At 40.5% G+C, this 54306-nt stretch overlaps 4 protein-coding genes across 4 annotated transcripts; 2 read left to right on the plus strand and 2 right to left on the minus strand.

Annotated features, from left to right (window-relative positions):
• Positions 1-5638: 5638 nt before the first annotated feature.
• On the plus strand, positions 5639-10676 carry slc22a3 (solute carrier family 22 member 3; the record flags this gene model as incomplete). The annotated part of the gene is made up of 10 exons (XM_080513163.1): positions 5639-6025; positions 6894-6997; positions 7090-7244; positions 7817-7985; positions 8068-8185; positions 9062-9165; positions 9253-9467; positions 9561-9669; positions 10347-10459; positions 10573-10676. The coding sequence occupies 10 exons, from the start codon at positions 5639-5641 to the stop codon at positions 10674-10676; spliced, it is 1578 nt and encodes a 525-aa protein (XP_080369289.1).
• Positions 10677-13208: 2532 nt separating this feature from the next.
• Positions 13209-27234, plus strand: afdnb (afadin, adherens junction formation factor b; the record flags this gene model as incomplete). Its single annotated transcript, XM_080512634.1, has 22 exons — positions 13209-13304; positions 15078-15270; positions 16128-16234; positions 16334-16461; positions 16547-16650; positions 16836-17122; positions 18091-18236; positions 18866-18960; positions 19059-19330; positions 19558-19701; positions 21731-21929; positions 22015-22106; positions 22193-22279; positions 22370-22435; positions 22529-22602; positions 23742-23860; positions 23979-24137; positions 24289-24377; positions 25394-26011; positions 26596-26698; positions 26809-26860; positions 27120-27234. 22 exons carry the CDS (start codon positions 13209-13211, stop codon positions 27232-27234), a joined length of 3345 nt encoding a protein of 1114 aa, XP_080368760.1.
• On the minus strand, positions 26774-28952 carry dusp23b (dual specificity phosphatase 23b). Its single transcript, XM_080512306.1, has 3 exons — positions 28772-28952; positions 28010-28289; positions 26774-27685 (listed from the first exon to the last, which is right to left on the minus strand). Exons 2-3 carry the CDS (start codon positions 28277-28279, stop codon positions 27500-27502), a joined length of 456 nt encoding a protein of 151 aa, XP_080368432.1. The 5' UTR covers positions 28280-28289; positions 28772-28952; the 3' UTR covers positions 26774-27499.
• A 2400-nt stretch (positions 28953-31352) lies between these two features.
• gng2 (guanine nucleotide binding protein (G protein), gamma 2) lies at positions 31353-49385 on the minus strand. Its single transcript, XM_080512386.1, has 4 exons — positions 49188-49385; positions 37928-37998; positions 33191-33309; positions 31353-32378 (listed from the first exon to the last, which is right to left on the minus strand). The coding sequence occupies exons 3-4, from the start codon at positions 33275-33277 to the stop codon at positions 32250-32252; spliced, it is 216 nt and encodes a 71-aa protein (XP_080368512.1). The 5' UTR covers positions 33278-33309; positions 37928-37998; positions 49188-49385; the 3' UTR covers positions 31353-32249.
• Positions 49386-54306: the final 4921 nt, after the last annotated feature.

A 54306-nucleotide genomic window follows, 5' to 3' on the forward strand; every position in this document is an offset into this window, starting at 1 on the left:
TGAAGCGGATGCCAGCTGACTCAGACCCTGTTTTACGATGTTTTAGAGTAAAAATGGGAAACACACAGTTTCAGTTCACACAGCAAAGGTGCTCAGAGCCACTGAGCACGACTCACAAGGTGGAACGCTCCGACTGTTGGAGGAAAACAGAACTAGGGCTGTAGTAAATAGTTCCCCTGCACACGCGTGATGAGATTGACAATAACAACACTGGCGGTGTGTCATGACTCTCAGTCCATAATCTCCTGGGACTTTGTCTGTCGCCATTGTTGATGTTTATAGCATATTGTTTTCTGAAGGCATGCGCGTGTGGAACCAGTGTACCATGAGAAGAACCCATACACACTTCAGGGAGAAAATGCAAACTGCACATAGAGGTCTCAAGTGCAGAATGGAACACATGATCATCTCGTTATTATGCAAGACTGCAAGCCAAGTCACCAGCAACAATAAAATCAATCAAGTTAATCCACAATATTTACAACCACATATCAGAAGAAAATATGGATTTGTTTGACTATGTTTAGCTTTCTTGGTTTTAGTTTTTACATCATGCATATTTCAATATTTAACCCATCAATTACTCTTAGTATTTTAAGAAGGCGGGTAACACAGGAGGAGCTGGACACTAACTAATGTCTGCTACTAGATTAGTTAATTTTCTCTCCACATGAGTAAAATCTGCTTTAAATATTAATGTTTCACCATTTAGAAAAAAAATACTTTCAGGCTTACTTTTCAAACATGTTTTCTTGCAAGTGGAAGAGGTTTGAATTAGCACAATGACAGCTCTATCTACTGACACAGTGATACTCTTTACTGCATCAAATATGTTGATATGTAATACTATTTATTCCGTTGTGCACTACAATCAACCTGCATGTTCATTTCAACCTGACTGAGTTAAAATCAGCAGAAGAACAGATGTTATTTAAGGCCCCATTAAACCTGCTATTTTATGAGGTATTAAAGAAACACCCAAAGCCATAATAAATATTTTAAGTAGCTTGCTTATGTTTTTTATTTTTTCCCACACACGTTTTTATTTGTAAAGCTGAGTAGAATTCTGATAATCCACTGTCTCAAAATCAAGATTTAAAAGTGTTTTCAAAGGCAGAGTTGCCTCTCATAGATCTACAAAGAGATATTTATGTGCAAAATTTATAAACTGATGCTTTAAACTCTTGTATTTATGGGTCAATACAAAATAATTGGACCTGTGACTCATCATATATAAACTGGAATTTTTTATGTAAAAAATTAAAACAACAACAACAAAACTCTGAAGTTCACCTTTAAACTGAACTTCAGTGTGAAAACTTCAGTATGAACTCTTTGGTTTCTAAATTTGCCTGAACTGGACTTTGAGAGAAAGCAGAGTCTGTAGTCGCTGATAAGAAGCAACGGCGTCCACCTTCAAACCGAAAAATGGCTGCAGGGTCGGAGCCGGCGGAGCTCCGCTGCGTAAAAGCTCTCAGGGCTTTTGTTGGGAGTGGAAAAGCTCTGCTGGACCTCGCCGAGAAGGAAAGCAGGAGAGGTAGGCAGCGCTTTGTGAGGCCAGACGAGGATGCTTAAAAATAGCTGCGCAGGCAGTTGGCGGGCGATTTCCGGTGGCACGTCCAGCGTGGGCAGCAGGGAGGCCTGTCAGTCATTACACATAAAGAAACAACCGATTCACACCGGTACACAGTAACTTCATGCACTTTGTTTCGTGCAGGCACTCTGCAGGAGTTCATCAGGCAGAAAATCCGCATCGAGGAAAAACATTCGCTGCTGGGTCTGATTGACGCCGCGGCGGCTTTATACAGCAGGTCCTGAGTCCACCTTCTATACACAAACTGCCTTGTTACTGCGAAAGCTTTTCAATAATTCAACACCATAAAGTACAAACTGAATTTATTTATGAGCTTCACAGCATTGCACACATCACATCAAGCTAATGATGATAACTCAAACTATTAGGTAACCTGGCGATGTTAAAATGTTGGGCAGTAGATGGAGTCAGGATGTAAAAATATTGAGTAATTTAAGTGGACTGCACATACAAGGAGGTGGGAAAATATCTCAAATTGAAGTCAATGATAAGAAAAAATACAGTTTTTGAAATACTGAAATGCAAATTTATTTATTTATATTTCTGGTATTTGATTACATTTGCCAATACAATCTTTAAATTCCAAGAACAGAGAACAAGTAAACAAAAAAATATACACAGTCAAAACAGGAAAGTGTTTCATCATATTTGCAACAAAAATGCAGATAAAATGACTGAAATTTTGTCAAATTTGTTGGCTTACACAGTAACAACTTATGATAACAAATGTTTGAGTAAAACTATATAATGGAAAAATTACTCATGAAAGAAAATATCACTGAACTGCCATTTACTACAATATGTAACTTAACTACAGTAATCTGATTACTTATAGTGCCAAGACTTTAGTCTCGGACTACATCTGAGACTAAAACAAATTGAAATTATACCACTTCACTAAGAAGATTTTGAATAAACTTCCTTGTTGTCAGCCAGGTTATATTTTTCAAGGAACCTTCATCTTTTTTAAGCTTCATTGTGACAAGCTTTACAAGTGAAGCAACTTAGAGAAACAAGCCAAAACTATAAATTCTTGTTTACAGGTAAGATGCTGCTATTCATGTATATATTTGCTCCACTTCACAGCCTGTCTGTTACGAGGAAAAAGGATGCAGAAGACCAATGGAGCAAATACAATCAGTAAGAACAACAAAAAAGTTCTATTTCGTATGTTTTTCTTCTTCTTTTTTGTTTTGTAAACTATACCACTCATTTCAAATGCAACATATAAGGAATATTATTTAGTTTTCCAAGTAGGTATTACCTGTACCATGTCAAGGCAGATAAAACATAAAGAAAATGCTCTATGTCATTTCCAGAAACTTATACCCATAGGCTATATTGCAGAATAAATAAAAATAGCTATGGATAAGTGTTCTTTCTAAAGATAAAAGCGAAAGATATGGAGCAGAAGTGTAACAATAATAAAAATTAAAAAAACACCTCTTTGAAACAGCCTTAAAAACTGTGGCACTATGCTTCCAGCTGCGCTGCTTTACAGGACGCATTTCAAGACTTTCAACAGCTGGAGGTGAGTTTTTGACATTGAACAAGAGAAGAATCTGAATCTTTACAGTGCGATTGAGTGCGGCTAATGCCATGCAGGTGCAGTGGGACGACTTCCTGCAGCGTTTGGACCAAGAATTACAACTGAGTGCTGAAATCCTGGACAGGGACGTCCGGTCGAAACACATTTCGCCAGGACTGCCTCTAATCGATGCGCGAACAGGGGAGTGAGTTTGATGAAACTCTCATTTATGATCAAATACCTCAGAATCAGAATCAGAATCAGAATCATCTTTATTGTCATTGTAACAGGTACAACGCAATTGCATAGAATACTTATCGGGGAATTTAAGTGAACACCTAGAATTTGTTTTGCACCTTTATGGTAATTGTGTTTTTGTAGGATCGTGACACTGGATCAATATCTACAGAGAAGCGAAAAGACTCTGCTGGTGCTGATCCGTCAGTTCTCCTGTCTGCTCTGTCGTCTGCATGTTCGAGAGCTGAGGAAGAACCAGGTAAAATAATGAACCCTGAAGCCATCCATACCCCTCTATAGCATGTTTTTTTTTTTATATTACAATACGTTGCAATAATTGATATTCATGTTGTACTAAACTACCACTAAGAAAAGCAGTTGAATCATTTCAAAATTTTAGAATCTTTTATGAAAAACAACCACCACTACTGTTCTTAGCTGCTTTCCAGACGGGGGTTCGTTGTGCCTGGTTCACTCATACAGTATATTGAACCGAGAAGAACTGTTTCTTCTTTTTCTCTCTAATATATTCATTGATTAATCAAAATAAACACATTAAAGCCCTGTCCCTAAATAAATCTATCCAAATGAGTGAGAAATATTCTCGTATTCACTGTACATTGAACAGCAGATTTACTACTTGGGAGAAGCACTGAGAGAAACAATGTGGTGTCGTGACCTTTAAAATGTCACATTATTGTTCCTTGACGGTACGTTAGTGTAGATTATAATATAGGAGGGTGATTCCCAACCTTTTTTCTCCTTTCTCCTCCTTATTGCTTTGAAGAAACGCTGTGGACCTCCTCTCGACCTCAGGTCACTCTAATGAACGTACAAAACCAGCAGCCTTGAAACTAAAGCAGTTTAAAGTTTAAGTTTAAAGCCCTGGCTTTCCCCGTGGCCCACAGTCTTCCTGGATGCCTATTTTTTGACTGAGTACTTACTAAAATCTCAACAACTGAATCAGTTGCGGATTTGTTTGTGACCGTATTTGTGCAGGATTTGCTGGAAGAACGTTCTGTTCGTGTGGTGGTAGTTTCATTCGGCTGTCAGGACGGAGCTTCACACTGGCTTCAGGACACAAACTGTCAATACGAGATGCTTTTGGACGGCAGCAGAGAAGTGAGGAGTCGACAGCAAAAACAGCAACAACAAAAAACAACCCTGCAGGGTACACGGCCCTATTCACAGTCAGATTGATAACGCAGTGAACTCTGTGCTGCAGACGTACGCTGCGTTTGGCCTGGGAGCGTCTCTGAAGAAAGTGCTGCAATTTGGTAACATGCTGCTCTACGCTGAATATGTGGCAGATAAAATGCAGTTTCCCAGAGGACTCCCATCAATTCAAGATGACATGTTTCAGGTGAAATTACACATTTCATCCCTACGTCCATGTTTCGAAATCCTTACTTCACAAGAACAAAAAATAAACATAGGTATTGTAAATGTGGACAACGATGTAAGAAGTAAAAAAAATATGATTCTTGAGAATCACAGATGGTAACCGAAGAAGAAGCAGCTTTTTTGTTTTTTTTCTTGCATGATGAAATGGGCACAGAGATTTACAAATTATTAATTAATATTATTGTTTTCTCCCCTGCATGTTTGTTCCAGTTGGGAGGCGACTTTGTTGTGGACCAACATGGGAAGGTGCTGTTCTCTCACCGCTGCCAGAGTCCTCTAGACCGACCCTCAGTCCAGCGCATTTTATCAGCGCTGTGAATACTAAACTCCTCCGTCCACAGACGGGATTAATGAGAGGAAAAAGTAGACCAGTGACGTCAGCTCATTTCATTTATTGAAAAACCAAACTCAGAAACCCAGATTAAAGTATGCCTTGTTTCCCTGAAATGTATGGTCCCTGGTTAATGTTCATGTCACATTATGTAAATATTGTATAAGATGAATATTCAGTTCGCGGAAGACAAACAGGCTAAAAAAAAAGAGTACATTTTGACCTTAATGATTGCCCAATTTTGGTCTAATTCTGAACAATAGTTTATCTCTATAGTAGAGTTTTCACACAATAAACATGTTTGAGTGAAAACTGTCAAAAAAAAAAAGAAAAAAGAAGAAGGACATGGATCCAAAAAGTCCCGGGACCTGAAAGTGTGTCACGACCTGAAAACCTGCTGATGTCCCTGAAGAAGATTACAAAACTCACTACTGAGAAAGACGATGGACTTTGATCCATTTGCTGCCTTTAAAAAAAAAAGCCTCCTTTCTTAGACCTTCCCAGACAAATGGCTCCGGTCACCACAGCAGCAGCAGCGGCAGGGATGTCGGACGTCGACCAGCTCATCGAGTGCGTCGGAGACTTCGGGCTTTTCCAGAAGAAGATCGTCACAATCGGTTCTCTCCCGGTAGTTCTTTTTGCTTTCATACTGGTGGGAGTTGTTTTCTTAGGCCACACTCCGGATCACTGGTGCTGGACCCATGAGTCCGAGCGCCTCGGGGAGCGATGCGGCTGGACCGAGGCCGAGGTGCGGGAGGTGACCGTGCCTCGATCCGGACAGTCGGCGTCCTTCAGCCGCTGCGAGAGGTTGGAGCTGGACCGAGCGGAGTGTGACGAACTCCACTGGCAGGTGACTTCCAACGCGACCCGGTCGGTGGCGTGCGACGGCAGATGGGTGTTTGATGAGAGCCACGCGACTACCGTTTCTGAGGTTTGTTCATTTGTGTTCTGCCTGACGGCATTAACTGCGTCACTGGTTCACATGTGAAGCTGCTTCCTGGGATTGAGTTCAATTTCAATACTAGTCATGCAAAACCTTGATGTTTCTTTTCATTCTTTTTTCTAACGTGATACCAATAGCTAATAAATCACAAGATGCAACTTATACTTTAGTTTGCCTTTCTTCCTTCTGTCTTCGCTAAAACATTTCTTACTGAAATTGAAGATTATTCAACACCTATACTGAAAAAGAAAATTAAAAATGATGACTATTTCAATGCAACTTTTATATGTTTGGGGGTTTTTTGGTTTTAATTTGAGCAACTTTTGAGAAAATACATTCTCTATGAACTGCATGACGCTTCCACTATCTCTTTGCTCTAACATATTGAGATTACTTTTTAATTTACTGGAAGGTTAAAATTGTATTTTACTGATGCGAAATTCCTATTGACATACATTTTGCTCTAAATGCATGTCTAGTAAATACACAGCAGTTTTCATCAGTTTTTTTAGAATTAGAATTAGAATTAGAAGCTTTTATTGTCATTGTACAATAAATTGCACAACGAAATTACGGTGTAGCTAAAAACACACAGTAGACATTTGTTTTACGTCATACATTTGTCTTTAAAAATAATTCCTGATTTTGTACTTTCTGTATTGCCGGCTAATCATTAATAATTCAAGTCATAAGAAACATTCATGTGAACCTATTTGGTAGTTGTTTTATGTAGATGTTAATCCTTGTTTGTTTTCTTGTTTGTTAAAATATATATTTTTGTCTCTCTTACTTGCCGTCAAATTGAAATAATTGCTTTTTCAAATTTATGATCTGAATAAAGTTCCTTCCTGTCCAGTTTTCTTTAGTTTGTGAGAGATCCTGGCTTGCTGATCTGAATCAGGTTTGCTTGGCTTTTGGATTTTTTGTCGGCGCCTTCGTCACCGGCTACCTTTCTGACAGGTTCGTCATGTAGCCATTTAGTTTCATTTTCCTCCACCTGCTTGTTTTGAAATGTCATCATTAGTTATACATGCTCCACGCTCCTTTCACAGGTTTGGGAGGAAGTCCTGTTTCATTGTGTCGATGCTTGGTCTGGGTCTCTCAGGTATCGGAGGGATGCTGTCGCCATCGTACCCGCTGCTGCTCATGTTTCGGTTTTCACAAGGGTTTTGTGGAAAGGGAGCGTGGTCGACTTCTTATGTTCTCGGTATGTTGAAATGAAAGAAGTTATTGGGTCTTTATTATCACTTTTCTGGTTTGAGGCTGGAGGTGACAGCTTCTTATTTAAGGTGCTGGTACAGATTATTACATGACTAGAAAGTACACCATCTTCAAAAATGTATCCTATTTGATCCCTTCATTGATTTGAATGTCTCTAGAAAATGTTCTCCCAATTAAATAGCTTTTTACAAGTTTACAGATGTGTATACAACAATCAGCCATAACAATATGACCAAAGAGTATGGCTAAACAGTGTGCAAACCCACTTTTACTGTACGCATGCAACAAACTACCATGTGTCCTGACATCTTCCTTGGCATTGACTTGCTGTTTCAATGAGGAAGTCTGGCAGATCAGATATCCGGACCTTTGCTGGTTCACCACCTGTCCTTTCCTTCAACCACAGACCACTGCAGACCAAGAAAGCACCAAAAGCGCCACTATTCTGGAGATGCTCTCGCCAACACAACCTCATCAAACAAGCTCAAATTCTTGAGCTTGTCCACTTTTTTTCCGGCATCTAACACATCAAACGTATATTCATTCTTATCCACACAGTTATTGAGTTCTTTGGATCCAGAAACAGAAAATTTGTGTCCATGGTGACCCGGACTTTCTACTCCACTGGGATGATCATTCTGCCTGGGCTGGCTTACGCTCTGTCCTCATGGAGGACTCTGCAGCTGGCCATGAGTCTTCCTTGCATCCTATTTGTCTCGTACCACTGGTATGTGTACTATTGACATGTGATTTCATTCTGATGATAATGATGATGCTGTGCCACATGACATGTGTTTGCTTTGACTAAGGCTCATTCCCGAATCACCACGCTGGCTGTTTTCACAAAAAAGAATGACCGAGGCGATGAAGGTCACTGAGGAAATTGCAAAATGCAACGGGAGATCTCTACCACAAAATCTTTCAGAGGTATCACAATAATGTGTGGCTTTTATATAGCGCTTATCAGGACACTCAAAGATGCCTTACATTGTATTAATCATTCACGCCATACTCGATGGTGGTAAACTACACACAGCTGCCTGTAGGACACACTGACAGACGCAAGGCTGCCAATACTGTGCCATCAGCTCCGTCGACCACAACCAACCACTCACTTACACACTGCATTCATGCAGAGAGTTTGGGGTTCAGTGTCTTACTCAAGGACACTTCAGAATGTAGGCAGGCAGAATTGGGAATCGATCCGGCAACCTTACGATTGGGAAATGACCGCTCTCCAAACCGAACAATGCCGCCCCATACATTGAAAGGAAGTTGCATTGTAGTATATAATCCTCTTGAAGTTACAAATACATCATTTTGTGTAGATCATCGGCACAGCTGCTTTCAGTCAACATCAGATTGTGTAAAATCATGATGTTCCTTCAGATAACTATGAAAGTAACATATTTATTTTGGTGACTTTAGTTGATGCAACAATCAAATGTGTTGAAGCTGACTGACTAATGCATTGAAGCTTCGGCGTATATTGGAAAGATGCTCAAAAAAGCACACATCACACACACACAATACTGTTTAGAAGTGTATGCTAGATTAATTTACATTGTTGGAAAGCGTCTGTCTTAGACATGTTTGAGAAAGAAGGTGACACTGTATCTTCAAGTTGTTGCTGTTGTTGTGGTGAAAATCATTTCGTCAACCCCCAATCACTTTTATTTGCAAGGATTTCATGCTATGAAACTGTCGTGCCATTTTTTGACAAATATCCAGATTTTTCTCCTGATTACCTATGAAATGGATGATTTGCATTACTCCTTAAACATTCAACGTAAACATTTTCAGATAATTCTTCTGGAGGAAAAGAAAGAATTACATCCGGTTTCCATAATGGATTTGTTCAAAACACCAACTGTAAGAAAAAACACATTAATTTTAATATATGCCTGGTAAGTCAGTTTCACACAAGCCACACTGATTGTTCCTGCCGGATGTGACTGTGATATAAATTGTACAAATTGGTTGTTCTGATTCAGGTTTACAAGCACAGTTGTGTTTCAAGGCCTTGTCCTGCGGCTGGGAATCATAGGAGATAATCTCTACCTGGATTTCCTAATCTCTGCTGTGGTGGAGCTTCCCACTGGACTCATCTTCTATCTGCTGGTAGACAGAGTGGGGCGACGCCCCCTCATGGCCATCACTAACTTAACTGGAGGCATCGCCTGCCTCGCAGTGCCATTTGTGCCTGCTGGTCGGTAACACTGCATCATTACTGAAACGATACATATTTAGTTGGCAAAGTCATGCCTCTCATCTTTGTGTTTTAATCTGTATGTCTTCACAGATTATTCCTTTTTGAGAAAGTCAGTCGCGATCATAGGAAGACTCGCTATCGCCATCGGGATTGAGACGGTGAACTTTGCGAACACAGAGATGTATCCAACACCTCTGAGGTGTGAAATCATGCAGTGTTGATTTTTTCTCCTCCTTCGCTGAGCTGTGAAGACTGAGAAATGAGTTGTATTGGATGTGAAAACGACATTATGAACCATGTGAAATGTGTTTGCCAGTGCAGGTTACTAAGAAGAAAGTAGTTTTTCAAAGTAACATTGTTTAAGGTCACAGTGACGTGCTCGTGTATATTTTAGAAACAAATATTTGGGAGGGCCTGCAAACAGACATTTGCAGTAAAACAGCATCAGAACAGCCAAAATCCCAAAGTGTCTCAATTTGGCTTTGTACATGTTTCCAACAAGCTGTACAACATATCTGGAATAACAACTGTTAAAGTTTTTGTTTTTGCCAGCTGGACCAGGAGGTGCAACTCTTTTTTTTTTTTTTTTAACCTTCAGATACCGCTTCACAAAACCGCAACTTTGTGCCCTACTGCACAGAATATACCTGAAGAAGCGAAGTAAAGTGTGAAATATAACGTAAGAATCTGTTGTGAGACACCACAGCTGATATTTGATAGATAACCATGAAATTACAAAATGTCATTGCAGGATTTACTTCCAAAATGAATCTGCTGCGACTGAAGTTGTTGGTTTCTTTAGGATGAAAACTGTTGGAATTTCAACCTTTATGGCTTAATTCCAGAGATACTGATCCTCGTTTCATTTTCTTGCAGAAATGTGGGTGTGTCAGTGTGTTCATCAGCCAGTGACATCGGGGCAATCGCGGCCCCGTTTATACTCTACAGACTGGCAAACATCTGGAAGGAGCTGCCACTTCTTCTTTACGGTAATGTATGCTTTTCCACCTGCCAGGGTTATCATCTATGAATATGTATTAAAACAAGATAAAGAAACTTTTAGCGTGTTGTTTGTATAAAACAAATGCCCCACTGGCCACAGGTGGGATGTCGGTGCTGTACAGCGGTTTGGTCATGATGTTACCTGAGATGAGAGGAGTCGCCCTGCCAGCCACGATGGAGGATGTTGAAAATCTAGGAAGGTAAATGAATTTTGTGGATATTACATTAAAATTTTATGATCAGACATTATTCATAACGATACAAGATAATGGGTAGAAAACTGATGACAGTCTTTAAATGGAGAATCAGTAGTGAAGAATCTTAGAAAACACAAGCGGAGTCTACAACAATGACAAATTTAAATTTAGATTTAAAAAAACACTGACACTGCCGTCTGTTTTCTTGACAGGAGGACAGAAACAAAGGATGTAGAAGGAAGTGTTTTCATCACATGAAGAAAAAACTGAATCTCTGAAGAGCAGGAACTGAATTATTTTCAACTGGATATCCTGTGTTTACATTACACAGTCCTACTGCAACCTGTGCAATCAAAGCCCTCGAAAAGGACTGTTCACTGGTGGTTTTGCTCAATTGTGGTATATTAGTTTGAGGTTGTTGGGGGTTTTTTTTTCAAGTAAATTAAGGGGAAGAAAAAACAAGCTCCACATCTTTGCAGCCTCACACCTCAGCAGTGCTAATTTTCAGCAGTGGATATTATTTTTATCTTGACTGATGACGTTACTCCACCTCAGGCCGATTGCTGTTCAGGTGCCGGCACGCTTAAAAAAAAATGACAGATTTTTGTGTTACACCTGAAGAGATAAGAAGAACTGTTAAGTTTTCAATCTTGTGTGTGTTTGCCTCTTGCTTGGCTGGATGTCGGTGTTTCATTTTAACAGATAAACATCCAATTTTGACACCATGTGGTTATTTGTGAAGCGCTTTTGAGCTCCAACGAGATGAGAGCCTCTCAATGCCACCGAATTCCATCAAAGCGGTCCCTAACATATTATTTCTCTGTGACATGGAGCTTTATTGTTGTCATAAAACTATATTAAAGACATAACAGAAAACTGCACATAATGACAATGAATCAATATGAAAGTGAGCAATGCAGTACGCACGCACGCACGCAAACAGCTGAACTATTGCACCACATCTGTAGCTAAAAATACACCAAAACAAAGCCACTATTTACTCCAGTTTGAATAATGGTTCCTTAAAACTGCAGTGCTCAGTCAGATCCGGAGATGATTAATGGTTATGAAAGTGTGGATTTATGAAGAAAGGCTGGAGTTTTATTCCTTTTTTTCTGTCAAATTAACCCAATATTATTTTCATCTTTAACTGTACAAGGATGCTAGATGCCCCAAAATCTACGTATATATCACAATCTTCCCTATTTTTAATTTTTAAGAATGTGCCTTGCATTCACATCTCCAGAGGCTCTATACGAAGTAGTGTTGCAGAAATCCAAAGTTCATTCCAGCTGATACTGGGCGAGACGCACGCGTTGAGATGGAGTTCCTAATGTGTACCATCAAGCACACTGGGAGAACATGCATACTACTTGGATTCAAACCTGGGTATTGTGACTGTGCTGACCACAGCGCACCGTGCCGCTCATGCAATTTGCAGCTTGTCAAACAAAAACTTCTTAGAAAATTTGTCTTCAGCTGACATGACTTTCAAAGTGGATCTATTATCACATTTTTTTCACCTTTAAAAGTCTCATTGAGATCAAGTTAATTTTTTTCCAGGAGAGAGGTGGCTAAACTACAATCATATGCAAAATGTAGGGCCAGTAGAAGAAGACAAAATAGACACTCAAATTTTAAAATGTCAATAACACATGAGTTTAACTGAGGAACACAAACATAAAGGTACAATCTGGAGTGTTTTTCCTACTAAAACATCTTCTCTGCATATTCCAACACAGACAACAATACCCTTGATTGTTCTACTTTCTTTTTTCTTAAAGCTATACTGTATATATAATTGAGGGTTGTTTTTGTTAGTCCTTTTGTTCCATTGAAGGTTTACCCAGAGAGCTTGGGATCTGCCAACAAAAGCTGTCCCACATCCGTGGAGTTGACTGAATAGGAGGACATGTAATCAGAAATTGTGCCGAAAATCACTGGTATGCATGAGAAGTGGGATTCCCTCAAGCGTAAATATCCGTGTCGCTGCAAGAAAAAAAGGGAAAAGAAAGAAAAAAAAGAGAATGATAATCTCTTGTGGGGATGGTGAAAGTGCTTGTGGGACTGCTGCGTGTTGTCTGTCTGACATGAAGTCCTCCGTGGTGTTGTTAGATTATTATACCAAATTATTTATTAGTTGTTAATAATTGTTTAATTGTATAGTCCTTCTTTTCCAGGGCTAATGAGAAAATGACAGACTGGGTTTGGCGGAGGACTATAAAGACGGGAATCACTTGCCTCTGTCCGACATATGATTAGGAAACTGTTTGCCTCACATAACAAAGATCCACTGACCTGTTAAATGAGGGCAGAGGGGCGTGGGGGGGCTTGAACAGGGGACGAGGATGTGAAAATGGGCAATTATGTTTAAAAACTCACTGCAGAGGACAATGTGTATAGAACCAACGGGGAACAACTTGAAGAAAGGCGTTGGAGCCCCGGTATAAGTTTTGGTCACAGGATTCTTTGCTCTGACGGGCGTTTTTGCGAAGCGGATCACACAGAAGCTTAAGAAAATTAACTGCTGAAAAAAAAAATGCCTGAGGAGGAAGAACGAGAGAAATTAGCCAAAGTCATCCTGCAGTGGAACAACACCAGGCTGGATCTGTTTGAAATCAGCCAACCTGACGAGGTGAGTTTTGTAGCTGGTATTGTTTTGAGTCCCATCAGTTTGTTTGTGATTTGTTTGTGAAACATTTTATATGCTTATAGAAAAGGTGGTTTGATAATAGATTTGGCTATGAAGAGAAAACTGACTTTGTTTTTGTTTTTTTTATTTTCCCTAACCAATAAAAGAACGACAGAATAGAATTATACACATTGTTACTAAAAGATTCTTACAGCCTTTCTGAGACTTGTTGCCTTGTCTCACCTTTTACTGACTTTTGATATTATCGGCTATCATACTCACTCTTTGGTTGAGCTGAAAAACAAAGACTAAATGCACTGAGCTCATTTTAAAGAGCTTCACACAGAATCACACACCTTTGTGAAGTCGAGAACAGATCTACTCTCTTGGGTGGTGTTAACTGCAACAAATGTTATTTGCCATTTCCCTCATATAACCTCACCTCTCAATAATAAAGCTGCACTGTAGATAGAAGTCAAACATGCAGTTCTGTTACGAAGTGAACCAAGTACATTTCCTTTGTGGATATTCTGAAGGGATTAACTTCAGCTATGCGCACTGACCACTGGTATTTCAGATGATTCCATTATATTACACGGATAAAAAGAAGAGGAAGTCAATAGGGCTTAGTTCACCACGTGATTTGACCTGTCAGAAGTTTAGATGGAGAAACTGAGCTTGATTTAGATTAGAGGTGTAACTACACCTCTCATCAAGGATTGGGCTGAAACAAAGTGGAACATTTGTAGTGAGAACTCGCCCATAGCGAGCTGGGCTCCTTCACTCTGCTCCCCTGAACAGGAGAAAAGCAGGATAGAAGACAGATGGATGTTTGATCCAGAAAACTCCGTCCACGAGTATTTCTGACAATGTTATGAGACCATAAACCCTTTGATGCCTTCATAAACTGACGCAATAAAAATAAAAGATACGCCAATTCCTCACTTATTATTCATCTTTAGGCTTCTTATTGCTGCTCATGATGTACATCATGCATTACAACCCTGGAGAGCATCTTATGTAATTGCTATAACCACATATTCGATTTATCAACGTTTTGAATAGAAACGGATCAACTTGAGTTTGAAAAAGGTTGCTGAACCTGAGTTGGAATTTTGAACGCTGTTATGATTATTATGTTGGGGAATTGTTGTAACAATGCTGTGAGCTGAAACTTCCACAGCTTGTTTTAAAACTGATACTTTAGAAATTAAAACCTGCTCCTTACTTAGTCCTGGTCTACCTTTGGAGGACGCCATGACAGTGTCTCAACACTGAAGGTGGATACACACTCAAATACAGAGAGTTTGTTTTACATCCCTAATGATCCAATAATAAAGTTAGTTAGAGAATGAATGATTCACCCCCCCCCCCCCCCCCCTTATATTTCTGGCAGAAAGACAATATCTCTGTTTCATGGTGTATATACCTCGACTGTGGAAATTTAGGGTCAGACTGAGATGATCTGTGAGGGTTTGTTAAATATGAAAGATCAGCTTGAAAATCAAAGCTTTGTGTCATGATAATAAGGGGAGACTCTCAATATGCTTTGGTCTCTGCTCTTAGGCCTTTTCCACTCATTCTTTGTTTGTGTTAAATGTTCTGTAACATATTATTTAACTGCACTTTGGTTTATGAAGTCAGATTTGGTTGACTGTTTAACTTACTGTCAGTGTAGTAGTAAAAGTCAGAGAGACTTTTTAAATTGGATGGAAAATTGTACAGCTTCTTGGACCAACAAGTAGCAACGACTGTAAAACTGTTTTCTGTTGTCAGAACCTGGAGTTTCACGGCGTGATGCGCTTCTACCTCCAGGACCACGTTGAAGGCAATGTGGCCACGAAATGCCTCCGAGTTTGCAGCAACTCTCCGACTCGCGAGGTCATCGAAACTCTGTCAGAGAAATTCAGACCTGACATGAAAATGCTGATGACCAGTTACTCCCTGTACGAAATCCACAGCAGTAAAGGTACGGACGGGTTATGGAGGATAAGTGATTGAGAACTTTAAAAAAATAGAAATATATGTGGTTTATTTATAGAGGACATTTTTACGTTGAATTGCTGGTTTTATATGCATATTCTGTTAAAAACAACAACAAAAAAAAACCAAAAGAAAAAATATATTGTGCATAAGGAAGCCATTTTTGCTCTGCTACACTTTACGAATTGATTAAAAAATTTGTTGCTGATCCTACAGGAAAGTTGAACATTGTCATGACTTAAAACCTCAAATAAAAATACTAAGAAATACCTAACAAAGACATAAGTCACAATACCAATTGAAGGTGACTTCGCATTGGAGCCAATCTTAGTTTTCTAGTCTTTAGCAGGGTATGCTGACTCCATCCCCAAGCCCAGACTCAAACTGGGGATATTGCCATTGTGCTAACCACTACACCACCGTGCTGCCCTTCCAGCACCCGCATAATACACACTGGTTATAGAAACATGAGAATACTAATAACTATATAGCTCAATTAAAATGCATACACTTCTAAGAATAAATCAGATATCAAAATAACACCAACAGATATATCAACGTATACAGACTAAATACATAAATATAACACTGTGGTAAAGATGACAGAATGATAGAGAAACGATAATAGTAACAACAAACGATAAGAATTAAACAATGAGTTAAGATTAGAAAATACTGTTCATTGCATGCTTCCTTTAACAAGTTAAAACAGTTCATATACCGTATAAAACTTTTCAAAATAGTCCAAATAAACATATTTTTGTTTATGATGTATGAAGGGAACTCTTATACCTACAACTGATATAAGGACTCTATTCTCTCTACGTCCTGTTGGGGAAAAAGAACGTAAACTGGATCTGGATGAGAGACCGTTACTTGTTCAATTACACTGGAACTCAGACAACAGAGAAGGAAGATTTGTCCTCCGGAAAGACAAGAACAATGTGGAAGTAAGTGAACACACTGAAATCTTTCGCTTACATAATATGCAAACTGTTTAGTGCAAATTCTCACACATATCTGTTGATTTTATGTGCTAGACAAAGATGGAAAACGGTCATGAGAAAGAAAAAGGAGGCGTGATCCAGAACTTTAAGAGGACGCTGTCGAAAAAAGGGAAGAAGAAAGAGAAGGGCAGGAACAAAGGAGCTGACACGTTGTCCGAGGATGAGAACGGGTAAAACGTTTCACTGTTTACAATTAAGCTTCCTGGATCTGACTGTGAAACAAATTACAAAAACTCACTTGTCATTCATTTCCAGGTCAACTGAAAGTCCAGTGAAAGACGGCCGTGTTTGTTTGTCCGACAAAGAGCAACAAAAACTGTCCTCGGAGAAAAAAAGGCCCCAGAAAGCAGCTGCAGCTGGTACGTGATCTTTAACTGGACAGTCCAGTGACCTGCAGCTGCTGTGGTCAAACGCTACATCAATTATTCAAACTGCAAAATAAAAGATCATCAGTGAAACTCGTTTCTCTTTCTCAGACCAACCTGGATTACCAGTTGGAGTCCAATTCTGTGATAACAGTGAGTATGCAACCAATGTTATGCAGAGTGTGATAGATGCCCAGTCGTAACCTCACTGCTTTTCCCTCTCACAACGTCCTCCTGCCCCCTGCTGGTGGGCTTCACAGCCGAGGAGCCCTTCCTCTCTGCAGTCATAAATTACACCAACAGCTCCACAGTTCATTTTAAGCTCTCACCTGCGTACATCCTCTACGCTGCGGGCCGCTTCGCTCTGCAACGCCATTACGGCCGAGGCTCCCCGCCCACGGGACGCCTCCACCGTGTGACCTCCATCAGCGGCAAGATGGTGGCCATGACAGGGAAGGTCATCCAGGCAAGTCCATGAGAACTTCTGTTACATTTGCAGAGAAGACAAGTATTTTAAAATAAATAGTCTAAATTGATGTCTTATTTTCTGACAGGAAGTGTTGTGCAGGTTACTGGAACTGGGGAATTGATGACAGTAGTCAAGTTACTTTACTAGATATTGGAATTAAAAAGCAATAGGCTTTTTATTAGTTGCTTTAATCAAACATGTCTTAATACTGTGTGAACTGAAGTGTTACTGTGTGATTGCTTCCTTCTGTTTAGATTGCACCAGTTATTTAGAGGAAGAAAAACAAGATGATTACATTAATACTGTACTTATTTATTCTCGTTTGTCCATTTACCTATTTAATATTGTGCTGTGTACACTGTAAATTACTTCCCTGTCAGGTTAATAAAGTATTTTTATAGGTACATTAACATTTAGTTCAGGATGCTCAGATAATCAATGGTCATGTAAAGGCTATTTATGCACAGCCTTTCTGTTTCAGCTTGGAGGACTGAGGTTTGATATGATGAAATAGGAGTTTAAAGATTTTTCACTCACAGGGCAGAGACAGTTAATTTTTATGGAAGAATATCAAGCTCACGGGATGTAGGATTGTAACTGTCTCAAATATTTTATAAGAGTAATATTTTATTACCAAAGTAAAAAGGTGACAAAATTGTGGTACTACATAATGGCTATCATAGATCACAACGGCTAATCGAACACTAATAACTAAAGTGCATATTGCAACAAAAACAGGGATACTTCCATTACAAATTGTGTCTATTTTAGGATAATCTGTCATGTTACACTACATCACTTTACATTCTTTTAAATGGGTGAACATTCATTTGTTCTATCAAGGTGGAAAGTGAATACACTACAGTATTGTGGTTGTACAAGTCTCGGTTTTTGCTTAGAATCTGCAAAGCATACTTCAGTGTTACTTATTATCATACTTCACAAACTTCCTTTTCCTGTTCCAGAAGCAGCAGACCATCGCCGGGGCTCTCGCCTTCTGGATGGCCAACTCCTCTGAGCTCCTAAACTTCCTCAAGCATGACGAAGACCTGAGTCCGCTAACACAGCAGAGCCAGCTGGAACTGTCCCGACTGGTGCACAGAGCCTACAGGTACCCTGGAGAGTAATTATAGTGAAATAGCATCAATTAAATAAATAATGTAAGTGACTGTCTTAATCATAGATTAATAGTGAAGTCAATCAAAGATTAATAGTTAAATTACCAAGTGCAGCACAATTTCTGCAATAATTACTTACCGCATCACAAATTTAACTCCATTAAAACTGATGTTTAAAGTGGCACTCTATGATATATAAGTAATGGGTCTGGTGTACACTGGGTGGCACTGTTGAGTCACTTGACAGTTCTTCAATGGAGTTTCAGCCATTGTTTTGTTCCTCTTTCAGCTTCTTTGACTGAATCAATTCACCAACTTGTGGTATAAACGTGTATTACAAACCTATGCAGATGCAGCTAAGTTGTAAAACATGCTGCCTTTGGCGGATGTACTGATTTATCAGATCACTAATTGTCTTTGAGGTGACACCAAGACTTGTTTCATTCAGCTTTTTATTGAAGATTATATTGATTTACATTCAACTAAAACATGCCATATTGTGTCTTGAAGGGATTTTTAATAACATATGTGTCAGTTTATAGGTTTTATAATGTAGCAATTGAACGTTTTATGTTGCTCAGCTCTGAAGCATTTGGTGCATACTGTGCTTCGTTCCTCAAAGCTTCCTGCTGCAGTGTCTGCAAAATGAACTGAGGAAGCATTTGTCAACGTTTCTGATTGATCCTGAGCAACACGGTCCACTGCCACCCGGTATCGGTACTTGTCTGGATATTCATACTAAAAATCCAATTATCTGATTCGGTTTTTTTTGCTTTTGAACGTCACGACTTGATATTTCTCTCTTGTCATGACAGAGATGGTGCTGAACACCTTGATGAACGCCATGTCCCTCTTACGCCGCTGTCGGGTCAACCCGGCCCTCACCATCCAGCTCTTCTCCCAGCTCTTCCATTTCATCAGCGCCTGGCTCTTCAACCAGCTCATGAACCCGGACGAGGGCGCTCCGGGTCTACGCTCCCACTACTGGGGGGCCGCTCTCCGTCAGAGGCTCTCCTCCATCGAGGCCTGGGCGGAGAGGCAGGGCCTGGAGCTGGCTGCTGACTGCCACCTGGGACACATCATCCAGGTGTGCGCCGCTCTGACCACAGTGTCAAATTCGCCAAACATTTTGGAGACAAATGGTAAAAGCTTCAATTGGAAAATGAACCAGAACCAAGCGTCCTTTTCCTGAGAGAAATTCAGTGTCTTTTGCCAGATAATACATTTGTGAGCTCTCAGGATTCATTCACAACGTGGAAGCGCATGATTCACTTGGAACAAGCTGTTAAAATAGCATTGCCTGCCTGTTTCTAGGCAACCACGCTCCTGACCATGAATAAGTACTCGACGCGGGACACGAAGGACATCCAGAGTACCTGTTTCAAGTTGAACTCACTGCAGCTGCAGATGTTGCTCTCCGGCTACCTCTATGCAACCAATGAGCCACACATCCCCCCTGTGAGTACCTCCAGACTCCTCTGCCACTCTTCTTAGACTCACACAGCCGTCCCAACAGGAACAGGACACAGAAACCAGAGGGCTTATTTCACAACACAGACTCAACACAGTGTTGGGAGTGTTTTGAAGCAAGGCCTCAGGTTTAAAGTGAGAGCTTACGAGTGTAGCGGACGCTTCAATGGAAGCTCGGCTGTATAGATTTAATAGCATGAATAATTGAAAATGATGAATATGATGATAAATAATGTATGGATGATGGTTAAGTGAGGTGTCACATTATCCTATTGCTTTTGAAGGAAGTCTGTGAAGATTATCAGTCATCCAGGTCATGTTACATCTGATTATATCATAAGGATGGCTTGATTTACTAGAAGAATTCACTGGTGGGGGTGAAACATCAAGCAATCTTGCATGACATGATTAGATATTTTGAATGAGACATTTTTCTAATAACTTGGTGAATGTGAGGTGTACAATAGTAAAAAAAAAAAAGAGAAAGAAAAAGAAAAAAAGAACTGTTTCCTGTGACATAAAAAATTTAAACACCATCAAGTTTTCCACTAAGCTGAGATAGGATACATTTTCAATTCAGTTCAGACAACCTTGGAAATCACTTATGGGTAATCCTTTGTTGCTGTCCAGTGAATAGACACAATTCTCATAAATAAATACATGTTTCCCTACAATAAATACATTGTAGGGAAAATGCTGAAGAAAATTTTGTTTCAGGCATTTCATTAATAGGAAATGTACAGGGTATAAAGACACCGCCAATAGTAGATATTGTGACTTAAAACTAATACAATGAGAGTGACAGAGACGGTGCAGTCCTAAGGTTAGCACACACTGGTTTCCTATACAAGAAAGTTAATTAGAACTTATTGATGTTTATTGCCAAAATGCTAAGAAATGCAAGAAAGTACTGTCAAAATACAATCATGAAGAGTAAAATGAACAATGCTAGTCAAACACCTTTACCTTTATATGAACAGTCTCCACTCTTATAACCTAGAGCACTGCTTCCTAACATGTTCCCCCTCCTGCCCACACAGATTGTCACTCAAAAAAAAAAGGCTGTGGACCTTCTCTTTACTCATGGATTAGCAAAAATGTTAAAATGAAGCAGAGTATTGGCAAAAACACCCACTATCACCAGGATACAAATGCAGAAACCTTCATGATGAACCTTTATGATGAACAGTGGGGCGTTTTCCTGATCCAGATTATGGTTTTCTTTGATAAATGCACATCCAATTATGACAACCTCAGCGTTTGAATTTCCTCAGAATCCCCCTTTGATCACTGTTGCCCTTCTGAAAGGAGCCCTTTACCTCATATACACTCCTTCAGGAAGATTTTATAATATGCTCCAATTAAAATCCAGTAGTTACACAGAGACCTTCATTCCTTTCACTTTTAGGCTCATTAAAACTCAAATAAAATGACAAGATACAATTTGGTCATAAAAATCTTATGTAATGTATGACTCATTTGTACTCTTCTTCTTATTGCCTATTTATTGGCTCATTTCATTTATTAAACATTTTTCATGCTTTGAACATGTTTCTCAACATTTTACCATGTTAATATTTTAATATATTACTCTTATGGACACGAGCATACTGCTTTATGGCGTCCAAGTTTACTCTTTTCAAATTGAAAGCAAGCAAACACACCAAAGTAGCAAGAAAAGTGACCACCTGAAGGGCGCGTGACTGCAGCATCATTTTTCAGCTTGTAGGATTCATTCCAGCTGGAAACCTCCCAAACTTACCTCTGGCCCTAATGCTGGAACCCAATGAACATGGGTGGCATCAAAGCATCATTAATTTGATGTCTACCTCTGCAGGGTGTCAGAGGTCAGGGTCGGTATTTGTTTGGTTTTTTTTGCTCAGAAAGTCGCAGCAGTCAGATTGGATGTTCCCTCTACACTGCTGCCTTGTCACACAATGACAAATGCCAATCCGCTTTAGACACTGGATCGACCTTTTCCCTGAAATATGTCCGCCGCCCGTCATTCCCACTCCAGGGTTTGATCGATGCCGTGGTGACGGCTGCCGAAGCCTCGGCGGATAACCTGATTCGGAGTGAAGGACGGGACATCCAGCTGGAGGAGGGCCTCGACCTCCATCTGCCCTTCCTGTTGCCGGAGGGAGGATACTCCTGTGACACTGTGAGAGGAATCCCTCAAGGCTTTAGGGAGTTTTTGGAGCCAATATGCCAGAAAGGTGTGGGGTGTTTTTGGGATTTTTAACAGATCTGATGCATGATTCCTGTCTGATCTTTGTGATAAATAACATCCACTTCTCATAGGTCTCTGCTCTCTGGCCACTCAGCACAACTCTAAAGGCGACTGGACCTTGTACTTCAGCGAGTCTGCTCCTCCTGGACAGAACACATACTTGGTAAACAAAAATCCCCCGTGGCCTCAAATGATTTCAAGGATGATCGCATTCTTGTATAAAGCGATATATTCCATTTTCTCGGACAGGCAGCACACAGGCAGCCAGAGATCGTTACGATCACCCTGAACAAGCCCCTGAACAGTGGGATGGGGGTCAGCATTGTTGCTGCCAAGGTGACATTTTTTCCCCCCTGGTCACTGTAACACCGAAAATATGCAAACATATTTCAGTGAGTGAACAGCATATCTCTTCTTTCTCCACAGGGAGCAGGCCAGGGTAACCTTGGCATCTACATCAAATCTGTTGTTAAGGGAGGGCCAGCTGAAATGGTGAGAACTTTCTCAACTGAACACGATCTGTGAAACTAGGAATCTTTTTTTGCTCAGATTGAACCAAGTCATGTGCATCTCTTCTGTGTGCAGAACGGCAAGTTAGCAGCTGGAGATCAGCTGCTCAGCGTGGACGGTCAGAGCCTCATTGGAGTCAGCCAAGAAAGGTAGTCAAATCTTTCAACAGCCTCTCATACAGCTGGAGGGGTCCAGCCTGTGTCGTCAGCCGTTGTAGGGATGCTAGCCAGGTTGTCGGTCCAGATTAAAACGTCCAGGATTGATTCCTCTCAAAATGAGATCCCTGACTGCGACTTGACCCGTCATCTGTCACTGGCCGATTACACTGACCTTTTATCAGCTTTGGAGAGGCATCGTCTGGTTTCACTGGTGGGATTTCTGCTCCATTGTTGCATCAAAAGTCAACAAGAAAACAAAAGGCTGCTCGTCTGTTCGACAGTTCCTCCAAAATATAGCTGGAAATTACTATTAACAGACAAACCAAACGGATGTTAAATTTGACATTAGTATATGAGAATAGTGTGTATAAGCTCTGGTACAGGGGGAGGAGAGCTGAAATATAATCGAGACTCTGATCCATACCTACGGTCATGAATGAAGAAGCTCGGGCTTGAAAACATGATAGTTATATTCCTCAGTTGAACTGGGAGTGGCTTGATGCCCTGTTGATGAGTTGGAGTAAGCTGCAGGCGCCTCTATATTGCAACTATTACATAATATGGACACTGCAGGAATAAAAACGGAGGGAAAGTAACTAAATGTGTCACAATCAGTCTGTAAAGGTTATTCCACAATATGTTTGATAAGCCCAAAACTTGTTTGAAAAATTATTTTGCCAAGATTCTGTTGACTGGTGTACATGTTCAACATTTAATAAGACATCAATGTCACATAAAACCTGTCTTTCTGCAGAGAATGATGAAAGGATTTAATCATATTATATGTTCATGTTGCACCTGAAGTGTTGATAAAAGCTCAAGTGAAAAAATATTTCATTCTGAGGATTGGTAGAATGATGATGGCTCTACAGACAAAAACACAGCTAAACGGTGTGAAATGATGGAAGCAAAATAGGGTAATTTCTTACAATTGCCAAGTGCAAGAAGAAAGCCAACGTTTCTGCCTGAAGTAAATCTCCTTCAGAAATTCCTCCAACATGAAAGAGTGTTTCAGTGCATAACATAATCGGATGAGAGAATTAAACAGTGGAGATGCAGTCTCCCTGCAGTCTCACAATTAATAAAGCAAGGAAATGGAGAAATAACCCGGTTATCTCACATTCATTTAGGGCAGCAGCGATCATGATGCAAACCGGCCCTGTTGTGACCTTACGGGTTGAAAAACTCGGCGCCAGCTACCACGGCCTCGAGGCTCTGCTGAGAGAGCCAGCTCCACAAAGGAATGCAGGTTAGATCCCAACATACTGTGAGAGAAAGAAAGAAAGAGAGCGAGAACGAGAGAGAGCGAGAGAGACGCCTTCACTGTCCTTCCTTTAATTAAAGCCTTTTTTCTTTTGCTTCACAAGTCGAAAGAGGCCAGGCTAAGCCAAACAGCAAAGCACTGGTGCTGTATGGCGACATGGATCCAACTCCCCCTGAGCAGCTCCTCGGAAGCAGTAGAAGAAAGAAAGAGCAAATGATGCAGAGAAACAGACAACTTTATCGCTCCAACCCCAACATGACCAGTGAGTGCACCTCTGTTCTGATTGTTCACTGCTGCTGGCAGTACAGGCTACGTTTGTTTTGGGTTTTTTTTAAATGTGAAATGCTTAATGCTCGAGGGTGAGTCATAAAAAAAATAGCTCCAGCACTTTTATTTTCTCCTCATTTCTGCAGACTTTGGCCTGGAGGATGAGGATGAACCCGTTGACCCAGTTGCAAGAGGAAACACTGCTTCTGTTTCCAGCATCAATCTCTGCACTGAGGTGAGATTTCCCCATGTTTCTTACATTGTTTGTTTAATGCGCAGTGGTGGCCTGGAGGTTAGAAAGCCAGAGGGTGGAAGTTCGGGGTAGTAATCCCACCGGGGGCTGTGTCAGGAAGGGCATTTGTTTAAAAAACTTGTGCCGAGTCAAACATGCAGATCACGATCTGCTGTAGCGACCCCGGAAGGAAGCGGGTGAAAGACAATCTAATACATATTTGATCAGATTTATTCAGCATCGCACAATATCTTTTATTGAAAGGACAGGTTGTGCAATGAAAAGTGTAAAACTTTGATATTGATAGGCAAAGCTTTCACTTTTTCCATCACTACATGCCAGGTTTTCGTGTCTTTTATGTGGAGGAGATATTTTTCTAAACATGTTGGATTTTCTAGACTTTCTGGGAGAAAAATACAAACTTACTCTCAGAAAAATAGCGATTTAGAGAAACGTCCTCTGTGTTGACCTCCCTTTGATTTCTTTTTTTGTGTGTGTCCATTCAGACATTTCACCAAGGATATTTGACACTTCCAACCACTAAATCTCTGGACAAAAGCAGATCTGAATCCACTCAGCTACAGCAAACATTAAAAGTGTCTCTGGGACCTTCAGAGAGACCAAATTCCAGTAAGAGGACATTTATGGTACGTTTTTACTTATTCATTTTTCTAAGAGTGCCTATATTTCTATTTAACTGAACAAGTACAGCTCAGTGAATGAAATAAAATCTTTGTCTCCTCCTCCAGCGCCAAGCCCTCTCACAGGAGAACTTGTGTGTGGAGAGCGGAGGCCCCCTGCTGGACATAAAGCGGAACATATGCCCACAAAGGGACCCGGGTGCAAAGCAAACTGCCAGCTACTATTCATCCTTCCCCATTCGTTCAAGTGTTTCTACTCATGACATCCTGTCTGATAACAGTCCTTCCACAAAACAACACCATGGCGGCCGCACAAGCTGTGCCGGTGTCTGGAGAACCCCGTTTTTACAACATTCGATGCCCACGCCCTCAATCCAGCCAATACGCATCGACATCCCCGTGACCAGGGCGGCGAACACTCAGGCAAATCCCCCACTCACCACCTTTCAGCATGCTTCTTCTCTGCTGGCAGCAAAGATCGGCCAGAACCTGAAACTCAATGGACACAAGCAGAGTCCTCAGAGTCAAGCCGATCACATCTACGCATGTCCCATATCTGCGGTGAAGAAGCTGCCCCAATCATCGCTGCAGCAAAAAAACGCACAAAGAGATGCAGCGGCAAAACCGCATGTGAGCGTCACTCCAACTAAACACGTTTCCTTCCAAGAGCCTCCACCTCAGCAGAGGAAGAGCACAGGGGCCACCAGGACAAACGCCCCCCCGGTGCTGGGTGACCCGTGGAGGAGGGAGGCCCAGGAGAAGCTGGAGGAGCAGCAGCGGCTGCACATGGTGGAGCTCCTGCAGCAGGAGGTGCAAGATCTACAGGCCAAAGCCAAGCGCACGGCCGAGGAGAACGACCGACTCAGGAGGCTCAACCTGGAGTGGCAATTTCAGAAGAGGCTGCGCGAAATTCAGCAGAGAGGAGAGGACGAGGACGAGGACGACGATGATTTGGACATGATGGTGACGCTGCAGCAGCTGGAGAAGCGAGCTCAGGTGAGGATGACACCAACCTGGGCTCTGGCTTTTTACATGACAGACATTGTTTGTGACATTCAAGAGTAAAACACTCAAATTATGCAATAACCTAAACTGCAATGCTTTTTTTGTACTTCGTCATTAGTCACCTTAAGAAATATCTAATAGTATCATACCAAATAAATGAGGCCACAAACGAGTCCACTGATCTCATAAAAATGTTTCATTGTCATTGTGTTTTATTTAAGTCTGATATTTTATGCAAGAAATATGTTTGGTAAGATTGTTTTTTTTAGAAATCTTTTTACATTGTGGTTGTTTATTTGTGATTTTTTTTAAATAACGGGCATCAAACGTGTCCTAATATGGTGCAGCAGGTACACATGTCCCGAGTGCATGAAGCAAACATACCAGGCTGTGTTATTGAGACAAAAATAAAACAACACTAATCAATTCTAAATAGTAATTCCACCTTTCATACATTTTTATTTAAATTTTAGCATTTTTTTTGATAATATATAGTTTCAGTGTTTTAATACCTCCTCAAACAATGTTTTTATTTGCGTTACTGTGAATCCTCAATATTCTTTGTTTTCCTCAAGGTTGTGAATAAAAAACGCTCGGATGTGGATGACAACAGTGAACAAAAACTGCCGGATGAGCAAGAAAGAACCCACCTCTCCCAAAAGAGAGACGAAGCAACAGGTAACACTTTACCAACATGCTGAAGTGAAATCCTTCGAGTAACATCTATTTACATGAGTCTGTTCATGAGACAGCTTATTTTATTGGCACAACGTTCATGGTTTTGGCAGATCAAAGACCGAGCCAACCGAGTGACGGCGTTCACAACAAAGTACCGAAGGAGTGAGTTTACAGTTTTGGTGTTTCAAGCTGTACAATGAATCAAGTGTAAATCATTTCTACTGATGATGCCGAATGACACGGAAATGTCCTGAAATGCCCGTCCTGTTCGTCACAAGGAAACATTTAATTTCTCTCAAACACTTTAGAAGTATTTCAATAACATCCCTGAGGAAAGCAAATATGCTCGATACAACATAAATGTCTTTAAAAACAGCACCAGATGTTTGAATCCTCACAAATGACAGTTCAAGTAATTCAGCTGTTGTTGTGGTTTTTGCAGAAACCAGGAAGAGAAAGTCAAGAGAGCGCCGGCGCCTGAAAAACTCACATTTAAGGAGCGTCAGCGTCTCTTCTCTCTGGCGTCGAGTGCGTGAAGGAAATTCAACAGCTGTTCCACAGTCTTCAGAACTGTACTAAACTGCTAGATAGACGATAGTATACAGTATCTTGCCCAAAGCGGAGTTAGCATAGAAATGTTTGTCTCTGTAATTTGAACATTTAAGCAATGTTTTTTTTCCCCCCCAGATAATAATATGTATGATTTGTAGAGATCAGACGTTCAATAAAAGTATAACCAGTTAAAAAACATTGTTTTTTTTACTGATTTTACTTTGAGCAACAGGCACACAAGTGTTCAAACTACTTAGTGCGCTGATAAAACTGCACCACTGCCTTCTCCTGTTCGTGAGTTTCAATCGAACCTTGCCGCAGACTGCGGATCTCGTTGATGGCATCAATCCCGGAAATCTTCCTCGTCTTCACCAGGTAGCAGGCCAGCATGGTCCCTGTTCTCCCATGTCCATGCATACAGTGAACCGCCACACCCTGAAGATGACGACAATACAGCAACACAATCATTTCTCTGATTCACACCAACGTGGCTCAGCGGTTTCAAAATACACTCTCGGGTTGAATTTTGGACACAAGTTAGATTGATGAATAACATGAGAGATTATAAAATATTGTTTCTCTCTATCATCCCTGTTCCAGGAGTGTTACACATGCTCAGTTAAATTTATGCCACGTGTTTAAGGATACATTACTGTGGAACCTGAGCCATCAAACAATAAAACACTCAGCCCGAGAGACTTGTGAAAATATCAGCGTAACCATCTATCAAGCACAGCCAGTCAACATCTGAGATCATACCTCTCCCTTGGAGTTGGCCTCCTCCACGATGGAGAGGAATTGATCAATCTGACAGGGTGAGGGAGGGGTGAAGTCAACAATCTTGATGTGGTGGAGCTGTAAGTCTGGGCAGGAGTCGTGGTAAGGTGGTTTCCTCTCACACAGGCACACCAAGTGTTGGATGCCGTTGTCCAGCAGATACTGGTATTCACATGTCATCCTGGGCAAGGCCAGTCCTGCAAGTTTTCCTGGCTCTACCCAGGAGAAGTTGTTTGGGGCTGAGGAGGACATGATTATCAGCCTGAAGAAAAGAAATGGAGATAAAACTCATGTTAGTTTTTTTTAACTTCCTCACCAAAGGAGCTTCGTACATTTTACAAAAGCCTGTACTGCTTGTTTACACATTAAGGCTATAAACAGTGCAGTAAACAAACAAAGTGGAACAGAGTGAAGTCAAGTCATTACTGGACAAGCTGGTCGGTTAAGTGACTCTAGTGAGGGATTTAGTTCGACTGCAGGACATATTTTCCCCAACAGAACACAGTCCCTGTGTGTAAATACAATCCACAACTCGCCAAACTCCACCAAGCTGTTCGTCTGAAGCGTTTTTAACGACAGGCTCTCGCTAATCCTTAGCACCTGTCACAAAACTAACCTCGCAAGCAAGTGTCGTAAACTCTGACAATAAGAGGTATTCCCACGTCAACCGAAAACAGCGACTGCTTGTTTATCCCGCAAGGAAGCCGTGTCTCTATTTGTCAAATAGCGCTCAACATTACTTACTTATTTCTGTGTATGAATGCAGGATCCGCAAGCAGCCGAGCTAGCTAAGCGGCTAAGCTAAACTAGCAGCTATTTCAAAACGCTCGCCAGCCAGCGACGACAGTAAAACTGCAAATGCGTTGTATAATCGAGGCTGAGTACAGTCTGTTGCAATATCTGGTGGGGCAGTACCAATCAGCGATCGCCATCGCTATAACACATTAACCAAATTTATAAACAGAAACCACTACTAAAGCTTCAAAACAAACAGGGAGACACCATGTTTACAACTGTCAGGATGGCCGAGCGGTCTAAGGCGCTGCGTTCAGGTCGCAGTCTCCCCTGGAGGCGTGGGTTCGAATCCCACTTCTGACAAATGTTTTTGTTATTCCACTATCAATGTTTTCGTTGATATTAACACAATATCCTGGGTCGCGTATATCTTCTTGATAACTTTAGGTCAGATCATTTACCTACGCTATGTACTATAAATATGTTAATGAACTCAACAAGCATTCTTTTTTATTCGAAGCTTAAATAACTAATTGCCAACTCCTCCACAAATTACGAGTGCGTCACAAGCAGCGACATGCTTCTCTGGCACGTGGAAAAAGAAACCATGCTATCTTACTCTCCCCTTCATATTTATTGAACCTTGAGTTAATCATTTTTTAAATAATTATACTATTCACGTAATGACATTGTATTAAAACGTAATGTAGAACTTAATCAAGACTAAACAACAACTTCTGGAGCTAACAGAGTTCCCTGAAGCTAGTCCAACATGCGAATAATGTTGTAAAAACACCCTCAAGCTTCAAATCAAAAACTCGAAGCCTTGACAGTCAAAAAAACAAAGCAAGAATCTAATTTCTGTCAGAACTGTGACAAACAATGAACAAATTACAACAACAAAAACAAACATGTAATAGCAATGCTTAAAGACTAAATGACCAAGAAAACAGCAAATTATGATTTCAAAGACATGAGCATATTTACAACTAGTTCTTACCGTGTAAACTTTTCCATACAAATAAAGAGCGAGGTTTAAATCCCAAATGTTTGTAAGCGAGAAAACATTAAAAACTGAAAAAGAAAAGGGAAGTGTTTCCTGCTACACTTCTGTGTTCTGATTGGCTGATTGTGTCAGAGCTCTTGCTGTGATTGGCTGTTCACCCAAACGAGACTTTCCGTTCCAGGCCCAGCTGAGACGGTCAAGACCTGTTGTTTTAATTTCGGTTCTTAGTTTCTTTCTGGATTTTAATATATGATTCTTGATCATCCATCCCTTTGTCAATCACCTGTAATGTTGTTCGGCTTTTTTTTTGTATCAATCCATTGTCTTTATAAAATTTTGCAAATTATGGGAAAGCTCAACAGCCAGGTGTTATTTCCATTAAGGGCCAGTAAAACAAATAATTGCTGTTCTCTCTGCTCCAATATTTTGTTAGCCTGATTGACTAAATTTGTAAATATTGGTGACCTGGAGCTATGACTGGCTGGTTCAGCAAAGTTGGAATTTCACACTTGATTGGATCGGTCATTCAATGTTCCATCAGTGTCATATTTAAGTGTCATGTTCGATTTCAACATAGAGCAGTCTGCATTGAATTTGAAAGGGCTTAAAGTGCCCACCCCACTATTTCTCTTCTTTTATTGTGCTGCTGCTCCTGTGTAATGTTTCAGGAGAATGAGTACAGTAAGACATACTGTAGCTTATGTCAGCAGGTGCTGTTTATCAGAATATTTATCATGATTAAATCTTTTTGTTCCGTACCAACTTTTCTCGATCCTGATAGGTGTACAGTTGCAAGCTTTGTTCTGCATGAAAGCACCAGGGGATTCAATTCCCTGCATTTTTTCCAAGGTCTCTATCACTCCTCTTGTATATTTGATTTGTCTATATTTGACCTATGCTAAAGAAATATATATAAAAGCACTTTATATAACTCATTTAGGTAACTGGTATCATTTATGGATGATAAATGTTTTTCCTTTTTACTACTGAGTGAAACATACACAGTTCATAGATGTTAGAATTTGACATTCTTTGAAATTATTATGGAAACTGGACTTATCTGATAATTGTTATTATGCATTTTGAGTTTTTCTTTCGATAGATACGAATTTAGACAAAGAAAGCAATGAAATCTGCAGAATATTGACCATTATATTTCTCAAATGTAAACAAGGAAAAACATTTAAAACTGCCAGACACCAAATTACACCCATATTGACAGTCTTTCAAATTAATTTAAAGGTTGGGATATCAAGAGATTTATAATTATATCATATTTAATATTTCAATCTTGGACGAGTAAAAAGAAATCCAAACTATATGCAGGAACATTTAAATGTCACTTTTTTTCTCTGGGATTATTTTTTAACTTGTTAAATATCTGATCTGATTTGTTTGTTTTTGAAACATTCAACACAAAATATTAGATATTAGAAGTACTAGTATAAGATTGCTTTCAAGTTGTAACAGGTTGTGTATAAGGTTGCTGCATATTTTGTTTCACTGGTGTATCAGTTCTGCCTGTGTTGCACACTGAAAGAAAAAAACTCTTTTTCACGTAATAAGAAATAATACAAACACACATTGAGACCTCACAGCACAGCACAGTTTACTTGCTAGTCATTTTATACAAATAGTAGAAAGAGGGTTTGTATCTGAAGGAAACAAACTGTAATACATTGGCCAGATAGATTTTGATACACGGAGACTGATTTTCGGAAAGGTAAAGGTGTAAATATAGTCACAGAGTCGAATGTTTCAAACATCCCATTAAAAAAGCTTTCACTAACCTGTTGGTGTAAAAAAAAAAAGAGAGAGAGAGAGAGAGAGAGAGAGAGAGAGAGAGAGAGAGAGAGAGAGAGAGAGAGAGAGAGAGAGACTTCAGTAATCACATACAGTCATATAAAGATATCTAGGTAAAGTTGGAATAAACACAAAATAAACAACTTAAAAAAACAAAACATTCCAATAATTAGATGGTGTCTAGTGGTAGACGTAGTTCTTGTCTGCTGTCCTACGTTGCTCAACTCGCCCACAAACCGTTTAACGAAACATCTGGAAGTCCCAAAACAACCACAAAATATTTGTATTCTCATTTTAGCTATTTTTTTGTTTGTACACATCACAACCTGAACACTCGGTAGGTTGACTGGTTTTCCATTACATCTCTGGATGATAAACAACACCCTCCTCCTCCTCCTCCTCTTCATCGTCGTCATCATCATTTGTTAAAGTAATCTAAAAGCCCCTTCAACATGCCGCGCACCCACCCCTTCAAAAACTGCAATCACAATCCCTTTAGTTACATGTCAACTCTGTTGTTGTTGTTTTTTTAAATTTGTTGCACTCTTTATGTGCCGTTCAAGAAAAGGGGGCAATAATCGCCGTGCCCCCCCCCCCCACTAGAAGATTTCTACATGTTTTGAACGTCGGAGTTCAAAGTCCCACACTGAGCCGACTGCTGAAGGGCCATGCTGGGTTCTACAGGATGGCACAGAAGAACTTCTTCTCCCTGAACGGGTTCTCTGAGGCGGGCACTGGCGATAACAGAGGGTCCTCTTTGGCATGGGCTTCGCAGTACGACATCAGGTCTGCTGCTGCTTTGGACACCTGCAGTCACAAAGGATGTCAAGGGTAAAAAAAAACCCAACCTCATCAGTATAACTAAACAAGGCTTCATTAAACATGTGAACAGATAAATATATGGAGAAATAATAATATATTTGTAACCAAAAGGTTTTTTCTTGCATGGGGAGTGAAACTAAATCCATAATTTTGAAAATAGGTGAATTAATTAATTAATTAAAGAATGAATGAATAAATATATGTACAAATAAAATTACAGGCATGCTTTTAAAGGTCTCTTTAATGCTATATTATACTCCAGCATTGATTTTCTTCATATATTAGCCAATAATCATGTTCTATAGCAATGAATTAATTTGGAACATTTTAAATAGTTTCTGATTTCCTTTATTTATAATGCTGACAACATTCACATGACATAAAAAGAAATAAATGTGAAAGTAATTATGTATGTGAACAAAGCAAGGGAATAAGTGAAAAATAAATATATTCAGACAGAAAGGAATTAATAAATAAACAGAAAAGTACAAAGTAAACTCCTATGATCTATAAAGGTTTTTTTTAAATGGATTGAATCAATAAATGAATTGGATTTAGGTAATCCATTCCTGAATTTTCAATCAGTTAACCTGAGTCTGTTTCATAATTCATAATGGTTGGCGTATGTTCAGACGTGTTTGTTTTACATTTTTTTATTTGTTTATAACCTGAGAGGCTCAGTGAAGTTTAATTCCCATGCAAACTAATTTTAGCTCCACATTTTGTGTAAAAAAAAAAATCTATCAAGTTAATAGTTTGACCATGACTAAAGGTATGAACACATTTTTCCAGCTCACCTTTATCCTGTCGATGTTGGCCTCCATCTTTAGCTGCTCCACCAGCTTCCTGGCTTGTGCGATGCTGGCCGTGTTATTGCTCGCCATGGCCGCGATCAGTCAGGTCTAGTGTGCTCTGCCTACGCGGACACCAGAGAGAGCGAGACATCCCAGACATGTTAGTTCCATGTTAACACGCTGTGACAGGCATGCAAAGAAGAGTGCTACTAACAGATAACCCTCTTCATCATCCCCACATGCTTGTGAATCAACACACTTGTCCACAGAATGAATTCCCAGGGCTCTTCCCCGAACACAATCACTACCGCGGATAAATACCTACACCCAAACTGAAGTTTCTTGTCATTTTAGCCTCATAATCACAGTTTAATCTTTGAAAATATGGCAAGTGTCGTGTGATTCAGTATTTTGGTCTGCACATGGTACAACAGACCTCATAGCCATATTCTGCTGTGAAGATCTGGACCCTACTAATAGAGTAAAGTGAGGACACACGCACACACACACACACACACACACACACACACACACACACACACACACACACACACACACACACACACACACACACACACACACACACACACACACACACACACACACACACACACATTACATACGTCACACACAGGCGTATTATTTATGGAATTCGTTGCTAGGCAGCCCCTGACAGTTGGGGGGAGGGAGCGAGATGGTGGGAGGAGAGGGAGTGGAGCGTCACTTTGTCCAGCACAATATTCAAAATAGTTATTCAAATAAGAAACATTGCAGAATAAGAAATAAAGAGTCTGATTTTGCTCTGACACTTATTTAGATTCCTCTTCTTACTGCCTTGTGTGAGGAATTATGAACCTTTAGTACAATACCACTCATTTGACCTATTTTGATTAGCAAAAGCTTGTTTTAAATTATCTGTCAAACAAATGAAAAAGAAAGTAAATTCTTGGTTCAAATCTTGGAATTACTTCTTCTCTTTCAGTCACTTCTCGATGAGTGTGCAAGCTTTAAATATTAAACTGATTTCCTCACATCATGTTCATTCTTGTATGTGTGGTGCCGAATCAGTCGCTCTTCACACAATGAAGCACACATGGAAATGGAAATTACTTTCATAACTAAAGGCAGATGCAGCAAACAGAATCTACATTCAAAATTAAGGGCAGGACATGATACTAGAACAAGAAGTAACATGATCCCTGAACTCAAACTACAATTCAAAAACTAATCAGGAAAGAAAAGACACAACAGACATAACTATCAGATAGCAGTTAAAAGTTTCGTTTCCAGTTGCCTCTTGTTCTTTGAATTCCCAATTCAGAGTGAAATTATTTCTTTAGAAAAAAAACCCACAAAGGCAACATCTAGTGAAAGCTGTTCTTACACTAGCTCTTTCTATAAATGAAAACATTATGAACAAGCAATTGAAATGTCAGAAAAACATCAAAATACTGTAGAAAACAACATTAAAATACCACTTATGCTAAAGACTCACACTGTATGCAGCCATCTTGAAAATGAGACCGTTTCCTTGAAGCTGAACCAAATTTACTGTCAGAATTATGACCCAAAGTGGGCGGGCTCTTATTCTAATTCCTTTGCTTCCAAATTCGGAAAAGACTGAAAAGCTCTGTGCTAACTGGAGAGTTGAATTCATGAATTTGAAAGAGGCACAAGAACAAGAACAAGACGAACTGAAGCTTTGGAAACTCCAAAACAACCACAAACCCGAGGAAACGTAACAAACGCAAACTATAGAAGCAAGAGGTTCAATAAAAAGAGGCTGGATGAAACAGAAAGTACAGACAGGGAGAGTATTCTGGACAAACAAGGTAAATCTCCAAACTAAAGATTCGGACCTCAGAGTTCACAGGTCAGCCTTTGACAGCAAGTTGAAACGACACGTGAAGCAGGGCCAGAGGAATGAAGCATCACAGACGGACTTTGTTAGAACTGACACCGGGATACTCGGATAACCAAAGAAAAATGTGAAGAAAACACAAAACCGGTCAGTGACTGCTGATTTTTTTTTGTGCACACCTGAAGTATCTTACCCGTACGAATTATGACCCTGGATGTTAAATATAGGAATCTTTGACACCATCCCTTTGATCTTTGTCCGATTTTGCTTATGTCGTCAATGCATGCTCCCCTCATTTATTCATTACACGTGTGATGTTTCTGCACAGCCTCAGAGCAGAATCCTCAGATGCTCCCTGTCTTCTATAACCTCTTCGATTAAACAGGCCAGGCGCTCTCAAACAGCATCATCCTTGGTGTGCGATCAATCGTCCCTGCGCCTCCCCCTCTGTCATCCGTCTGTATGCACCGTGGTGCCCCTCAGTGTGGGGTCAATACTGATCTCAGTGAGGTGCAAACCATGAATGTTAATGCTCCGCGGTGGTGGCACATCTGCTCGCCGGGGCCACAAGTGAACTGCCGCAACAACAACCACGACCTCAGCACAGGTCACAGAGTGCAGCTCGTTTTACATCCGTGTCGGATTGGTTGACGTGCTGTTGAAAATGGAATGAGGTGAAAACGCGTGATGCAAGAAACACCACAATACATTGAATTTATTGATAAGTCCCTCATTGTGTCTTCCCAGTTAAAGAATGGTTTAATAGTTCATCATGTATTTCTGTCACATCTCGTGCTGCCTTTCAAAGTGTGTCCAGCTGCACCTCTTGTTGATCTCACCGTGATTAAATCAGAGAGTTTCATTCAATGTGGACAGACTCATTTGCTAATTTTCCCAAACAGCTAAAACTTATGAGAAATACAGAAAAAAAAAGCAAGCAAACAGACCTGCTAAAATAACTGCCTGCTAACAACCTGCTAAAATAACTCAAAGAGTGGAAAAGGTACAATAGCATTCACAGCCAAAATTGTAACAACAAAAAAAATCTTGTAAATTAAAAAGCGAACGGTAAATTAATTGCAATTTGGCGTCTTGACAAAAAGTGAATTTCAGCTTATTAAAGTGTACAACTCTAATACAGCAGAGGTTATTGTGAGGTGAAGAAGGCAATATATACAATCGCAAAGTCACACTACTTACACTATTTGATTTTGTCATTTTTATACAGAAGCATTCTCCTTTAAATCCAAATTTGAGAGGAGATTCGGTGTATTTACAGACTTCCCACGTTTCACAGACCGAGCTGGAACATCTATGAACGGAATCAGTGCAAACCAAATGACAATCTGAGGAGGATTTACAAGCTCAGGCTGCAGAAGGCTGCACAATATTAACGGTGGAACATAAACAAGATGTTTTATAGTCGCTGCAGCTGAGGGATCTCGGCTGCTCTCATGCTGGGGAGAGCATCACCTTGTAGGGTCATAATGTGTGTGCTGCCAATTATATTATCCACTTCTGATTTTTAAAAAAACAACAAACAAACAAAAAAACAACAAAACCTTGGCACTAATTAAAGTCAAACTATTGACAGGAATAGATGTCACTCTTTAATGTTTCTGGGATGTTTGAGAAAATAGGGCTTTTTTTTCTTTTAAATAAAAGGTTTTTGCAAATCAATCTAGTTGATGCAGTGCTGAAAAGGAAAGGTGCTGAGTTTCAATTAAAAAAAAACCAAATTAAGTTAAACTGCCTCTGAAAATGATGAATTATGAAGGTTAGTTTGACCTTACCTAACCTTTTACCTACCTTTACCTACCATGTTTATTCGTACGGAGCGGCTCATGGAAATGAATTACCTATGAGCATCTGGCTGGCTGTTAAAAGTCATATGATACTGCAGGCATTAGTGAATATGTAATGTTTAGTTTCAAGCTCAGAAAGCCTGCGCAGTACAGCAGCTGGACCACTAGTTGGTGCTGTGTTTCTGTAGCACAACATGCATGCGTGAAGAAAACAAGCAAACCACGCAAGCTCATATATATATATATATATATATATATATATAAAAATAAATAAATATATATATATATATATAAAAAAAAAAAAACATATATATATATATACTGTGGGATGAAGCACAGATGCATAATTCATCTTTAAATATAAATAATATTTAAATTAGATACATCTGTGGTTTTAAGGGAAGTAGTAAAAGAACAGATCAGAATGCTAATCACTGGACTGGTAAGACATGACGGCTGAAATTGGCAAGAATTTACTTTCAATCTATAGCCCTTGAGGATTAAATTTAAAGTGAAGTATGTCTGGCATGACAAAAAAAAAAAAAAAAGGCATCTGACAGCTTGACAGAACTGTCACTGAGTTCAAAACGTCGTTTTCCTGCTTATTATCGTCACAGAGTGCCAAAATGCCACCCTGACATTTTCTTATCTTGAGAGGGGAGGCTGAGGCGATGGTGACACGTCGCAGAGAGCCTCGCCAGAGAAGCCTTAAATGTTCTCCAAAAAAAGGGTGGGTTAAATATGAATAATAGACTATAGGGCAGAGCGTCTTTTGAATCATTTGTTTTGAGGTCAAACCGGGTCATCAAAGCTCCCTTTCTCTATCTGCGGGCAGCTCAAAATAGCATCCGGAGAGGTTGCCTGTGGTGTCAACATGCTGATAACTGTGACGCCCCGACAGGCACTGATAAATAATGCATCCGAGACGGACGCAAACCTTCACTGTGTCAGCTGTCCACAACTTCATGGGAGCTGTCAGGATCGTCGCTCCAATTCTTTGGAGCTGCAGAGTGAGTGACTGACCCCTCATCATGTACCCCTGTCACAACCCCCACCACCCCCGCCTTGACTTACCTTGTCTGCTTACTCCTCCGGGCCCGGCGTCCTCCTGCAGCTCACTCAGCAGCCTGTGTCCGCCACACTCTCTGTAAACACACACACACACACACACATACACACACAGAGGAGTCAAGGAGAGCTTGAAAGAGAGGGAGACTCAGAGCCGTGCACCGCCACGCCGCCGTCGTTCCCGCATTCCTGATAAATTACGCCGCGGCATTTGTGTGTAGCCTGTGTCTTCTGATCACTATGTGTCAGAATGTCACAGTTCGCTCCTACAAACTCCGACGGAGAAACGCCACGAGGCGCAACAGATGGAAGTGAAGCACAAGCGAGGGCACACATTAATTCGGGGTGGAAAAGGTTTGTGACGTTCCGGGAGACCCCCGTCTCGACTTCCTCTGTTTGATATCACCAGCGTCCAGTGGAACGAACTCAGGGAAGATTTGTAGTTAAGATTTGTAGTAAAGTTAATCCCATTTTATTTTCCAAAGTAACAAAATCTGAGAAAACTGACGCTTAACATGCTATTAGTTGTGCCTCTACACACCAGTATTTGAGGTTGAGTGGTGTCTTTAAATGAACCATTTCTATTAATATCAGTGTGTGATTCTGTGTTTCCATGTTTTCCCAATTTTCAGACATGTGTAACCAAATCACATGGTATTGTCTCTTTTATTGTAGCAGATTTTCCAAAATGCCAAACTATGCCTGAAAGTTGCTTTTCTGTCGCTGATGACCCAGAGCTTCTGGGCCTCCCTTCTTCTTCTGACCCTACACATTCACTTTTAATGCATCTGTGACTCTGCATCTCGGTCCTCCGCTGCATCTGATAAATGGGCCGATTACCCTGGATGAGCAGATCTGCAGAGGAAGGGGATTCCAGCTGCCATAAATCACGTCCGCACACAACGGCAAGGCAGCGTCTGCGGCGAGGCATCCATTAACAAAACCTCGCCAACAGCAGCCAAATGCCGTGTGTCAAAGTATTCCAGCAATGCTGAAACTGCTTGAAGTTTAAATAAGAAACAAGCAGAGATTGAGAGAGTACAATGGTTCATCATCTCCACTCCAAGTTCACTGGAGCCATTAATCTACACAGTTACATGGTGTTACAAGAGCTTAATGATAATATTATCAGTACAGGAACTGGGAAAGCTTCGCTGGATTGCTTCAATAGTGTGACTGAACTGTTGTGTAGGTCTTCACAATTAGTAATATTAAGAAATGTTTCTATAATGATGTATGAACTAGGAGAAAGATCCCACAATAACATCTTTGTCCTGCTGAAGTTAATTACAAAAAAGCAACACAATGATAATTTTCATTTTGTGCTTAATTGATTTTCAATGGTATTCAATTATTTCTGTCATATTTTGCACGTAACTCACAAAATGCCTATCGTCGTGTTATTTTTAAATATGCACTGCAAACTGGTGAAACAGGCACCGCCTTTATTGACATTACCTTCCTACACATTGTCGACGTCGCATAACTCGTGACTATGTCATGGCTGCTTTTATTTGCTGAGAGTATTTACTCACTCACAGAAACATCCGGCTCGTTTGCCATTCGGCTCACATTTACATTTGGGAGGAACCTGCTCTACCTTCTCTTGTTTGTTCAGGTTTAGAGGCTATATGTTGGTACATTTGTGCAATTTTTTTTTTAAAGATCAGGTTTAACTTTTTCTTTTTCTTTTTTTTTGCTTCAAGAAAAGTGCATATTCATCTGTCTGTACAACCTTCAAAACTGCTTGGATTGACCACAGCAAGGGATAAAAAAAAAAAAAAGAAGAAACTTCACAGCAATGGGTGACACACAAGCTTGAATATGTTTTAAGATTCTGCCAAAAAAAATTCATTTTTTACAAAATAAAAGTTTGCTAAAGTAATCAGTATGTTTTATCACAACTTTATAGTGGGGAGAAAAATACTTTCAATCTGTTTAAAAAAAAAATCTGCATTAATATATGAGAAGCAGAAACAAACACCAACATCGCTTTTTGCAGCATAATTCTGTTTTGTGGAGGATCAATCCATCCATACAGGCTCTGCGCTTTATCCACCTTCAGGTCATGGTCGGCTGGAGCTGACACAGCGGGGGCTGGCCTGGCACATAGACACACTCTCGTTCCCATCTACTCTAGGTAACTACGAACACAAACCAAACACAAACGCCAAACACAAAAGTAGTGATGTAAAAATCAACAATTTATCAACAAAATATCAGTGTCAACACTCATGACAGACACTTGTACTTCATTTTATAAGTTGTAAGTTAACTGTTAACTGCTAACCTCACCCAAGGCAACATTTCAATAACATTTTCTACTTTTTGAACAGTTACGATTCAAATTCTAATCAACTGTTACATCAATCCTTTAGAATAAGGACACGGGTTTCCTCACCACGCATTATCAATTATTATGTAAGCGACCAGGGCTGGGCGATTTGGCCTAAAAACAAAGCTACGATTTTTGAAAGAAAAAAAAAGAAAAGAAAAGAAAACTGTCATTGCGAGTTGTTTGTGTCGCCATCGTATTTATGTTGCAAAGCAGCATCGGGATCAGTAGTAACGGGACAGAAAGTGTTAAAACGGTTTGCACCTTGGAGATGTTGTTCTCTATCTCATTGCCACTGCAGCCGGTCTGGGCCTCGCTGAACAGACTGAACTGCATCATGGGACGTGAGTAGTGATCCATTTCTCTCCTGTGTTTGCGCCTTCTGCTTCCTGTCCCTCCTTCTGAGGCAGACAGGTGTTCGGTGATGGGACTCTAGCAGCCCCAGCATGCTCCGTCCTGCTCTGATCAATCCACCCCCCCCCCCCCCGTTCCATCCTTCCCCTGCCATTTGGGGCTTTTTTTTTTTGAACCCCTTCCTCTGGGTTTTGTTGGGGAGGGGGGGTCTGTGTTCATGACGAGGCGCTCTACAGATGTGATTATAGCTGCTGTGCTCGACTCTGGGTGTCGCTGACTTAAAGGGTGATTAAGCACTGCAGGAAACATCCTGGTGTGGAAAAAAATAATTCCTGGCCTGTCGAGAGTGACGATCTCTCCTGCACTCCCACACATGCCGACTCTCAGCTTGGCTCTCCCTCCTCTTTGCTGCTCCCCCTTTCTCTTTCTATAGTGCACACCTTATTATCCTGTCGGAGTTTGTTTTTTTTGGGGGGCCTGTACACCATCCAGACACAGAATTCAGGGCGGCCAGGCAGGGAGTATTCTGTCTTCTGTAAAGCCCATGGTGCAAAATCATGGGCATGGTAATTAAAAATGTGTCCCTAGCTTCAGAATCTGGACCCTGGAGAGCCAGCGATTAACCTGCGAGTGGCTGCAGGACGAGTTTTGAGGGTCTCTTAAGTTTTGTGCGCGTGGGAATTTGTGCAAACGGCCTGGTCCCGTCACATACGGCATGCGTCGGGAGTGGGAGTTGATGAGCAAAGACTCCATGTGGAGATTTTAACGCGCGACGTGACATGCAGCCGTATTCTGTTGGTTTAACAGCATTGAGAGGTTTCTTCCTGGTCATACCAATGACTCGACTCGAAGATTGAAATGTATTTATCTGATGCCACTGGAGCATTCATCCAAACATTGAGGGGGAGTGGAGCTGTTTGGAAATGTGTGCTGTTTTTATGACGCGTTGTACAAAACAATGTGTTACTTATAAATGATACTTCCATTTTAAACCTAATCTCTTTGAAAAGATTTGAATCACTGCTGCCAGAAGCACGTTGACAGTACGATCAAACTCTCCTCTCACAACGACAGGGTGCAAACTTGAGGGTCCACTTGAATTGGGAAACAGAAGATTAAAAAAAAAAAAAAAAAAAGAATAACTTACGATTATTATGATTGTTACGAGAACTTAGAGAAGGGGAGCATGGGATGTCAATTATCAAAAATATACTTGGAAAAAGCTGGATTTTCTTTTTCACTATAACAAGGTTTTTCCAGGAATCTTCCGACATTCCGAGTTTGAAATTCCACTTCAATCAAAAGCACTTCAATCTGAAACAACTGGAGCAAAGCATGAAGCCACATTGAAAATAGCCCCTGAGGTGACTCGCGTAAAATTGAGACGAAAACTGAGATCAAACAAAACAACAACAACAACAACATAAACAGCCACCATGTTGTAATACCTTCTAGGTTCAGAAATGAACATGTGTGTCATAACAATCAAAACAGGGATGGAGGTGTTTATTAAAGCCAGGTTTGAAGAACTCGAAAGCCCGGAGGACTTCAGTTAACACAAAGTACAGATGGGCAAAGTACAACACTGTTAACTTGTTTATGTATAAAAATGTTTCAAAAGGGATCCAACTGTACAAATTATTGGTTGAGGTAAAATAAAAAGATTCAAAACTGAAGCAAAAGTCAAATGACTAAACCCAAAAGTTCTAACTTTATAAGTTGATGAGTCATATCATAAGACATTTATATAGAAAATAAAGTTTGAATTAAATTGCAGTTATTTGCAAATCAAATGATATCTTTATGACATGGTGGTGTAGTGGTTAGAAGTTCTGCTTGACAGCGAGTATATTCCTTGCTGTGTGAAGACTGCTGATATGAGGCTTTTACTTTATATCAGTTCATCCAATCCAATAAAGTATGTGAACAAGCCTTTTAATCCGGCATAATTTTGTTACTATAATAACAACAACAACCCTGTTTTTTTCCCTGCCCTTTGTGACTCATTTCCCTTTTTTTTGTTCTTACCACCAAAATCCACAGAAACACGACTGTTTTTTTTTTTTTTTGAAAAACGCAAGTCTGTTCATCATGACTATCATTGCAAGCAGCGCCACAAAAGCTGTAAACGCACGCAGAAACTTCAGTCATGCAACAGTCAGGCTGAGAGACTGGCGCTCTCAGCGTGTCACAGGACAATAAGGCTGCAGTCTGCGATGTGACAGTGAAACAGAAGGCAGGGAAGGGCACAGTCAGCTAAAGAAAGATTTACAGAGCCGTAAACTGATAGGAGAGCGTACACAGAACAAGAGAGAGAGAGAGAGAAAAGAGAAGAAGCTGGGAATAAAGTTTATTGGGAAGATAAAAGAGGAGATGCAGTGGTTATACCTTCCTCCAGGGTGGCTTTTATGGCAAGGAGAGGTAACATAAAACTGACCTCCGGAGTTATTAATGAACACAATCGGGCAGTATTGACTATTGAATGTAACGTAGCACGGATCCCTGTCCTTGAACAGGAGAAAGGACACACCTCCCTCTGCACATAAAGACAAACCAGCAGGACACACACACACACACACACACACACACACACACACACACACACACACACACACACACACACACACACACACACACACACACACACACACACACACACACACACACACACACACACACACACACACACACACACACACACACACAGAGCGCTGAGCTGAGCTGGCAGGTCACGACTGTTTGTGGAGGTGACGGCGAGTGTGACGGCTGAGTGTCCTTCTCCATCACAGTCTCTGAGAATGTCAGGCTGCCTGTGACCAGGACTCATGGGGCATTCAGGGAAGTTTGAATGTGCAAAGTTTCCACTTTTCAAAGTTACATTTCCGGGCTGAGAGTACTCCGCAGAAAGAGCCGACAAGAAAGTCCACTGATGATCTGCAAGCAAACCGTATTTAATCCGCCAACACAGTGATGAGATGACGTTTGTAGAATCAATATTATCTATAGACTCCGGTTTTACACACGTGGAGATGCTGCAATTGTCTTGTAGCAGGAAATCCACTGCAAATGGTGTGTTAGGTGGGTTTAATCTCTTCTAATGTAAAAACCATTGAAGCAAGTTATTTTGCAATTTTTTAAGAGTATACGTCCAATTCCGTGTTTGAACTTTCTAATTTGTCTTTGTTTAAATGTAGTGTTCCCATTTGGATGTTGAAACTTTATCCCTCCGTCAAGGTCATTTTCTCATACGATACCTGTTGAAATCTAATGTTCCCACTTCAATGTTGGAATTTTACTCCAACCTGGATTCAATTTCACCCTGTTTAAATGTATTGTTTCCACTTTAATGTTGGAACTTCCGAGAGAGAAATTTCCACTTTGTCCATGGTCAAATAAATTGGTCCTTCTTGTATTTTGGAACTTCACCACATACAGTACGAGAGGGAAGTTTCCAGTTTGACCCTATTGTCAAATTGTTGAAAATGAAATGAAAAAGAAATTGTTGAAAATGTAAAATATGATTGTCGTTCACTTGTTATTGTTAGTCTGAAAAAAAAAATTATCAAGAAGTTACTATATATATATATATATATATATATATATATATATATATATATATATATATATATATATATATATATATATATATATATATATATATATATTTTAATATATTTATTTACATTTATATTTTCCCCAAATAGGAAAGTTTAAGAACAATGAATGAATCAACTTTTTGGCGCCTCATGAATTAGAATAAACATGTTTTTCATCAACGGTGGTGAATCATTGTTCATATGTTGACGACTGCCAAGTAATTATCACAATATTTTCACCTCAAATTTTCTCCTTCTGTCTCGTGAAAATTATGTCAAATCTTTGACGACTCCTCACGCCACTGTGTTTTACTAATTTTGCTTCCCGGCCGGAGAAAGGCTCTCTTTTCATTCTTGAGTTTTTATAACCAACAGCTGGAGAACTGATTTCTGTGCAACTCCCAATAGCATATATGTTATAGTAGGACAAATAGAATATATTTCTGCAACACTCAAAACTGCATATCACTTAAATATAAAGTCAGAGACCTCGATGTGAGTTTGATCAGACTTAGTTGGGGGTAATAGTCAACAGGTCAAATTCTGAGGATGGGTTCCATGGAGTTGAATTTCCATTAATACCAGGCTCATAAATCTGATATGTAACAGTTGCAGATTGTAGAAAAAAGCCTCACCAGGTAGTTTTATATTCTATCTAACTCACACAAGAAGACTTTTTCATGCCTAATAGTGATAATATCATATATTAAGAACATCATTTCAACCTGAAATGACTACTTGGTGTGAGACAAATCCTGTGCATCTTAAAGGAGTTGGACTCAAAATGTAGTTCAAACTCTGTAAGATGAGATTCATCTCCTCGCACTGGACAAGATGGAAAACAATGGATTTTCCCAGGATGATTCCCATCAGACAGTGGAGGCCTCCTTCAGATTTCACCTAGTTTAACTATTAAAGACAGTTTGGAAGTGGCTGAACTAAAAATGACCTGCACATAAATGTTACGAGAAGATATCTGCAGTACACAATCATCTCTCCAAAGTCAATTCATCTCTTATTCAATTTCCAGTTTCCATGACTCAACGCTTCTGGTTGGACTGAATCTATTTATGATGAACTTAGTCGGGTTCATTGCAGAATTGCTAATGGGAAAGGAAAGTTACTCATACAGTGGCATTGTGCTTCATGTGCTCCATCACATTCGTCCATTCACACACTCAATATATGAAAAAAATCAAGTCACCAAAAGGAAAATCATTACAAATATATTAAATATAGGCTACATATGAAATGATACAAATGAACTAAGATCGAGGTTGATGTAACTATTATTGAAATAACCTGAAGGCAGGGACACGTTTACATGGATTTGTCATTTGAAACAACCAGCACATCTGTCACATTTATCTGTATGATTATTTTCAACATTGCAAATGTTCCTCAATCCTTTACAAAACTTTAGACACCAAATGCTTCACTTTTCCATTTGCAATCTTCTTTTGACTCACGCTCTTTTGACACTCTCTCCTCGTGCTGCTGCCTCTCGGTCAGACCACCACCACCCATGATCATTCGATTAGCCCGGACATCTGTGCCACCACCCCCCCAGCATGCCCTGCCCATCCTACACGTGTGTGTTGCAAGTTAATCTGGGTCCCAGAAACGGGGGGAGGGGGAAAAGGCAGTGGCCCAGGAAATGATGCATCCCCTGGGAGTCAAGAAGGCAGCAGGGAGGAGGCTTATTGCTCCAGGGGGTGCAAATGTGGTCTATTATGTTTATTAAATCAAACGATCAAGGCCCCGTGTGTCTCCTCTTTGTTGGATTAAAGCAGTGACCAAGTGGTTTTCTTTTCTTTGGACATTTAAAGCATTTAAAGCCTTTGATATGCATGTTACGTAACAGCAGTGTAGTGGGGTAGAAACAATGTATGACACTGGCCGTCACAGAGCTTTAGTAGGCCTAACGGAGAAAAAGAAAAAAGAAAAGCGTGTTTTTGTGTGATCAGGGTGGAAAAATTAACACCAGTGACCAGCCAAAAAGTGCGAGTTTTTTTTTTTATGGCAGCGAGGAAGAGAGTTGTTTAAAATTCCTTTGCCAATTTTGAAAGGAGCTAAACATCCTGAGGAGCTTCTCTTCCCCTCCGTACATCATATTTAGAAGCAGCAGACGTGTTTGCCAGGTTTAAAAGGTTACTTTCTGCCCCATCTGTCAGAAACGGCAGTTTTAAAAGTTTGGAGTACCTTAAGCTCGTCTCTTCGTGCTTGAACTGCGAGGGATTGGCAGGATTTCTGCTCTCTCCTTGAGAGAAGCGGCATAAACACACTTTTCTTCTGGATTCAATCAGCATGCAGTGAATAACACGGACAGACTCCTGGGCTGTTAACAATATTACGAACATCCGGGCTTGTTTAGATTGTGCGGCGAGCGTACTGTTTGTACAGTGTACTTCAACAGGTCGTTAGTCCAATCCAAACCATCACAAACACATCGAATCTGCTCATCGTTTGTACGACTAATACGCAAAGTTCATAAAATTTGCTGCTGAAGCTACATGTGTTGGCGTGTTAACGCCGACGCACCCCAAGAGGCAAAACCTACAGTCAAAATATAAACTTGAACTTAGTGACAAATGTCATTTGCTGTGAGGCTTTGATTGAAGTGGAAAGTTGACTGGAATCTTCATTGACAGAAACATGAGCTCTGGCAAATATAGAGTCACAAATCTAGATTTTCCTTGTCAAACACACCAAACCACCATGAGAGGACTCCAAATTCTCGGAGCTTCTGTCCGATTGTCAATGCTAAAATGTAGATCTGAATGTGGCAGCTGTAATACTTGACTCTTCCGTGACTTCTTTCACCCCCCTATGAATGGGACAATTATGAATTCTATTCTTGCACAGTTGACAAGAGTTGCATATCTGTCAGTTCTTCAACATCACGCTGTCTGAATCTTGGACATTAACACGGTAAACGCTGTAGTTGCCACCTTGATGACTAGATATAGGAGAGAAAACCTCTCTCCTATCTCCTATATCTCCTATATAATTCTCTACATGTCACAAATGAGCTAAAGGTTGTGAGAAGTATGCCGGCTGAATCCTGTCAATAGCTAAAAGAAAAGAATGTAACTTGTGTTTTAAGTTAGGCTTCAAATGTGAATACATACTGTACAGGCTGGTTTAGCCTGAACATTTTTTTATGTGTTCGTGAGGCTTGAGATATGAACTTTAAATAAAGATAGAAGGATAGAAGAGTTTGTTGGACAATACTTTTGAAAGGCTCAGGCTGAAACGACGGAAAACCAATGAAGGCTGGAATCAGTAAAACAAAGTTTCACCCACAAAGACGAAAGCGATATGAGTTGAAACTTTGCTTGAACTCCAGGTCAGATAACATGCTCAAGAGCAAAGTCTCTTGACCCTGCAGCTTTCCGTGGAGTGGCTCGACTTGACTCCCTCAAGGATCTAAGGCTCAGTTTTAGGCTCTGCTTAACAACAGCTCGACTTTCCCTGTACGCTTTTATCCCAACAGACCACAGCACGGTCGAATGAGCTCGAAAAAAACAAAATCAACACCATTAGACGCAAACAAGTGCAGTGAGTACAAAGGTCAGAGGCTTTCTGCAGGACAACACCTGTCCTACCTCGTGGTACTTCCATTTCTAAGCAAAGAAATATGGTTTGAATTTGAAATATGGGAACGTCTCACTATGGTAAAAAAAAAAAAAAAAGTAAAAGAGGACTCGTCACACTCTGAAGACATTAGCGTGGATGTTTTTGTCAGTTGCAGGCTATACGGGGAGCGGAGGGGTCAACATGGTCAAAAAGGTGTGGATGGCCTTCGTCTTTTTCTTCTTTCATCCGAGGCTCGCTCCTCTTTCTATCTGCGACGCTCCGCCTTGTTCGCTGGCTTCTGTAAGACTGTCGAAGCTTTCAATGTCTCCTCGAGCCTCGAAAACCCTGAACCGGTCTGTGGACTGGCTTCCTCTTCCATACAGTACGACCCTCCTGGTCATGGGCTCTTGCGTAATTCAGACTGGCAGTGTGCAATTGTAATGGCCCTGAATATGTAACCCAAATACACACATGATTGGACGATTTAATGCCAGTTGCACGTGACGATGCCTTTGTGTGTCGAGCTGAGAGTGGGGAGAAAAGAGAAAAGAAAAAAGAAAAAAAAAACCTGCACATCTGTGTGCGTTTTCTGGGTTTTCTTGTGAATGCATGCTGTATCTGTCTGTGAGCAACATAAAAAAAAACACCAACCCCCTCCTCCCCATCCCCATCCTCATCCTCCTTCTCCTCCTCCTCCTCTCCCGGCCATCTGCCTGAAACGAATACTATATGGAGCTTGTGTGTGGTCGCCTTGCTCTCTCCTCTCGGTTTGGAGGGCATGGGGTTTGACAATGGTTGGAATACCTCACGGGATGCTTGTGGGATTCCTCAGTATTTTTTTGTCTGCTGCTTGTCTTTCGCATCCCCTTCTACAATCAGCACCCCCCCCCCCCCCCCCCTCCTTTATTTTTACACCATCCTCTTTCTGTGTCTTTTTCATCCCCTGAAACAGATGCCCTTAATTCCTCTGGCTTCACATTATAAGATCTGCCCGACCCTAAGGGGAAGAGAAGGAGGGAAGAGGCAGAAAAAAAAGGGGAGGAAGGGAGCCCATTCTGCTATTCCCCTCACACATACACATGCATGAAAGGAGGCAATGGATGATGGATATTAAGCAGCCGCTCACCTCCGTGTGAGGAGCTTTTTAGTTATTTTAGAGGGAGGAGGGGATTCCATGATGTAAACCAGCCAGCAGTATCCGCCTCACCTCTCCAGCACTGACAAAAACGACAGCATGGATATGGAACACCCCCCCCCCCCCCCCCCCACTCCCTCCTCTTGAACACACCCTGTTTTGGTTCTGATTAACCCACATGCCAGCAGAACATTAAAGGGGACAAGCAAAACATGAACAGATGGACAGATGATCAAAAAATCCAAAAAATAATAATTGAAATCGTACCTTTGTTGCACTCGCGTGTTTTCCTGTCTGTGACGCCAAACGCATCCAGTCCTGCAGAGCGGTTTCCACGCGTTCTGCCCCCTCCTGATCTCTTTCTGTCACATGCACACACAAACACACACACAAACACACACACACAGTCAGTCAGTCAGTCAGTCAGTCAGTGAGGCTGCCGATTACATCCACACGCACAACACACACTCCTCTTTCTGTCTTTTTTTTAATGTCTCTCTCTCTCTCTCTCTCTCCTCCAGCTGAGATCCTCCCTGCCTCCCTCCTCCCTGCTTCTCTCAGTCTCCACCCTCCAGCCTGACGCTGGGGCTGCAAGAAACTACCCTCCTCCTCCTCCTCCTCCTCCTTGCCCCTTTTGTGTCTTTTCTTTTCTGCTATTAGGACACACTCCCTCCATCTCCCAGAGGTCCACAGGAAAAGCTTCAACTGTTCCTCCAAACAGATACGGTAAACAAATGCATACCAGGACAGATGACAGACAAAACCATGCTTACGTGTCTGCAGCTCTATCTTCACCCACTTTTTTTTTTTTAATCACCAATGAAGAGCACAGAACATTCTTGTATTGTACACAGTGAAAGCTTTTAACCTTTAGGTGAATATCACAGTATGGACTCTTGCAGGAGCTATGCACCAGAGCTGAACTAAAACACATAAACAGTGTGCACACGTCGCTTTGTGAATGCACAGGACCATGTCTGCAATGTACAGGAGAAGGCTGATATCTTAAACAATGAGGCTGTTGGTCACCACTACAGGTCAAACCTGACTATTTTGTTGAGTATGGTTTCTGAAAAGTACAGGGCTTATTTAAAAAAAAAAACTAAATAAATAACTTAGCTTTTCTCCACAAGTTTTTACCCAAAAATGTTTTCCATCGACAGTCATTCTCTTTATTGTTCCAGTCATACTGAGTCTGCCCACTAGAGGTCAGAATCAAACTTAAACTGCACCAACAATCCATATCAGCAGATACTCATACCAACACCCCAAAATTCAAGACCCCATCATGTTAGATTAATAATCATTTCGTCTGCCGAGTCCATCTTTTCATGGATTACGTACTACATTCTTCAAAAATATTGCTCATTGTTGGCCTTCCCTGTGTTCGCATTCATAAGATCACGCTGAACATCGGCTTTCATGCATGTGCGCTACTCGCCTGCAGGTAAGCCCAGCTAGAATTATTCATCTTCCTCCTACTGTCTGAACATCACGTTTTTTCTGTGAGTCACATTTTCCTCAGCCCATTCATGCAGATGTTATTTTCTGTGAAACTTACAGTAGTAGCAACACACATCCGGTGAGAAATGGAGAGAGGATGATGGAGGAGGAGGAGGAGGAGGTGAAGATGGAGAATCGATGAGTCACGGTTCCTGCGAAAGCCTCTGCTCACAGGATACTACAGTAATCTGGGATAGCCCTTCTTCCGGTGGCTCCTCACAGATTTTGCCCTGAAATTAAAGAAATCTAAGTAAAGCTGAGCTTCAAACTCTCAGGTTGTGGATTTCCTGTATCTTCAACATGAAGTGTAATTGTCTATGTGGTAGCTCCATGGGGAAAAGGAACAGTTGTAAGCATCTCTCACTGATACACGTGAACCAGCATTCTTTTTGGTCTCTATCACATTATTACATTTATTGTATTATTTTAAATACAAAATTATATTTAGTAAACTTGAATGTTTTGCTCACTTTTATTAAATCAAAGCATCAAACTTGTTAGATCATTTTAGTGTAAATCAAACTTCTGCAATCACATGAAATGATGAGAAAAAAAACCCCTCCATAAAATAAAGACAGTACAGCAATGAAACAAAAATAAAGTTTGTTTATGGCTTTGGCTTGGCTACATATACATACATATATTTCTATCGTTGTCCTATTATATGTGAGTCCATTGCTATTTCATTCAACTGTTTATTTTACCTTGAACTAATTATTCTAGCTGCTTATCTGTTAACAAAAACGTTTCTTTATTCATATTCTTTGCGATAATGTCGACTAGTTACTAATTAAGTTGTTTGTCTTTCCTTTGATTGACTTTAGAAAATATTCCCTTATGTTATGGACTTCTTTTTCCTTTAGCCTATTTTAACCGTTATTTTCTTCGGCTACGATAAATAAATTCACGTCATCTCAGTAATTTGGTTATTCATCCAAACCTTTTAGCAAAGTGATTTAGTCCCTTATCGCCGAGCCTATTTTTAGCAAACAATATCAGCCATTTATCAGCTACTTCCTCAAAGTAACTGTTAATCCATTTGACCACATGCACCCGTTCACTCATTAGCTGACCTCACTTTTGACCCAGCGACAGATCTAATCTCAGAACTGCTGGTTGGACTTCATTTCTCTAAGCTCTGTACGTTTCGATCTTGTTTGAGCATCGGCAGAGACAGTGAGAGTGACGGCCCTCCCGCCGTCACTGGAAAACAGATAAATCCCGAGATTTGTTTATTTGTAATCTGATTACTATGTTTTATTATCGGCTCTGGGGATCATCTCTGAACCTTTTGGTGTGAGTGCAGCTGTTTGGGTTAATAGGCTGCTTCAATAAGTGCTGCTAATCCCTCTCGGAGAGGACACGGCCTGATGTGGTGACTCCTGACTCGCCAAAATTGCCTTCGTGTCTTCATTTAAATGTGATATTTCACACACAAATTCAGAGCTGACAAGTTGTTCTTGCAGAACATGCTGTTTCGTAAGTGGCATGCTGAATTCAAGGGGATTGTTTATTTCGAAGGCTGCACGAGTCCTTAAACTTGACCCCAGTAATCCCCTTTAATAAACATTCATCGAGGTGTCATTTCAGGTGACTTGCTGTTTGAACGGTCCCGTTGGCTACATGCTGTGTTTGGGTGCATGCGCGGGGGGTGGGGTTACGATCACGCAGGCAGGAGGCGGTGGGGAGGACTGGATTTCATCTCTTGATTTGCGGCCATCTGCCTCCTCCAGGCAGCTGCCGGCCCGAGCCGAGCCGAGCTGCGTCGTCTGTCCTGTACCCGTGCCCCGCGGGATTTATGGAGAGGTTAGCGCTGCCGCTGGAGACTCACTGTCACCTAATACTCTCAAACAATCAGCTGCAATGATCTCACACATAAGCTCGCAGATGGGGCAGAAGAGACGTGAGCAGGCATCAGAGTGTGTGCAGCTATAGTGTGCTGTAAAAAAATAAAAGAAAGAAAGAAAGATAGGAAGAAGAATGGTCCAAACTGAGCTGCACCTCATTCGAATGGACAAAAGAATAGAGAGGGAGGAGGAGGAGGAGGAGGAGGAGAAGGCGACAGAGACAACGGAGAATGGATTTCCCCCTCTGTGTTGCCATGGCGACAGCAGTGGATGGTGGATGACTGATTTCCTGTACAGCTGTGGAGCTCGAAGGGGGGAGCAAGAGAGAGAGAGAGAGAGAGAGAGAGAGAGAGAGAGAGAGAGAGAGAGAGAGAGCGAGAGCGAAAAGCATCCATGTTTTCTCTTAAACTGTCCATCATTCTACTCTTGTTTTTTTTTGGTTTTAGCCTGTTTCATGCCTACTTTGGTTCATTTGAACATCTACAGTACTTTCAACCATTTAGCGGCTCCAGTGATCACATTTGTTTCTGTCCAGCACAAACATCAAGCACAGGTTCATGTTTAGACTTCAGTGGACTACTTTGTTTTTCTTTCGGTTATCCGTCACCATACCTTAGTTTCTTAGGTTATAGTTACAAAGTCATGAACACAGAATCCTGAAAGTAATTTAAATAATGTAAGCAAATACTGATCTTTTTAATTTTGGCTTTGATTATTTTTTGTTTAGAATTTATCTCTAATTTGCTATGGAAATGCATGTTTACTTGCATCACTAAGTCCAGCTTAAAATATAGAAATATATTTATTGTGACTCATTGCAAGCTAATAATGATTATTAAAGTGAGGCTCGCTGGAGTCTGAACATTGAAATAAGTTGTAGTTGTTTTCTTTTTGTCTGTTTCTGTGAAATTGCTGCATATTCTGCTTGTTATGTGATCATTTGTTTCTTGGTTTGGTTTAGTCTTGATAGTCCTGGTTGTGTTGTCTTCTACTTGTTGTTTTGTATGTTTTCAATAATTTATTGCACCTAATAAAGATCGAGTTGTATTCTCTTCATGCACATGACTTGACACGATGTTGCCATGTACCTTTACTGCAACAAAAAAAAAAAAACGATGTAAAAGTCAATATTGAGCACAGTGTTATTAGTGTTATGTAAATATAGTCAAAGTGTGTATTGATCCTCAGGCGGTTTTTTCGTGGATTTCTGATACTTCCTTCTATTTATCTTCTAACACTTTGTGCAACGTTGTGTCAAAGAAAGCGGGTTTTTCACCATCAAACTTCTGTAGATAAAGTTACTTTATGAGTAAAATATTTTAGATTTGAGTGAGTAAGATCATAAATAATCACCTGAGGCTGAGCTCGAAGCGGAAAAACACCCATCTCCTCATACTGTGATCAATGTTGCTGTGTCCATTAGATTTATGGAGGGAGGAGGAACCAAACCAAGGCCAGCTGAAGGACCCCTGTAAATTATATCATTAGCACAAGGTTGCCTTGCGACCTTCTTTTTTTTTTTAAAGCACAACACACCTCCCATAACATAAATAAAACTTCGTTCCTGTTTGTTTTTGCTTTAAGCTACAAAACCTACATGGCACTGTTTTTGTGCTTCAATTTATTTTCTACGTGTTGTTGACCTTCCTCATTTGACAGACAACACTGACACCTACAGGCCAAGACAGGACCTGCAGGATGACTGTGAATGTGCAACAGCAGAGGGCAGTGATGACTCACATGGTGCTGAAGACCAGAGGCGAAACTCACATCATTCAAGTGTTTTACTTTAGTTTTAGTACAAGGACGTTTGCGTACCACCACCCCCTTTCCCCCCCTTAATGATCCAATTTGAGGGACATATTTTTTAATATTTCATTAAAAGCTTAGCTTTTTTTTTTTAAAAATGTATAAACTAAACTCTCCTCTCCTACAATGAATCCTTTGCATGCAAAGGAAATGTTTACTTCAATATGTTCAAATGTCATTTTGTTTTTCCAAGAATCCCGTTATTTCTGCCAATAGGGTTGAAATTA

Source organism: Blennius ocellaris, assembly GCF_963422515.1.
Source record: "Blennius ocellaris genome assembly, chromosome: 17".
Classification (NCBI taxonomy): domain Eukaryota; kingdom Metazoa; phylum Chordata; class Actinopteri; order Blenniiformes; family Blenniidae; genus Blennius; species Blennius ocellaris.

What these genes read in the sequence shown, in the direction of transcription:
- dusp23b (XM_080512306.1), bottom strand. Translation starts at nt 28,279, where the DNA reads ATGTCCTCCTCAGCCCCAAACAACTTCTCCTGGGTAGAGCCAGGAAAA. An exon ending in AGGCCAACTCCAAGGGAGAG is followed by an intron (nt 27,686 to 28,009) that starts GTATGATCTCAG and finishes CGTCATCTTCAG; the next exon opens with GGTGTGGCGGTTCACTGTAT.
- gng2 (XM_080512386.1), bottom strand. Translation starts at nt 33,277, where the DNA reads ATGGCGAGCAATAACACGGCCAGCATCGCACAAGCCAGGAAGCTGGTG. An exon ending in CCAACATCGACAGGATAAAG is followed by an intron (nt 32,379 to 33,190) that starts GTGAGCTGGAAA and finishes TTGTGACTGCAG; the next exon opens with GTGTCCAAAGCAGCAGCAGA.